Below are 72,089 nucleotides of genomic sequence, written 5' to 3' on the forward strand. Positions count from 1 at the left end.
AATCAAATAGATATGACATTTAGATTAGTTAGAAATATGTCTCATCCATAGGTTTGACATCAATGACAAAAAAACAATTGTTCCAATTGTAAGTTTCCAAAAAATTTGAGATAGTAGTGGTATCTAAATGGTAATGGCTCAATACATTATTCAACTTGATAGCACAAGATCAATTCTTATAAATAATATCTCCTATTTCATTCTTCTACATCTTTCACACTTCTTACTAACATTTATACTATTAATGAAATCAATCAATCCATCAATTTGTCCAAATTTTCAAATCGTGTTATCAACTTATCAAAAGATCAATAATCCTATGTCTTATACAAGATGTGTCTTTCTAGAAACCAAAAGTGGTTATATACACCAACTTGTACACTTCTAGAAGTCATTCTATCTGAGGGATCTCATGGATTAAGAATCTCAAATTACAACTTAGAGCTTGCTAGTCATGACATGCTAAGGATGAAAAATAAGTCTTGCATCTCTCAAATTAGCGTAGGTATAAAACCCCTTACAAGGTGCACCACGAAACAAGAGATTCAAAGACAAGAGAAGTGGTGCTAATATGCAAGAACCTTTGAAATACTATGTGAATGAAGCTAAGATAAATGGAATACAAAATCAAAACTTGCTAACAAGAATGAGAGTGTTACAATCCTCCTATTAAGCTAGATGATCTAATCTAAAACATGAAAGGAAAGATACCCTAATGTAAGTATGCTATTAAAATATAGATAAAAATGATGCAATAATTCCACAATCTCTTCTAAGCTCCAAAGTTACCTAAGATTCATGTAGCATAACGTTAGTACAAACCATGAGTGTTATGAGATGAGGAGAGATATCTCTCTTTAAAATAAATATAAAAAATGGAGATCATGAGGCAAGAGGGGTCTAATGAAGGATGGAGAATGAATGTTGAGTGATCCATGTGAATAAGTGTTGCCACTAATCATAATCAAGAGTTGACTTTTGTCCACCATGTGAAAAAAAAAGGTTTTTAATTTTATTTTTAAAGTAGGAATAATGCTTTATGTGTGCACAACTTAAGATAAGTGGGGGGTGGGGTCTTTTATTTAATATAAGGGAGAAAAGATCCTTTTGATTAGATAATGACTTAGGATACAGTGTTCAAACTATAACATAAAATTGAATAATTCTTTTTTGAAGATTTGATCAAGAATGAGTGATTATTAATTAATAAAAATTGATAGAAAGGGAGCTAGAAATCTAGATGACCATTTTTGGGTAATAATATTTTCCCCTATTTGACTAATGTTTGATTGATCTTTGAACACATTAAGTCAAAGAATGAAGAAGCCTAACTATGTCCTCAAATTGTTCAAGCAATTTTTCCACCTCTATAGGTATTGGCTCTGTCTTTGATTTTTGCTCCTCCTTGGGTTTCACCACACTAGAAAAACTCATCCCATTATCCTCTTTCATGATACCTCTCAAAAAATCATTTCCACTGATTAGCAACACATTAGGGGTTACTATCTTTGCATCATCTTCCTCAACTTTTGACTGAATATGATATATAACTCCATCCTTCTTTAAAAAATAGGAGTTCCTCTCTCCATTATGGATGACCTTCCTTTCATATTACCATGGCCTAATTAGTAACAAGTCAAAAGAATCCATAGGTAGGATATCACACAATATCTCATTCTCGTAGCCTCCTATAGAAAATTCCACCCATTCTTTTTCATTCACCAAAACATTTTGACCCTTATTCAACCAAGCGACCCTATAAGGATGAGTGTGAGAGGTCTCTACTAAGTTCAATTTTTTTACTACCTCCTCAGAGATGATATTGTTAGTAGAACCTAAGTCTATAGTAACCCTGCACACTTTACCAAGTATCTTGCATTTTACTCTGAATAGAGCCCTCCTTTGTCTAGTTTCTTCTATGACTAGTTCTTTAATTAGGATCCTTCTAAACATTAGGCTCTACCCACTCTATGAGTCTAATTTCACCTTAGGAGGCTTTACACTACCTACATCCTCTTGTACATAATTGATCATTTTCTTTAATTGGGAAGTCGATCCTTTTTTAGGGCATTTATAGGAAAGATGTCCTAACTTTCCACAATTATAGTGATGTAGGAGCATCTTGCATCAAGAAAAAGGGGGTGTGATCAAATTTTTTTTTTTTTTTTTTAAAAAAAATTGTGGAGGAGAGAGAAAGTGAAAAAAAAGAAAGAAAAATAATTTAAAAATAGAAAATAGAAAAGAAGGAGAAAAAGAGGAATTTCTATTTTCAAGGTGCATAGGTGGAATAAATAGAAAAATAGTTGTCATTCCATTTATCGAAGTGTGTAGGTCACATCTTAGAAGTTTGCAAAAAGTTCCTTAAATCATGCATTTAATATTTTTTAAGATCCATAAAAGAAATGTAATTTTATAATTGGCCCACATGGTGGTGCTGACTTGTATTTGGGTGGGAATTTAATATTTTTTTTAAGGTAGTTATATCTACCTTTTATCCCACATTGGTTGTGTCTATAATATCTTGGGTGGTAAGTGCCTATTTAAGAAAGGCTTATTATCATTTGTAATCAAGTTCTTTGAGTGTAAGCTCTTCAATGATAAGCTCCTCAAGCTCTTTATTTGTAATCTCTTCTTGTAGAAGCTCTTGGTGTGCAAGCTAGTTGGAAGCTCTTAGTGTGGAAGCTCTCTTATATTGTAAGAATTTGGAGATATCTCATTTGGAGAATATTGTAATAAATTTCAACTATTAATGGTTGCTTTATGAAGTATTTTGTCATCTCTTTGTCTCCATAATGCTATTTTTTTGGTTTTGAGTTGGTACAGGTGGTGTGGCCCTTTGTCAGGGGTATTAGAGCAGGAGTTCCTAAGCATGTAAACAAATCACCAAATGTGAGGTGATTTGCATTGGGACCTTAGGTTGGGTGAAGTTTATCAAGAAATTCATGATTGTGTAGACAATTTTTTGACTATGAGGTAGTTTACATGAGGATCATGATTTCAGCTAAGTGTGTAGACAAATTGTCAATTGTGAGGTAGTTTGCATGAGGTACTTGTATTGCACAATGTTTGTCTTATGAAGACTAGATCATGGACAAAAGAAAGAAGAAGACACATTTTTTTATTGAATGGATTCTAAGGATTCCTAGACTTAAGAAAATTAGAGCAAGAAATCAAAAGGTATTGCAAGTTACATTCTTTGATTTGCAGAAGCAAGTGAATAAATTAGAAGTAAAGTTGCAAAAAGAAGAGCACATCACCAGAAAAGAGATGTTGACAATTCTTTGGATGTGGAAAAGAAAGAAGATTTTTTGGAGTATCATATATGTGATACAAAAGAAGATAAAAAGGATAAAGATGAAAATATTTGTGAACCTGAAGTTGAAGAAGATAAAAGAGAAGAGGAAGAGCATCAAGATGACAAGATTTGTGAGCCCAAAGTAGATCAAGATGATTTGAAGACTAGAGCAATGGAGGGAGAGTACAATGCCTTAGTTGGAGATCAAGCAAGTGAATCAGTTACATGCATTGTTAATGACATAAAAGAGGTAGCTGAAGATGAATATGTCAAACAGATAAATTATTACAAATCATGGGATGTTGTCTTTGAGATGAATTTGAAAGATGATAATGGTCTATATGAGAATCTTTTTAGTGATGTGTGGTATGCAAAGGAAGATTGGTATGGTATTATTGAGTTTATTACAGGTGTATTTAATTCAACAAGATTGGAGAAGCATGAGAGTTATACTTGGATAGAACTCATTGTAGAGGAGCATGTTCAGCAGTAGATGTTGGAAAAGAAGAAAGAAGGAAATATATCAATGACAAGTAATTTTTCCAGTGAGGTGTTGGAAAAGAAGAAAGAAAGAAATATATTGGTAGTCATGGATACTTGTTCCAGCTATGTGTTGGAAGAAGAGAAAAAAAATGTGAGCAATGGCTACTTCATTTGGTGAATTCATATCCACAAAAATTTTCCTACCATGGGTGTCTAATGCAGAAGCATCTTGCATCTTGCATCATGAAAAAGGGGGTGTGAATTATTTTATTTTATTTGTTTAAAATGGAGGAGAGAGAAAGTGACAAAAATAGAAAGAAAAATAATAAAAAATAGAAAATATAAAAAAGGAGAAAAAGAGGAATTTATATTTTCAAGGTGCATAGGTGGCATAAATAGAAAAATAGTTGTCATTCCATTTATCGAAGTGTGTAGGTGGCATCTTAGAATTTTGTGCAAAGTTCCTTAAATCATGCATTTAATATTTGTTGTGATCCACAAAAGAAATGTAATTTTGTAATTGGGCCACATGGTGGTGTTGAGTTGTATTTGGGTTGGAATTTAATATTTGTTTTAAGGTATTTGTATTTACCTTTTATCCAACATTGGTTGTGTTTGTAATATCTTGGGTGGTAAGTGCCTATTTAAGCAAGGCTTATGATCATTTGTAATTAAGTTCTTTGAGTGTAAGCTCTTCAAGCTCTTTTGTTGTAAGCTCTTCTTATAGAATCTCTTGGTGTGCAAGCTAGGTGGAAGCTCTTAGTGTGGAAGCTCTCTTATATTGTAAGAATTTTGAGTTCTCTCATTTACAGAATATTGTAATGAATTTCAAGTATTAATGGATGCTTTATGAAGCATTTTGTCATCTCTTTGTCTCCATAATGCTATGTTTTTGGTTGTGAGTTGGTAAAGGTGGCATGGATCTTTGTCGGTTGTATCAGAGTAGTGTTCCTAAGTGTGTGGACAGATTGCCAAATGTGAGGTAGTTTGCACTAGGAGCTTGGGTTGGGTGAAGTTTGTCAAGGGATTCTTGATTGTGTAGACAGATCACCAACTATTAAGTAGTTTGCACGAGGTGTTTGTGTTGCACATTATTTGTCTTATATAGACTTGATTATGGAGAAGAGAAAGAAGAAGATGACTTTTTTTAATGGATGGATTCTAAGGAATCATAGACTTGAGAAAATTAGAGTAAGAAATCAAGAGACATTGTGAGTTGCATTCTTTGATTTGTGGAAGCAAGTAAATGAATTAGAAGCTGAATTGTAGAGGAGAAGGCCATGTCACCAGAAAAGAAATGTTGATAATTCTCTAGATGTGGAAAATAAAGATAATCTAGTGGAAGAGCAAGAGGATGAAGAGGAAAATATTTGTGAACCTGAAGTAGAAGAAGATGAAGAGGAAGAGCATGAAGATGATTTCAAGACTATAGTAGTGGAGGAAGAGTACAATGCCTTGGTTGGAGATCAAACAAGTGAAGTATTTACTTGCCTTGTTGATGACATGGAAGAGGCAAGTGATGATGAATATGTCAAAGAGATAAATTCTTAAAAATTATGGAATGCTGAATTCGAGATGGATGATAAAGATGATGATGGTTTGCATGAGTATCTTGTTAGTGATGTGTGGCATGGAAAGGAAGATTGGTATGGTGTCATTTTGTTTATTATAGGTTTATTTAATTCAAAAATATTGGAGGAGGATGAGATTTATACTTGGACAAAGTTCATTGCAGAGGAGAATTTTCAGCAGTAGACACTTATTCCAGCTAGGTGTTGGAAAAGCAAAAAGAAGGAAATATATCAATAGTTGCTACTCCATTTTGTGAAACCATATACACAAAAAATTTCCTATCATGGGTGTCTAATGTAGGAGCATCTTGCATCATGAAAAAGGGGGTGTGATCAAATTTTACAAATAAAAGATAAAAAATAAAAAATAAAATTATGGAGGAGAGGGAAAGTGACAACAATATAAAGAAAAATGATAAAATATAGAAAATAGAAAAAAGGAGAAAAAGAGGAATTTCTATTTTCAAGGTGCATAGGTGGCATAAATAGAAAAAAAGTTTTCATTCCATTTATCAAAGTGTGTAGGTGGCATCTTAGAAGTTTGTGGAAAGTTCCTTAAATCATGCATTTAATATTTGTTGTGATCCACAAAAGAAACTTAATTTTCTAATTGGGCCACATGGTGGTGCTAAGTTGTATTTGGGTGGGAATTTAATATTTATTTTAAGGTAGTTGTATTTTACCTTTTATCCCACATTGGTTGTGTTTGTATTATCTTGGGTGGTAAATGCCTATTTAAGAAAGGCTTATGATCATTTGTAATCAAGTTCTTCGAGTGTAAACTCTTCAAGGATAAGCTCTTCAAGCTCTTTCATTGTAAGCTCTTCTTGTAGAAGCTCTTGGTGTGTAAGCTAGTTGGAAGCTCATAGTGTGGAAGCTCTCTTATATTGTAACAGTTTGGAGTTCTCTCATTTGGAGAATATTGTAATCAATTTCAAGTATTAATGGATGCTTTATGAAGCATTTTGTCATCTCTTTTTCTCTATAATGCTATGTTTTTCATTGTGAGTTGGTAAGGGTGGTGTGGCCCTTCGTCATGTAGCATTTCATATTTGTGAAGTGGTAACATCTTCCTCCTCTTCCTCTATTTCCCCTAAATCCTCTACCTCTACTTGATCCTCCTCTTGAACTAGATTCATCACTCTGCTTTACAAAGTAAAAGTCACCTTCTTACCTATTATCATTTCCCTATCACCATAGTCACCTCTATGTTCTCTATAGTCTCTTTCTCTTCCTCTACCTCTAGATTGAGTATCATGCTTCTTCCTACCCTTTTCTTCCACCTTAATGGAAAGTTGAAAGAATTTTTGTACAGTATTAAGACTCAAAAGTCTAGGATTCTCTTGTATATTCCATCTAAGCCCATTTAGGTACCTTGCCACTTTAAGAATCTCATCATCTTACACCTTAGACCTTAGGAACAACTTATAGAACTTCTCTGTGTAGGCAGCCATATCAAGTTCTTTCTATCTAAAGATTTTCCTTTTCCTATGAAATTGGTCCTCATAGTCCTCTAGTAAATAATCATTCCTAACTTTGGCCTTCATAGCTTTCCAAGAAGAAATAGGATTCTTTCCCTCTTTCTCTCTCTTTTCTTGTAGGAATGTCTACCAAGTTAGGACTAATCCCCGAATCTTAGACTTGGCTACCTTCACCTTTTGTTCTTTTGAGACACCTTCACATTCAAAGTGATTCTCCATTCCTTCTATCCATTCCATCATGAGTTCTACCTCAATTTTTCCACTAAAAAATGGAAATCCCTCCAATACCTTCCCTCCTAATGTATTATTTTCTTTAAGAAAAGTTTCTTCTTGCAATGGTGGACTTGGTTCAGGTACTTCATCCTCATCATCACCACCTTACAATATTTCACAAGCCTTATCAGTATTTTCTACCACCTCATCAAGTTTTCTCTTCATAGATTCTAGATCCTCTTTAAGAAGCATGTTCTCCTCCTTTCTTTCTGTCAAATCCTTTTCTAACTCTACATTGGTCACCATGGTTGTTTCACCCATTGACTCTAACCTATATAATTTCCTAGCCCCAAATATTGTAAGGGCTCTGATACCAATTCTATAGGGAGATTCCTTCTAACTTTTCCTAACCTCTTCTAGAACCTGTAACAATTTGTATTATCCTTACTAGCATTAAATCCAAAACCCTTATGTAGGAGAAACTCTCCTTTCTCACCCCACTCCACAAGGATCTACCTACCAATGCATGTCTTCACACTCTCCTCACTAAGCTAATAGGACTTCATATACTGAGTCATCCAGTTCTACTTCATAAGAAAGACCAACTCAATATTTGAGGGAAGGGCTCACAAAATATCACATCAACAAGGTTTAGGGTCTCCTTGCTAAAAAACTCCATGGTTTCCTTACCAATTTTTCTAATTTGTCTAGTAGCCTTTTGAGCCCCCAATTAGGCCTCCTATTAGGTTTTTCAACCATATCTATAAAATCTCCTTAACAAGGCCCCAAACTAATATCTATTATAGATACCCTTTTTTAGAATACTAGAAGATTTTCAAGGTCTCAAGTGCGTGATCAATTTGTACACCCTGATCCTAGAAACAAGCCTATTTATAAGGGTTTAGTTCTTAGTGTGATAAGGCCTCAAATGGATTCACCCTACTTCCAAATCTTACACAGATGAACTTACTACACCCCTCTTCACTTAACAACCCTTGGATTGATCATGTCAATCCATGAAGCCTTGCTTTCTTGGTATGTAATTTTCAAGCCTCTAGTTGGGTAACATTGAACTTGCCTAGTACTTGATGCCCAAATTAGAAGAATTGCTCATCTTGATCCCAAAATGCATATTTATAATATTTATAGAGTTCCCTAGCATATTCCAAAAGTTCATACAATTCCAATTGTGGAATTTTGTGTTAGGACCATTTTTTGTAGCTACTACTCTATATAGACTAGTGAACCAATCACAGAGAGAAAACTTTATTTAGTTAACCACTTGTTCTCCACTTGATCTTCATAAATTATCTATCCAAAAATGCACATGGTAAAACATCTCATTTATCTAATTAAATATAAAGTTTTAATCTTTTTATTGCTTAAACATAGTTGTAGATCTTAGGGTTTGATCATATTCATTAAATTTGTTCATTGTGTTGTCTTTCTCTTCTTTCCTTGAAACTTCTAAAAACTTCTAATTGAATCTTTGTCATAGATTTTTCACCAACCTCAATTCATGCATTAAATATTTCATCCCATCAATTCTTATCTCTAGCATTTTTTAATATTTTGTAAACTCAACTATGTTAGCCACAAATCTTTATTCTTTCTCAAATTGTTAATGTGTTGACACTTGATCATCTTAATATTCTTTAACTCTATCATCACTATGTAGCTTGGTCGCTATTGATCTATCTCACTCAAATTACATTGGATTTCTTGGTCATCACTATAAATGATCACTACTAAATAGTTTTCCTTCATCTTGCTTGAACATTACCATAACTTGACTAATACCTTATGTTCCTTAATCTTCTACTTGGAAATGCTTAACTTATTCATTGACCTAGTAACCTATTTCTTGATAGTAATATATTTCTTTGATCAAACTGGTGATCTTCTTAACTCCTTGACTTCAATAAATTATCTCATCTATACTTTAACTCATCTTTCTTCTCCACTTAATATAATGATAAAAAAAAAGTTTATCTTGTCAAATACTAACTCATTAAGTTCCCTTTGTAGTTTCGTCATACTTACTCCTCTTTACTCAACCACTTCACTAATTCATCTTGTTATATATCATTTCAAATCCTCTTCATAAATCAAATGATATGACACTTGACACTATTAGAAAATGTATTACTAGTAAGATTTGACATCAATGGAAATATAATGATTGTTTTAATTGTAGTTCCAAAAATTTGTATGTGATGTTTTTTCAAATAAGATTACCCTATGATTCATGTTTCATCAATATATTATTATATTAATTTTCTCTACTTTTTATATATCCAAATTAGTTTATTTATTTTTAATTTTTCATTATAAGATATGATAATGACTAAAACTAAATTAATAAATACTAGCTATTATCTGACATCTTTACAACCTAGATTTAGTTGTTGTGTTGTGCAAAGAATGGGGTTTTGAGAGATTGGTGTTCATGGATGTTAACAAGGGAATTAGAACGGATCAAAACTATGTTGTACAAGAAATAAGTGTGCAAACTATAGGTGTTCACAAGTTTGATAAATTATATTGTGAAATAAAGTATACAATGGTAAAAATTCACTAATACAATTAATATAAAATAATTTCCAATAGAGAGATGTTCATAAAGCCCTCGATTAAAAGAACCATTAACTTGGCTCAAACAAATCCATATGTATATAATGGTAGGTTGAAATCTTTAGCCCTAACCATTGAAGATTTTGAGATAGAGAAAAATAATTTTTGAATCTCACAAAACTAACCACTTTTTCAAGGGTTTTTTCAAAGACATTAACTTCAAGATTGCAACATTTTGGAAGCAGCTAAAAATGTAGTTGTGGAAATACTCAACCTATATTCTTACATTATCTACATGAAACAAAGGAACATGTCAATACAACCACCATAAATCTAACTACCATATTAATAATATTTTTTAAGGTTTTCTTAAGATAGCTAGCACAAATATGATGGTCAATCAAAAACACCTATTGATCAACAATATAAGAAATACAATAAGAATGGATCACTAGCTCAAATATTTTGATAACATCTTTGACCAATCTATTTTTATGCACATTCTAGAGTTATTTCTTTTCAGTCTATGAAATGGCATAGATTTTATGAATTTTGTTAAAAAAATAAGTTACATCGTTTATGATTTCACATTTTACATGTATGTCTACTACATAATATCCAATTATAATATATGACAAAATTCTTGCCACCAACATGGTTCAATGTATGTCATGTTGGAAGTCTTATTTGGGAAACAATATACTAAAAGTGGGGGGTGTAAATAAGGATTTGTAAAACTTCTATCCCTTAAAACAACTTTAGTGTATTCACCACATTTTCCATCTCATATCTGATTCATGCATAACATAGCTTGTAAATTAAATGTTGTAACATGTAGTTTAACTATCAATTACATGCATGAAATGTGACTACATAACACAAAGATTTGGTTACCCAGAAACCCTCCAAGATGAAGGTAAAACTAAGGTGGGGATAACGCCCATGAATCTCACTACTACAATACTAAAGGTAACCCGTTAGGGGTACAATTTTGATCACTTATTTAATGATTTTTCCTATGAGGGTTCTATCCTATTGAAGGCCATTAAGACTCTTAGGTCTTACCTTGTGAGAGGATTTTACACTTACAATAAAGTAGGACTAGATTAAGAGATTTTTAAAAGGTTTGCTAACACTATGTTAAGAGATTATCCCTGACTCAGTTATGATTCAATACCTGATCCTTCAGTCTACACTCTACTATTTATTGTGGATCTCCTCTCTTCAATTCTGATATGATCTTCAATCTAATATATTTTCTTTTTCCTTCACTTCTTTATAAGGTCACTATCTTTGTTCTTTACAACTTCTGTCTTACATGTAATATCAAAACTTAACTACTTTTCCTTCTTCATAATCTTCATGCTTTCACACTTTGATCTACTCTGGGATCACATGCATATCTTTCTCATTCATTCTTTGTATGTATATTAAAATAGGGTTTTGATCTATCTATTTAAATTTTTCCAAAGAGTTATCTAGACTCTTCTCTTTTCCTTTGAATGGTTATTCACTACTTATAGGGATATTTAATCCATGTCATAAATGCATACAACCTCTAGAAATATTAAATTTCAAGTCTATTTTGGCTTGAAATGATACTATCTCTGATGCTCAATCTAAAATGTACTCGACATCAATGTGCTATGTCTACTTGGCATTAACTAGACTCAGTTTTTACTGAAAGTACTCGGTTACCAAAGATTTTCTCTACTCCTATAGAGTTGTTCATACACATGTTTATTTATAAGTCTATTTGGCCTACATATAGTACCTTGGTTGTAGTGATGACCAACTAACTTTGTCAAATATATGACTAAGTGTTTGCCACTAATAGACAACAAGATTTAGAGATACCAACAATCTCCTCCTTTAACATTAGTGGGAAAAACACTTTCTTGTGATTACATCGTTACAATAAAAGAATAAGAATAAAAGTACTCCCCCTAATCCTATGATTCAATTCTTATAGAACTTCAAAAAAATTTCTGACTAAAGAATTAATGAACAATATATTAATAGACATAGTGCATGACTCTAAATAGTTTTGACTATGTTTGTGTCATATCATGTCTATCTTCTTAACTCTGACTCTTGTTTACTCCCTAATCTCATCATTGCCCCATTCATTATTTAAACTTTAGTATTGCATTCCCCCTTTTTTTTTTCACTCATGGTCATTGTTGGAGTTGAATGGGTGGAATCAAACTATATTTTTCAATAAATTGTTTGTGAATTTGGTTTATCATGGAAAGAGCATGATCCCATTTGGTTCTAGTTGACTCTAAAACATGATTTTTTAATTTGAATATTGCTACTAGGTTAGTTAAACTATCAACAATCGAAAGATTATGATCTACCTAAACTAGATATTTTTCTTATTTTATTTCTCATTACACAACCTCCAGATGAGGTATCCACATTGACTAGATTGAGATCAATTTGGCCTACATGCTTTTGTCAACTATTTTTAATTCAACCAATTTTCCATGTGCAAAAAATATCTTATTATAATGCATTGTACAAAATTTAGCTGATTATGAAGTAGAGCTACTCAATTGCTTCATTTCAGCCTAAATCTGTTTTATGTTTGCCTAAAAATCATTTATGAATCTTGGCACATCACATAAAATATTATACAAATATCATATCTTATGTACAAGTTCTTTTTTGTTATGTTCATGTTCCTATAATTCAACCTTTCACTCAAAAAATAGTTGTAAATATTTTCTCTACAACTTTGCTTTCAAATTTATTTGCTAACCAAGCCATTAATTTCTCATTTTCTTCAATATCTCCAGCATTTATTTGTTCAAAAATTTTTACAAGATGGGAAATAATTGAGGATTTCCTATTAATATTCTTTATATCAAAAGAATCAATAAATATTCCTTTGTGTCATGCAACACTTATTTTTTTTGTTGTTCTCCTCTCATTTCTTCATGTTTCTTCTTCTTTGCCAAGATTTCCTATAGCATGATAGTTTTCTCGAAAGTGAGATTTTCCAAATCCCAATTTGGCATCTTGATTATTTCATCTCGACTAATAGTAATATATAGAGAGCTTTCCTTTTCTTTTCCTTTTCTAGGGGATGAAGTGTTTTTTCTCAGCACTTCCTTTGTAGGAGTAGGTGATGGAGTTTCACCACTCGATCTTGTATAAACTTTAGTGCTTGAGACAAAAACTATAACACTCAGCACTATATTGTCTTCTCTTTGTCATGTTTCTTTGTTTCTCTCAATTTGAACTCCTAAAACATTTGGTCATTCTTGACCTATGGTAGAATTTTCTATAATGGTTTCTTTGGTTGATTTCTCTTCCTCTTGGTCTCCTCCTACAATGTCTAAGGGATTTTTTTCTCACCAACTAGTGTGTCAGGTGTGGTGGCATGAATAGATGGAATGTTTCCTTGTGGGCTTGGCACACCTAAAATCTCTTCATCATTGTGATCATCTTCAATGGACATAGTCAGTATTTCTTTGCCATGTTCCACTCCTTTAGTTGTTAGACCAAAAATGCTTTTCCATAGTAACTCATTGTGTTGTACTATAGCTTCAACTTATTCTAAAGAATCATAAACATTCTAAACTTAGGAACAAATTAGTTCCTATACTTGTCCAAAAATGTTGACTACTAATCTTTTGATAAGTCAAGCATAATGTTGGTCAATGTACCTTCTCTAATTTATTTCTCTACTTCTGATGCCTATTGTCACTTCCTTTCTCGTCTATTATACAAATCAATTGGAATCTTCTTTTCCAATTTAGTAGGAACCAATTTATTGTTAGCCATCATATCTATCATGGAATCCTCTACTTTAAATTTATCATACTTTACAAATACAAATCTTGATAAGCCTATAGAGCTCTTAATATCGACACATACCTCATCATTATGTGTTTTTATTTTAGGTACTATGACTTGGTGATGTCCTAGTTCATTTGATTTAGTACTCTATGTATCTTTCTCTTCACCTTCTTTCTTCTTTACTAACCATCTTCTCTTTGTCTAGCTCACAGGGGCTTGAGTTTTCTTTAGAACCACTCGTTCTAGTAATCTTGACTACCCCTTTCTTTTTTGATGGCTCAACACTAGCTGCTACCTCCCTAGTTCTTGTGTTGGTTGGTGTAGGAGGAGAGAGGGGTGCCATTTTTGGCTTCTTTGTAACCTCCTTTGCCTTAGCCTTCATGATTTTCATAGTTTTATCATTCTTCACTAGTGGAGTGACCACTACTAGGGCTTTACCTTGATCTTCATCTTCTTCTTCATCTTCCTCATATCCACTATCTTTGTCTTCATCTTCACCAAGACCTTGAGTAAGCTTCAAAGGTTCCTTGCCTTTTCTATGAGTGCCTTGTTTTTCCTTGATCAATCTTTCTCCTTAAAATTACTTTTGTAAATCTCTCAAATTTTTTTGTTCTCTCAAAATATGAATGCATGATGTGAAAAATACCTTCAAATTTTTAGTATATATTTCCTTTTTCTCATATTAGGGTTTCCATTAATGTTGTATTCTCTATTAGGTGGAATCTAGTTGTCTTAGTTGATATTGTGTCTTTGAACTTTCTCCTCACTATACAACTTAGTCTATTCCATCTAACTCATCTTGTGCATCAGTTTGACATTGAATTGCTTGGTCCATATTTCAATTCTCAGTCAATGTAGACAATTATAACCAACATTTGACACTCATTGTGTAATGATTCTTTCACACTATTATTTTTCATATATATGTTCTTATGCATCTTTACCTATGCAAATACAAACTTTAGCACATTTTATGTTAAGAATTGATGTAAGATAAATCAATGAATATATTGTTTCTTACATACCTTTCTTGATCAGTTTGAGGTGGTGTGATAATCTTCTCCATTGGACAGGGTCAACTTCATTTGTTCCTCTACCTCCAACTTCCTCTCTTTTCTTCCATGTTGCATTCATCTCCTTCTTTGTTTGTTTAGCATCCACTTTAGCTTTACCCTTGTTGTGTTCATTATTTGTTACTAGTGTTTGGGTTCTACAATTCTTATTTACATGTTATATCATGTGACAATTAGAAAGAAATATCTTAGGTGCATTCATGTTTGTTGAATAGGGTTTTACTAGTGATTTGGATCCATATGATCTATTTCCAAACTTTTGACAATTGTAACAATAATCTTCAAATCTTGATCTACACTCATGTATTTGATGACCTTGCTTCTTGCAGTAAAAATAATAACTAGTACACTTAGGTTTAGGGTTTTGCATACCAATTTTTCAAATGTAGATGTTTGCAGTATGACCAAGTTTTCCACAATGATAGCATTTAGGCCTTCCTTTTAACTTTGTATTCCTCAACTCTCTACTCTTGGATTATTCTCCTTCTTCGATAGTTGAATGTTGCTTTATATGTTCTTTTACATATGTGTAGCCAGATGACCTAGTTGAATGATGCTTTATAATAGACAACACTAGCAAAAAAATTGGATTTATAACTAACAATTATATTTATTTGAAAGTTTCTAAACCATCTTCATATATTCATCTCCTTCAAATATGATGATCATTTCTTTCCAATGGATATCATCTCTTTAAGGCATCCTATCAAATAGTAGACATGTCTTATATCTTCTTCAAAATTTTGCATACATGTCAACAAAATAATATACATCAATAATAGTTGACAAAAATATACCTTTATTCTACTTTGATAGATGTCCATATCATTTTTCCAAACTCCCATTTATAGTATAGGTAGGGAGGATCCGAGAGAATGTTGACAAATTTGGTTTTGCACCGGCCAAATGCATTTCCTTGAAAGTTTCTAAATATTTTTCAAATTATTTTTTTGAATATCTTACAATTTTTACAATGTGGCCACTTTTTTTCAAGAATATTGTCATGTGTTTTCTTTTCCTTGATGAAAATCCAAACCCTATTTTCAAATATTTCATTTTGACAAAAGTATGGAGGATGATTGAAAAGGTTGTAGGATTTAGGTTTATACCTTGAATATATTGGAAAGTTCCTAAAGAGTTTTCACAAAGTATTCAATTAGTATATGAATAGAAGAAATGGTGATTTGAATAGGGGTATGATGTAAGAGGGGGAATATAGGACCTATCCTTAACCTAAATTCCCAAAAGGAAATATCCAAATTGATTGATCACAAAGAAATGATCAGTATAAAAATGAATCCAACAATGGAGAATATGAAGAAAGGGTGAAATCCTATAATCTACTATAGAACGTATGTACTTGAAACCTTGAATGAAAGGAAAATACTAACCTCAAAGTAAGGAAAATCTAGAAAAATGTTAATTTCTAATGTATGTGTATAGTTTCAGGGAATTCTGCAACCTATTATGGACTGGAAATGTCAAGATAGAGTAAACCTAGAAAAAAAAATCTTTTGAAGGTAGGTTGAACTTGACCTAGATAGCAAGGCACAATATTACCTGGGGCACAATTTTACCCTAAAAATTCAACCTTGACATGCACTACTCTGAAAAAATTGTTCTTCACAGATCTTGCAATATTGATGAAAAGGTTATCCAAATCTACACTTTAATTTTCTATCTTGTACCTGGTCAAACCCTAGTTTGGAATCAACCTTGAAATGTAATTTAAATTATAATATATATAAACAAAGTAAATGAAACTATTCACCTTGCTTATGTTGAAATCCTTGTGGAGGATTTGAATCTTTGAATCCAAAACTACAAATGCTCCAAATGAATACAGAAATCAATGTAGGATGTCTCAAATCAATGGCATTAGATCTTCAACATCAATCTCGAATGGATCTTTACATAAGATGAGGCTTGAATGAAAGTGGATAGAGAAATCTTCAACAAGAGTGCTCCATAGAGATTGAGTCCTTTAATGGCCTACAATGGATTGCCTTGATGAATTGGATCTTGAATACTTGAATGCTTGAATGATTGAAAACTTGATAATAGATCATTTGATATAATATATAGTATATCTTAACTTCATCATCTTTGTGTCTCCTGAAATGGAACTAGATTAAATGCAATTTAAGTATTTACCATTCCAAAATCTAAAATAGCTGACCTAGAAGCAAGAAAATGAAACTTTTTGAAGCCTAATATCCCAAAACCTTAGGAACATGAAAAATTAGGGATGAGGCCAACCTTTCCCTAGGTCAAGGTCAATTTAATCCTTGATGTAGATTAGGTTCAAGGTTGACCTTGACTCTTTAGGTCATCCTTGACCCAAAAAGTCAAAGTCTTCAATTTCACAGAGAAATTTGTCAAAAAGAGTCTAGAAATAGGGAGAGAAAAGTAGAATAGGGGAAAATAATAATATCCATGCAAAGACCTATTCAAGGTTCTTGACGTGACCCTAGACCACTTACTTAGAGGGCTAAACACTCTTAACATGGAAGTTCTTCTATTTTAGGATGATACATTAAGCCCCCACTTTCGCAAGAGTATGGATTTGATGCAAACTCTTGGTAAAGTAGATCATAATGAAAAGATAATATTATTAAAATTAAAGGAACATAGAAATCCTTAATCCCCTAGAGACTTAAGTATTTTTCAACTCCAAGATCACAATAAGAGAGACATCTCTAGAAAAAGAGAAAGAGAGAAAGAGTGTGATTATCTCACTAAATGAAGCTTATGTCTCATTGTGAACCACACAAGAAAATTGCACAACTAGAAAGACTGTGGCTACTCACTAGTCAACCCATCAAGGATTCACCCTCAAGAATATTCTATTCAATAAGAATAAAATAAAAAAGAAAAAGAAATACAATCTTAAGGACACTTCGACCTTAAGGGATCAAAATTTTTGAAATTGGAGGGATCAAGAGATCTAAAAATATAAATCCATGCTTTAAGGATTAGTCACTAATCTAGAAAAGGGGAAAAAAGGTATCTCTAAAAAATTATATATATTTATTGAAGTGTGTGTGTGTGTGTGTTTGTGTGTGTGTGTGCAATAGGTGAGAAGATTATATGCCCCCACATTAAAGTCATCTCTAACAATTTAACAATAGCAATGGCTTTAACAAAAACATAAACAACTCCATTGATTATGTTTCCACTACGAGATGCCCCCAGATGAACACAAATAAAGGGAAATAGTACATAAACATATAGAGATCATAAAAGGGATCTACCTACTATGGGGTCAGTATGATCATAAGATAATATATATATATATGATATTATTGGAAATGAATTGAGATTAATCCCCAAAGAAAGTAGAACTACAATCACAGAGGAAAAATCACATAAGAAATATGAAGAAGAATCTTTTCGGACCATGACCTACATATCAAAAAGAATTAGTGCTACCAAGTCATTGATCCAAGTGGATTACAGAACGAAACATGTATGAACATTAGCACAAATACAACATAACATGAAAAAAACATATGGAAGAATAGAGATAAATATAGAGGAATAATACAATGGGTTTGATTCATTTATCACCTTGCACTAATAGAGAAACAAAGATTTTATAAAAGAATCTAACAATATTTACCAAACACAGCATGGGAGAAGCATAGGACAATAGGAAAACACAAGACAAAGCTACCTTAAAGGACAAGCCAATCAAGCATGCCACCTACTCTTCCCATCTCGTTGTATATCATTTAGGGAAGGTGGGTAATTTGTAAGAGGGACTATATCCAACATAGTAGGAATGATATCTAGTTTCAAACAAGGATCCTCTTGAGAATCATCATGTTTGATACTAGGTGTAAGTATCAATTGTGAGGAAAGAATATTAGGTAAATCAATGTTAATGTCAATAGTTTCATATTCATCATTAACATCATCAATATCATTAATAATATTTTATTCATTTAGATTAATCAAAATAGGATCTAAGATATGAATGGAATCCTTAGAATCATACATCTTAACATGATTATTCGTAAAAACTTCTTCTAACACATAATGCATAGTTTTATTTGAAGAAGGTAAAGATTTTTGAAGAATAGAATTATGAGTTTTAGCTTGAGCATGATGCTTCTTATGACATTCATTAGCAGATTGATTATATTTTTTCTTGTTTGAAACGTGTTGAGAACTAGGAGGAGCAACTATTGGATCCTTCATAGGTTCTATAGGAGGAATTTTTAGAAATAGGAATTACTAAGGGGGGGGTGTGAATCATTAATTTATAAACTTTAGTCACCAACTAAATATTATTTATAACTTTGAACCATACATAAGAAAGTAATAAAGTAATGCTGAATAGTAACAATAACCATGCACAAAGATAGCTCATAACACCATATTTTGTTAACCAGGGAAACCCTAGGCAAGGGAAAACCTCCTCATTAGAGGATGGTCCTTGTTAGGAGTCAATGAGAAAATTTAGTATAGAGATTCCCTATTAGGAGACTTTGAATCCTTGTTAGGAGATTCCAATCCTGTTAGGAGTTTAGTACAGTAGATGCAAGATGAGCCCACTGCCAAAACATGCATTTCCAATTATAAGAAGATATCACTACCCAAAAAAGTAATCATACCTTTAGAATATAGGTTCTATAACTTCTTTCTTGATTGATCTTTGACCTTCATCTTGATCTCAGATCACAAAAATAGCTTCTCAAAAATTTGCATATATCGCTTTACAAAAAGTTTGCATATCACAATAGCACATAATACTACACTTCTCTTCAAAATATGTCATTTGCATGTATACCATGTCTTTTCACAAATTTATACTAGGTTGGCTAAGACCATAATATACTTTTCCAACTTAGAGTAAACATCTAGGATGTCGGCCCGAATTGGTCAAGTAATTATTTTGTAAACAAAATAATTCATTTTCTTTAATTTTGTTGTCATGTTTCATTGGTAAAACATGAATATCTCTTTTTATACAGTTTGTACTAATCATTGAGGTTATGCATGTCATCATCAACATGTATAATATCTCCAACTTTTCTAGTCATAATATGATGTTAGTAATAAGGTACATACAAAACAATACACTATTGTAAACCAAATTCATAGTTAGACAATTTCTTTAGTACCAAAAGCTAAGTATCTTTATTTCTAAGGTTTCCTATAAGCATTTACATCATGTTTTTCCATAAATGATAACAATTACATATCTTCATTAGCCAGTTGTCAACAATCTCCCCTTTTGGCATTGATGGCAAAAAAATAGGGAAAATTGGCTAAGTAACAAAAACTTTTCAAAAACAATATAGTAACAATACATTAAACATCTAGTACAACTTATCCATTTTACATATGCTCCCCCTTTCAATATGATTTCATACATTAAAATTTTATCTTCTCCCCTTTACCTAATTTTCAATTTTCTTATGCATCTTCTCCCCCTTTAACATTAATGACAAAGGTCAAAATGTAAAAAATTGTCAAAAAAATGTTCTCAAAAACTTTGTTCTTCTACCTTAAACTAATAGTATCTTCATATAGTTTTCAAAACTTGCTTAAAACTATTTATACCTTTTGTCCATGTACCCTTGGTTGATTCAGTAGAGGTGAGAATTACACATAGGGCATATGATGCAATCTCAAGTACATTAACATTGGTGTATAAAAAGTTTCAATAGGTGTCCTTGGCTTTCACACACTCCTCCAACTTTCTCTCAAAAAAAGATATTTTTAGAGCAATAGACTCTCTAAAATTTGATAATCTCTTCAAAATTTGTTCCTTCCAAAGGTCTAATTTGCTGATATTACTATGAATATTGGCCACTTGTCCCTCAAAGCCATCAATTTTACTAGAAGGTTGTTGTATATGGTTAGATAGTGCTCTAACTCACTTAGCTTAACTTCAATCTTACTATCAAAATCCTTGGTCAACTTATGAGATAGGGTGCAGATGATGTACAATACCTTAGCGAATTGTTCTTGTTGTTCTGACAAATGGTGCTAAATAAATTAGCGTCATGTGAAATCTATGCCTTTGACTATTCCACATTTAGAAAATTTGTAAATTATTCATCAAAATATTTTAGTACTGCTTGTGCCCTTTGTTTAGGATCTGCCTCTATATGCTTGACTTCTAGAGTATTGTGTAATTTTTCAGTAACCTCCATTAAGGTTCTTTGTAGGTTCTTCAGTTTCCTATTCTTCTCAATAATTTTTTTTAGAGATGAGATCAAGTCTATTTGATCATCATCATCACTTGTCAGGTTCGTAAGAGAAAGTGGAGTAGATAAACTAGATCATTAACATTCATCTTCCCTTTGCTACTTCCCAGCTACCTCTTTTAATCTTCTTTCTTCTTTCCCTTTCTCTTCTTGTAATTTTCTTTCTCTTTCTCTCTTTTCTTCCTTCTCTATTATCTTCTTATTATCTTCCTCTAATTTCCTCTTCTTTTCTTTCTCAACTCTTCTTTTCATTTCATCTTCAAGCAATTTATGCTTGGCTTCTTCTATTTTTATCTTTTCTTCCTCTAATAGCCTCTTCTCCTCATCAATTTGTTTTAATTGGTCTTGAATATCCTTGGTATGAGATTTAGGTTGTTTAGAACTCTCAAAATGGTTAGTATTATCAATGTTAATAGTAACATTGGTTTGGTCAATTTGCATTGTGTCACAACTTACTGACACTTTCAAGGTTCTAATTGTTGGTGAAGGCGTTGTCTTAGATTATGTCATCATCTAACTTATAGCTTCCACTAATTCACTTCTTATTTTGTCCTTCTTACCCACCATAAAAAGAAATGGTCTCACCTTGTTTCTTAAGTAAGGTGCCAGTTGCTTAAAAAAAATTTGACTTCTTCTTCATCATCAATCTTGCATATTGTCCTTATCATAGACTTCTGAAGTTCCATGTCTTCTTCTTGAGCTGGTGCCTTCTTCTCAATAGGTCTGTCATAGACTTTCTAATTTACCATGTCTTCAATATCCTTAAGTTTTAGATTGTTAGCTATTATATATCTCATAGTAGAGATATCAATATGATCTTTCTCAATAATATTATTCAAAACATAAAAAAGTTTCATCTGAAAAAGGTTTCCTTCATTAGTAATGGTTGAATTAATCTTCTCTATCTTCAGCTTCTAGGATTGCCAATATTTTCCTACTGACTATTTAGAAGTAGTGACTTTCTTTGCCTATTTAGCTTCTTCTTCTTCTTCACTAGATTCCACAATTTTCAACAATGTCTTTTGTCTCTTTCCTGGTCCAATGGCTTGTTGCTTGAAACTTTTTGTCTTGGTGGTCGCAACTTTCACTAATCTTTTAAATTTCATCTTTGGCTCACTTGGTTGTACATCTGACACTACTACATAAGGAATGCTTTGTTCTAAGGATGTCTCTACAATAGACACTGATAAAGGTTGCACATATGTTATTCCTTATTTCATAGTTTGTCTAGCTGCCTGTGACTCACTTTCTATCATACTGGCCTCTGCTAAAGCTTTATTCATTATTGTTTCTATCTTCTTGTGAGATTCCTTCTCTAAGGATGCCTGATAAGCTCATTGGGTAATTTCTTCATAAGTCCCAAATCTATATTCTTGGTCCTTCTCAAAGTTCAACAATAGATTTATAGATCCAATTGCTATATCATCACTCAATTCATAACCTAAGGGATCAAGAAATGTTTCCTGAGGTTCTACTACTTGAATATAAGTAAAATCTATATCAACCATAACACATATGACATTTTCAAATCTTTCTACAATTTTAGGTGCAATTCTAAATCTTTATCTCACCTCATTTTGAAATGTTTTCATTATTAAATTCCCACTATCCAAGATTTTATCTATTGGATGTCTTCTACATACATTTGTGATTTCTCCATTGTACATATCTCATTTCTCATAACTTATGTGATTGACAAATATGGAAATCTCTTAAGTACATGAAAGAATATAAGATTAATCAATGACTAAAATCTAAACACACATTTCTTGGTCCTCTTGATTTTCTCCAATTTTTCAAGAAGTTGCATTCTTATAATTTCACTCAGGTTAACTTGTTCCATCTCAACACATATAGTATAGGCTACATAGATGATTCCAAATGAAAATTCATCAATCTTAGAACTTGCACATATAGAGTAGGCAATGATTTTTTTTAGGAATCTTATACCATATTGTTTAATGGTGTTGATCACCATTGCCTTCCCATTATAAGCTACTCTTTTGTAGCTCTCAACCTTCTTCTTAACAAATTTCTCACCTATAGGTACACTACCTTGTTTGCTAAGACCAGTTACCTCATAAATGAGGTCGGCTGAAATATCGACTACATTATCTTCCATCCATAGTTTTCCATAATGTACTCTACTTAGTATGATCTGAGTCCTTTCATCAGTGTCCAATTCTTGGTAGAAATGATATTTGAAAAGGTCCAATTCTCTCAAATGTTCAAATTCAGGCTTTATAGTCATATCATGATTAAATACTATTTCCATATCTTTATTCATATACTCCCTTCCAATAGATTCAAACTTGTTGTTAAGATAACTTCCTACATCTTCCAAATACACTACATTGTTTGGAGTAATGTATAATGTTGAATTAGGGTTTCCTTCTATGAGTTTCATGGAAACAACATTCAATTTTGGTCTATCCTCATTCTCAACATTATGAACTATTGACATATCCATGATTCTATCAAATATAAACTTTATAGAATAAATTTTTTAAATAAATGATAAAATATCTCTATCCAAAAATAGGGTTTGCTTCAAAAATTGCCTTGTCAAGTTGCTTCTAAGTGATCTATGCTTTTGGTGTAATCACAATGAAGTGGTAATCAAGTCTGTACTTCATTGTATTCATTCAACACAAACTTTCATTAATTGCATACTTTGTGATGGCACACAAAAATGCATTCCCATTTTGACTGTCCATTCCAAATTTTGAGTCATTTTGAGCCCTACAAATGTATTAGTACATTCACTATCACATCTGGAAAAAGAGTAAACTGATTTCTTACAGTAGTATGATAATTCATCATCACTTATATCTAGCTCAACTAAATTTTAAAGCTCAGAGTTCTCCTCAAATGGTGGGTTAATAACTCCATGTAGTGATCCTTGTTGAATATCTTGGCAAAACATAAGTTGACCATCATTAGGATCTTCATCATACAAAATGTTAGTGTACATTTTAAAACTATTTCTTACACTACTGTCAAGAAAACTTTCATCATGTGAAGATACATCATTAACTCCATCAACTAAGCATGCAAAATATGAATCAAAGTTGCTTTCATTGTCTCCATTAAGATGATTCAAATGTCTTGCAAACCTATCATCATTTATCTTACCAATAGGTGTTGATGCATTGATCTTAGGCTCACTCATGTACTATTGATTATTACTGAATGTAACCTTAAGACATTTATCCACACAACTGGTCAATCTATCCTTATAGATAATCTCTTTGTCTTCATATTGTGTAAACAATTCATCTTCATCCCTTTCAAGCTTAAGCTGATTTGCATAATTTGGAACTAGAAATTCATTTTCAGATTTAGGAACATTACTCATACCTTTACTAGCAAGAGAGTACTCACTTCCATCATTGCTTTCTTCTTCCCAGCTTGCATCTGATTCACATGAACACAAACATGTGCTATCACTTTCCTCTTCTTGACTTGAACAACAACTCTTTCCATTATCTTCACATGAGACATCTTCATAATAAGTCGCATCAGCAACTTTATTATCATCACTTGAAACATGACTTTCAACTTCTTCATCCTCATATTGAGATGACTATCTTTCAACTTCAGATTTAATAATATTCTCAACATGATGTAATCTATGAATAAGATAATTCATTTCTTGCATATCCAACGGATCAAGTGAATCCATCTTACCATCTATTGCTGAAATATTAGAAATATGTGCACTCTGTTCTTCTAACTATGACTAAGATAAGTTTGATTCATATTCTCCATCTTGTATTATCTCTCCATGACATATCAGATCAGCAACATCAAGTTCGTGATTAGAGAGATAACTTATAGCCTTCTCACTTACATAAGATTGAGATTTAGGTGCAGCATCCTCAAAATTTGAAGTATTAGTTACATCATCATACATATAAGTATCATGAGAAGAACTTATTGCTGTAACTAAACTTTGATTCATAAAATCACCACAATGCAGATCCTTATCAAAGTCTGAAATATATCTTATTGTTGTAACATCATGAACATGTGTGTCATCATTTGTAACCAAACTAACCTTACTTATACACATATTCTGATCTAAATTTTCTGCTTGATTAAGACCTATAGCAGGGGTGCTGATATTCTTATTTGAAGTTGAAGCATCTACACCACATTCATCCTTTATTTCAAACACATTATATCGGCAATCATTCATAGCAAAATGACCTCTAATCAATCCATGCTTCATATTATTTTCAATATCCCTAGCGATCATAAAAGCCTGATATAATGTCTGTGGCTCCTTATACCTTAGTAGATAATTCATTTTCTTGTCAAATGCATCAAAATACACTGCTAAACACATTTGATCATCGAGTCTATAACTCTCAAAAATTTCATTCAAAACACTTGCAAATCTCATGTTAAATTGAGGAACAAGTTCATTACACTCAATATGGACCTTCAAGAACTTATCATAAGAATCAGATATGCTTACCTGTTCTCCAAATTGCTCCATAAAGGTGGAATGCAACTCACCCCAAGATGCAATGAAATATGCTGGTAGAAAAGAAAACTAGTCTCTAGCATCACCTTCTAGGGTTTGAACAAATAGTTTCATGTGAATGTCTTCATGAGCAATCTCATAATCACCCATCAAAATAGTAAACAACTCAATATGATGACTAGCTAAAACAAGATGGTTCCCATTAAACTTAGGAAAAATTTTGCTAACATCATTAGGAATGACATTCGAGAAACCATGAATACCATCAAAATAGAATGGTATATACCTCTTGGTAGAAACAGGTCTAGAAACTTCACTAACTGGCTACATCTTAGGTGAAATGAATCTTGACATCCTTTAAAAATTTGAACCTCATTCACACTAATTCTAATTTGTAATTTGCTACAGATCTAGACAATCTTCTACCAAATAAACCTCTTCAAATACACTTCACAACTTAAACACAACAAGCTGAAACTTAATCAATGAAGTGTATGAAACCTTCAAACTATTCTCCTCTTCTTAGTACTGAAACTTCACTTGATGGAGAACACATATGTAAAACTTACTTTCTTTCATGACAAGAAAAACATCATGAAAATGAAATAGCTCAAGTGTTGTTGAATGAAACCACTGATCTACTGATTGGCCTAGTGTTGATCTCAATTCCTCACACCACTGATCATATCCTTTGTAGAGTCGCCATCCCCTTGAGGAGAAAAATGAAATCCCAATAGTGATTCACATTTATCATTAAAAATTCTTATGACAACATATCAAACAACAATTTGAAACTTATTGGTCAAAAACTTATATAGATCTCTCTTCTTTCTTAAAACTTAACACAACTTTTACATAACTGAAAACTCTTGAAAAACATTATATAACCGATCTACACTAGTACAAAGATCCTTTAAAAAGTTGCCACTCATGATTGTGAGAAAGATTTAACATAAATCATACATGACAAATCTAAACTGGATTTTCAACTTGTAGAACTTTACAAAACTTTAAACTCCTTGAAGAGAGAAACCCCTTTAAAACAATTTTGACTCTAAATTTTCAGTAGTACTATGAAAACCACAACTGGTTGAATTGACTGGAAATAAAACTTACTAACACAATCTATATTCAACCTTGAAATTACTGCTACAAATGGATAAAAACTTACTAGGGTGCACGAAACTTCAGCAAGGAAATAAGAAACACCTCTTGCTATATATTTTTTGTATCCAATCTGTTTCATGCCAGAGATTTTAGCTTCTTCTATATGCATTCCATAGCAAAGTCGCCATTTTGTTGGCTGACTTAGATGGGCAAAACCCAACTGAAAATAGGATTGAAATATTCAATTCACACCAAAGATTCTTGTCCTTTTAACAAGGTTTATTTTTCATCTTATTTCCCCAGTAGAGTCGCCATTTTGTTGGCTCTTGATTTAACAATTTTACAAACAACTAAGAAACCAGAAAAATGCATCTAAGGCTAGAAAATTCCTATGATGAATGCACCTGACTATAGTCTTGGGCCAACTATAAGGCTTGATCCTTCTTAACTTCAAGCTCTACAAGACCTAGGCAGGTTAACCTTGAGGTTCTGAGATATGGTACCAGTGCATTTAAAACATAAATATGAACCTATTTACTATAGATGAAAACCCTTATATCTCCTAATAACTCATGAAACAACACAGATCTACAACAACTAAATGAAAATCTATGAATCTCATAAGTTGAGTGAGGGCATTACATTTAGGTTGTTCAACATAAAATGGGTAAAACACGTTTGATTAATAATAATGAATTCAACAAACCCTCAAATATGCAATAGTAAGACTTTAATGATCATATAGCTGACCAGTGCCTAATCCATTGGGAAAATCCATGAATCAAATGCATACATATGGATATCTGATACTTATGTATATATCCAAATATACAATCTATCTATTTACCTTGTAAATAAACATTTGTGCTCAATCCAAACCTCATTATTACATGATATGCTTCTCAATAAACCTACAGCCCTGTTGATTCACTGAAGCATTTACATAACCCCTTGAGTTACAAGCAACAATAAGACAACATACAGCCTTAAGGGACTGCAACTACGATCTAGGCTCTTTGTTCAAAGATCGTAAAACATTGAAGCTCACTAAGATAGGAGACAAGATTCAAGATGAAACTCAAACTACTGTTCTTTATATTAATTTCTTTGAAACAATACAACCATGTGCATGAAATGAAAACATGAAAACACCTAACAATCTGAACTATCTATATTATCCTTCCTAATTTTGTTCATACAAGAGAATTCTGCTAAAAAATATGGTGTCTCAGTATTGGGAATGCATCAAGACTGGAACCAAAACTCTGGTATCACAATAGTGTGCAAATTTTCTCCAAAAATTGGAACCTATACAATGAGAAAGAAAGGGAATGATATAGGAAGAAGTGAATTCTCAGATTTGCTTTGCATCTTACATGTGTCCACTCAAAATTCATTCCCAAGAAGATGAAAAAACCTCTTTCTACCCTCTCTCCTCAATAGGTGAATCAAATCTTATCATTTTGTTTTTCCTTTCCAAGAGCAATACCTTACCAAAAGAAAAAATTCTCATAATTGATTCTGGACATGTCAATTTTGATCAAATTGAAGCCAAAACATCATAGAATAAAAACATACTACATATAAGGCCTTCTGAACATGTTTTAAATGTTTTGTCACTAAATTCTACAACTCAATAATCAAAACACCCCTTAAAACACATAAACCATTTCTAAATTAAAAAACCCCTTATAGCATGTACTAGAGAACACCTGTGTAAAAATTGACCTCATATTCAGAAAGTTCATCTCTTCTTGGTTCCGATGGTGTATTGGAGTACCCATTTTTGATAAAAATTACTCTAGTTATGGCTTTTTGAATATCGGACATCTACTTCATAGTTTTGGAAAATAAAAGAATAAATTTGAAAAATTAAAATAAACCTATAGTTCAAACTATAGGAAATTTATAATTTGAAATCAAATTTATTTAATTTTAGAATGAATGTGTAGAAATATCCTTTTTTATTTTAAAATATCCCTTTCCTCTTTAAACCATTAAATGATGCAACATGTCACTATTTTACTGGCTCGGGCCTGCACAATGATGCCACATGTCATTTTTGGATTGGCCATTGGATGACTAGGCAGGACTCACATCTACTTCTATCAGACTCTTCAAATTTGTTGACAGGTCGCTAGCCAGAAACTCCATTTTCTGGGAGGTCACCATGTCGCTACCAACAAGACCCTCCCATTTTCTAGTGGTGACATGGCGACCACTGAAAACTTGAGATTTTTTGGCACCTGTTTACATTTTTCAAAAACTTGGATTTGTGTGTTACATCAAAATTTATTATCTATTGCCAACTAGCCGATCAGACCCATCAAGTAGGCTTGCCTTCCAAAGGTGTATTTCCTTAAGACACTTTATTGTTGGAGTGGAATGGTATTTAAAGACAAAGAAAACTCTCCACTTTGTGAATGTGGGATATTGGTTTACTCATTCCCCTTTTCATCTATGCGTGAGGCATTTTTCTTTAAAAACTTCCTATTGCTTTTCAAACTTGGTCTACCTCTTTTATGCATAGATCTCCTTTTTGTTAATATTGGCTGGCTTGTGGATTGTCTACACTATAACCTCCATTGGAATATTTTGGTATGCATTCAAATAATTAATTTTTGTTTTTAATCAAGTAAGCAAACAATTGAGTGGTTATTTCAGCATGCTTGATCATTTACAGGAGCTAGGCTATCAATACAAGGTAATTATGGACATTAAACTTTTGAAGAAATAGATGGGGAAATTAAGATAACCTAGCATTATATTTTCTTTGATTGTTGAATGTACCAAATGATGCCTCTGCCTCTTAACCACATGACTGAATGGGCACTTCTCCTATTTGCAATGTGGTTTTTGTTTGCTGCTCCTCTTTGGCATCAAGGTTCCTCTGGATGGCTTCCTCAACATAACATTTACCATTTATGTCCTAAGCACCATCATGTGTATCTAACTTGTCTGATGCATTTTTCATTTCCACACTAGTTTCTTTGACATCCTTGTTTGAATCATTCTTGAATCTATTACTTTTTGTTTCTCCCATATCTTGACAAGATGGTGAGCTTTTGTCATTTGGAAATGGTTTGGATATTTCTATTGTAATACCTTCCACATTCACACTGTTCACATTCTCATTATTCTCATTATTTGAATGTCTCCAGTCAAAATGACTTAATATATAAATCAAAATTTTATCAAGTTGTGTACTTTGTATTGAAAGTTGCCCTTCTAAAAATAGTGATACTAATGTGTGGCTTTGACTATTATGCTACTGCTGGTTATGATGGCTCAAATCTTCAATCAAGTATGGAGGTGTTTGATCCTTTTGCAAGTTCAACGATCCTATAGATACTTCTAGCCAATTTCTTTTGATCAATTCTACAAATTGTGCATTTGTGTTTGGAGGCTGGCCAGCTGGCCTTAAAAACTGATTCAATCAACTAATCGGGCTATGAAAATTGGTGTGGGTGTTCAATCATACACGCTCTACCATACTGAAAATTTTCAGCCCATGAGGAATTTCTAGTCAAAAGATTTTAATTGCTGAACATCCATACTTGAATTATCCTCAGGCAAACAATGTTAAAAAATATAAACTGGGCTCGAGTTCGGCATTATAAACTAGGTTATTGATCACTTGGAGTTCTAAAAACTAGGATATAGGTTCTTTTCCATGAGGAGAATATAATTCTATGGTTTGGAATCATGAAGAATCACACGGTGCATTTGGAAAATTTTTGAAAATAGGTACTTGAAAATTTTAACTGGGAAATGTGTCAAAAAGTAATTTTTGGCAAACAGATGGACATATGAAAGTATGCAAATGGATTTGTCATGATTTGAGAACTAGCATACTTCGAGGATTTTTAGGACACAACACAATGGTTCAATCTATTTAGGCTCACCAATCACAAGATCAAATTTATAATGTTCCAAACAGGGGTACAGATCAATCAGATACCTTAGCCATAACAAAACAATGTAAACTGGGCTTTTAATCATATTAGCAAACTGATCAAATGGATTCATAATGATCTCAAAATTAGAACATGTGAAGTGTTTGACTCTTGAAACACAATGAAAAAATAATTTATTCATTTGGGTCAATTGGGTCAAAGATATGATTGGTCGAATAGGGCTTCCCAGAATTGTGAACAACTACACAAATGCATAGAATAGTAAATGACCAACTTTGAGGAGTTCAAAACCTAGTCAAACAGACTTGAAAGAACTCTAAAATTGGAATGTAGGTTCTCTTGTATGGACACTAAGCACTCTCAAAGTGGTGTTTCATGAAACATTCTTGAGTAAAAGATATTCAAATGCAAACTGGGCCTTTGGTCGCTATTTAAAACTTGGGCAGAATTGCAAGTTTTGACACTAACTCAAAAAGGGACTTCGCAGAATGATTTGGGATGGCAAAATAACATTGTGGATCACATGCATATATCAAATGAAAGGTGTTAAGTCACTCAAACACCATCTAGGCCTCAAACTGACAACCAACTACATATGCATACGCACTCTAAGGCATTGATTCTTTAAAATTTTCAATATGTGACTAAAATTGACCATGCAATTTTTAGTCCCAACACAAATGAATATGAATATTTAGACCACATGCAATAAAATCTTACTTCCAAGTGTCAATCTTACCGTATTTTCCACTGCCCATCATAATTTTGCATATTTGATATGCAAAATTGAAATAAAATCTGACTGCCATTAAAATGTATGTGCCCTTGTACAAAGGTGTGGATGATCCTTGGAAAAATGAAGATGGTCTATGGAGTAGAAAATCAATGCAAAATTAAAAGCTCCATCTATAGGGCAATCCATGGTTGCACAGTAGGAATCTCTACACCTAGCAAAACCATAACATACATTGAACATGCATCTACCACAGCCAAAGATGGAGCAGCCCAGATTTTGAAATAGCCCACACACAAAAGAATGAGGAGTCCACAAGCATAAAAAAGAGTCCACATCCAAAGTGAGGAGGAGACGAGCTCCACGCCAGGTAGAGAGGAAATTCACTAGTAGCCCATGACAGGGGATCCACGACATGGAGGAACTCCTATATCAAAGCAAAGGTATATAAGGAGGTTGGCACAATATTTATTTGTAGCTGAGGACATAGGGCCTCCAAGGGAAGAATGGATGGAGAAGCCATTGGGAGAAACTCCATGTTAAAACAAAATTGCAAGCAAATGTGCTAGAGGAGCAGTTCACTTTGAAAGTCACCTTCAATGTTTTATCCCACATTGGGCACAAAACAGGTCAACAAGGTATTTAAAATCCATGTAGCTCAGTCAATGAAGTGTGTTCAAGACATGTTAGTTCAAGATAGTCACTACTCACATGGAGGGGCTATTCGGCTAGATAAAGACCAAAGTCAATGAAGTTTGGATTGTTTCAAACACCAAAGAAGAGGCAACACATGGCAATCCATTGTGAGATCAAGATATGGAGAAGTGGAGAGCTTAAACCCTATGATGTGTCATAACATTGGGATGCCTCAGATGGAGGCCTATGGTCCTATGCCATTCAAAAGGTTGGGGACGAAAAATTAGAGAGTTGTGATGCTACGATAGGAGGTTTTATGTTTAGGACATCGAGAGGTGATTTTCAATGAGATACAATGTTGCAACGGGAAGTTTGAAGATAATTAATATATTAATTAATGTGTTCATTGTATCATCGGGGAAGCCAAAGATTAATGTGGAGATGTTACGATAAGAAAACTAATGTGTTAATCATTGGCATAGGGATGTGAAATTTGAGTACTTCAAATGATTTAAATGTGGGGACTACTTGGGCATTTCAACCAATGGATGATTGACAAGTGGCACTAGTTGATTGGGGGAAAGTGAAAAATGAATAAGAAATAAAGTCCAAAAATTTTGAATGCATGAGAATTTCAAAAGGTTAAGATTTGAATAAATTCTAATTAAATCAATATTATATATCTTTAACTATATTATCATCTTAAATTTTTCAATTTCATTTCTCTACTCATGGCTCGGGAGCTAAAATTTTGAATTGATCGTAGGGATACAATTTTTGTCCAAAATGTATAATGTAGCATACTGTCAGAATCGTGAAGAAATAAATTTTCCATTTCTACCATCAATTTTTGTGCAAGTATTCACCAAAGGTAGCTACAGGAGGTTTTGTGATTTTGAGGCATTCTTAGTGAAAATGTAGATTTGATGTTTTTAGAAGGAAACAAAATCGAATATAGCCAAATTTTAATCTGATTTGATTTCATCAAAAAATTTAATGATGATTTTATTATTTTAAATGAAGTTGGTTGCGAATGAAGTTTTGCTGACATCACAGAATTGATGTGTATTTGATATTTTCTTCACAGGATATTTTACTGATTACTTTAAAGGGGGATATATCAGATATTTCTACATCATTTATGGTTTTAATTGTAGGTAGATGAAGGAAGATTAGTTTCAACATCAAATTGAAGACAATTTCAGTGGGACAGATGTCAATTTTATATTCCAGATCCTGAAATGTCTTGTCTTCTATATATCTTTCTTCTTTTCTCCTTGTATGGGTTCCAATTTTTTGAGATTTTCTCATTATTGTGAGACCGGATAGGTTCCAGAGTAGGATAATTTCTTGACTGTTGTAATACCATTCTTAGTATTCCTTTATTATGAACAACAATAGTGTATTTCTTTTAAAGCATTTTTATACTACATAGTCATTCCTTGGTGTTATTTTCTGAATTTTGACATACAGATAATGTATTGGTTTCAATGAAATTAATACAAGAGCTTCATTTTCCTTAGTCTCATTCTGATTTTAATTTCCTTCTTCTATTATCTGCAATGTTTTATGTTTAAGAACAAAGAGCTTCAACTCAATTGCAATCCCTTAAGGTTATGTGTCTGGATAAGTTTGCTATTGGAACAAAGAGCCAAGTAAATGTTTATCTACCTTGATAAGGTTATAGTTTTCACTAGGAGGATTTCACAATAAGTACGAGAGTTTTTATGAAGATTGATGTCTATTTACAAGTCAGATAGATAGATTAGATATTTGGATATAGGAGTATATTTTAGGTGTCCATGTGTATGTTTAGGTTTAGTTGATGCCCAATGGATAAGGGACTGGTCAGCTTGGAGGTTAGATGTTTTTGTTGCTACATACCTGGGTTATGCTGAAGATCCAAATCTTTAATCGAATATATTTTCCCTTTATGTTTAAGAAATTAAAATAGTTTTCACTCACTTGGTTTATTAGGTTCATGTGCTTTGTTATTATCTATTTCACACTCATGAATGCTTGCATAAACATAGAAGATTAAGGGATTTTATGTGTTATTGAGATTTAGTTATGTGCCTTTACACTGGTACCATATAAAGAATCTGAGGTCCACCCACCTAGGTCTTGCAGAGCCTAAAGAAGAAGGAATTATCCTTATAGTTGGCCCAAGATTAGAGGTCAACTGCATCCATTATAGGAATTTTCTATCATTCGATGTATTGGTCTGGTTTCTTGGTTATTTTCAAATCTGTTAAATCAGGAGCCAACATTTTGCAAACATGAAAAGATATCAATTACATTTTGAATTCAAATATCTACTCAAGATCTTCTATCTGATCTTTAGATGCCCCCAAATGTTTACCAAAGCTTCGTTCCATCATGGAAATGCTCCACAAAACTTCACTTTAAATAATTATTTGTAAAAACATATTTTCCATCTTCTGCTACAAAATTAACTTTCTCTACAACAATAGTAACTCTTAATTCCTTTGTAACTAGTTCTGATAAGCTCCTAATTTCAAGCAAGCTTAATATCATCTAAATTATCTCGATACTCCTTTTTTGAACTTTGCTATGTCTAGTTTGATCTCAAGATGAAATTTCACATTCAGGTGTTGTGAACAAGCTTAATTCAACTTATTTGAATTGAACTTGATTACTAACTTCAATCTTCTTGTCACACCATCTTCTTACTTTTCTTATGAGATGTCTAATCCCTTTTTGAATGCCTCATTGAGTTCTTCTCAAAGTTCACTGACTACATTTCTTTGTTCCTCATTATCTTTCTTAGTTCCAAAGTTTCTTTGATGGTTCCTTCTGTCATTTCTAACATTTCTTCTATCATTCCTCCTATTTCCAAAGTTTCTTCCATTGTTCCTTCTATCTTCAAAGTTTTTTTTCCATTCTATAATACTTTTTTGTATGTCTGAAATTGTTGCAAAACTGACATACTAGAGTTCTACTTCTAGGACTCTATTGATCATCTGGTGCATGAAAATTCTAAGCTATGTATCCAAATTTTTTACACTTATAACACACGATCTATCTTCTATCTTCATAAGGTATTCCTTCTCTCAATTTCCTTTCATTAGATCTTATTCTATCAGTAGGGTTAGTATTTCTAGACATTCTACTATTCCTTCTATCATTTTCATAGTTAGGTTTTGTACAATCAATTTCTTTATGAACCATACCACAAAAATTGTAACGATAAAATTCCTTAACATGATGTTAGTGAACAAATTTCCTTCCAAGAAAATACATACAAATTGACTCTGAATTCCCAAATAAGAATACTAAATCAGCACTAACAATTGGATAGGTTATCATTGGATTGATAACTTTCCTCTTAATTCTATCGATTATAGCTCCTTGTGTAGGATATACAATGAATCAACTACACTACAAATATGAATGCTTTTAACCGAAAAGTACAAAAGGTTTACAAACATCTATCCATAAACATGAAGTAGATGCAAAAAGCCTAAGTGACTACAAGGAAATAAATAGTAAATAATGCAAAGTCCACTCACCCAGATACTGTATTACATAATGGATAGGAGAAAAAGAAGAATGGTCTTTTCCAAACACACAAACAATTAAAACACAAAATCTAGAATATAATACAGACAGAAATTATATGTATCAAACTACATTCAAAGATGACCAATATGACACAAAGATCAACATTGGTCAAAGGTTTAAAACACAAACTCAAAGTTTTGTTGTATTATATTAGTCCTCCTTTAGACACGACAAAATAAAACTAATTTTTCTATTTGATACCTACAAAAATTACTATCTAGAAAAATAAATATCTCCCCTCTCTCACTGTATTCATAGTCCCTAATTTTATTATCACTCAAAGTCTCCCCTAGTAAAATTTACAAACTTGGAACCCTTAGTATCTCTCCAACTTTGCAATAAATATCCTTAGTTTCTATTCCCATTATGATAACCGCTTCTGGAAACTCAATCCCATCCTTTACTTCATAAAGTCTTTATTAGTTATTAAAACTGACTTTTGAAACTAAGCACATTACATTCAAATTTTTGAAAGTTTTCCTTTTAAAGGCCCATTTGGAAATTCTACATGTCTTTATAACATTTGTGTTAATCAAAACATTATAAGTGGCACTTGTCTTTCAAATATCATATTTATTTTCATTTCTTGAATGCTACAGGTCAAAACTAATGACTATTGTGTTATTATCCTTACCTTCTATCCAAACATGAAGATCTATGTTTGATGCTTGAGTGAAAGGCTCAACTCAAAGGTGTTAATAGGGCACATCAAGCATTTAATCAAACAATTCACATGCTTCTTCTTTTGGCATAAGTGTAGAATGGAAAAAGACACTACACCTCTGTGATCAATTTGTAGCTAACTCTATGATTGATGTGACTCTATCCATAATTAATTTTGGAATGACATTCATTTATTTTTCCTCTTGTTATATTGCTTTAATGTCTTAAAGCTTTTATGATTATGCTCTTTATAATTATTAGGAGAAAGGATAGTTTATTAATCCAAGAATTCCATGCATATTATCCTCATTACATATCATGGTTCTCTATGAATTTAGGTAAAACTCATGTTCTCTTCAACCACCATACCATATCTACATGTCTAGAGGATTTCACTATTATCAGTGTGCATTGTATGACAAAGGATAAGTGTTGTGTTGTTGTCTGAGCATTGAGGAAGCTCGACCACGACAAGCATGGACAAGTATATAAAAGTATGGTTCCATTTTCCATTACCATTGAAACATCTATAGTACACGCAAAGAGTGACCTTCACACTATTTAAGTACGCATGCAATTTTGAGTATTTTGGCAATGTGCCACTGTGTAATCCTTTGAACTCACCAAGTTGAATTTGAAGTAGCTTGCAAAGGCAAGATTCCATGGAACTTCTTAGATAATGATAATATACTCCATAACCAATTGAAATGATCATGATTTTCCCTAGCTATGAATTCATTATAGAAGATTGTGTGTTAAACACATGGAAGAGGGATTTGATCAGTTGGTTTTTCAGCTGATGTCTATTTGAGTGTCAATATCAAGCACATAACACATGATTTGAGTTGCAATGGCTATTCAAAACATAGATATCAACATTCACGACATGTCTCACTTTCCATCAATCTATTAAATAATTCATATGCATTTTATGTATGCTTCATTTATTCTATGGATCGGGTATTTAGTCAAATGATTCGAATGCACTGCCAATGTGAACATGAGATAGTTCAAGATTTGACTACTAATCTAATCCTTGCAATTCCTATCTCACAAAATATTTAGTGACAATTCACCATTATATGTGAATGATTTATGCCTTCTCTTTTCAAACTTCAATTCCATAGCAACACATATGGAAGCAAAGGGTGACCACCATCAACACATGTCAAACCAATCATGTAAACAATCATATATGAGTGTGGCTCAATTTAATTTTTGTGTTTACTTACATTAAGGCCTGATTTCCTATGTTTTATCATATCTATCCCCATTTCCCTACTCGGGCACATGCAGTTCCTTTATTATCACATGAGATATTTTATGAAGAGGTAATTCGATATACTTGTGAGAGCTCAAAGGATTGCTAATTAGATCCTTAGTTTTTTAGTGATGAATAGTTATGTAGGCATGTATTGAGCATATGATCAAGTACTACAATTAGGGATTCAACCTTCCAAATGACATTTTCATGAGGCTTGGTTTTCTTGTGAGTTTTTGCATTCAAAATCTTTAAACCTTTCTTGGTGGACAAGGTATAAATATCTATTCGTAGATCAAAGCGCTCAATATTTTAACAAAGATAACCCTTCTTGTATAAGCATATGATGAATTTTTTGAGTTCACAACTTATTGAATCATCAACCAATACCCTAAATTGTTAATCATAAGCTTGAAATCCATACTTTTGAATATTAACTTTTTACCAACTTGCCCATCATTCTGTACTTGAACCTTGAGCCAAAATTGAATTATGGTATTAAATCAAACATGAATTTTGAACTTCTCTAAATTAAATGAAATTCCATCTCAAATCATGAATCTAAATGGGGAATGAAGTCACCAGAAATTTCACAATATGAACTTCTGCATTGAACCTTGCAAGATGAACCATCTCAAGAAAAAGAACACTAAACCTATTTAAATAAATATGAAACCACTTCAAACTACTTTGAACCTTACTTTAAATTAGTTCAAAACTCCATACTAAAAGTTTTAAAATTGTGTCCATATTGGGTACCAACAGGGGCTCTAATTGTGGGACTGATTTTGATACAGAATTAGAGAACTTTAGAAATCTTTGGCAAAAGGAAATTGCCTTATCCATTGGGTGAATAGAGTCACCAAGAAGAGAAAACCAAGAGTGATTTATAGAGAGGGTGGAGGGGAACAAGGAAAAGCCAACCAAAACTCCTAAAACTACCAACAAGCACAAAGCTTGCACATTATTCAAACTAACACTATGCACACCAAAAGCATATTTACAATATTTACAAAGGTAGGAAGAGAACCTACCATAAGAAATAGAGGAAAGAAAATAATTACTCGAATCCATTTACCTATTGGGATAGATAGGAGCCTTTTCGCATCAACAAACCATGTCTCAATAGAGCAACTCCACACCATTATCAGCTAGCGACTTCTTTAATGCCAAACCTCAAGCTAAAAGTATACATAAATATGTTCACCAAGAACCTCTTCCCAAACAACCATAACTCATCATAGCACTCTTTCCCTCTCAAGGATTGATCTTTAATATCCATAGGGTCAAATTCCATTTCAAACTTTAAAAATATAATGCAAAAACCTCACCAAGAGATGGTGCACAATATTTGGAAATATTTTCACCGAGATTTAATTCATGCACATCTCCTTTAATGTCATGGTCAACTTGCAGGCATAGATATGCTTCATCCATCATGGGATCAACCCTTGAATATGTGTTTTCTTCATCTCTTTCAAGAAATAGGTTGTCATCAAGCATGCAATGTGTTCTATCTATCCCAAAGCACCAACACATCTTCCAGCATCACTTCCACAATTTAAATCAACAAAGACACACATAGAGGAATGAAAAAAAGAGTTGCCATCAAGTGCTTCACGTTCAACTTGATCTGGATGGATACTTGAGTTGTTATGAGAGGGTTGATCTAGTTTGAGGGATGATAGAAATTGGTGTATGATTTCTTCTTCTTCAAGTAGAAGAGTATCCTTTAGCATACCAACCGAGTCATCATTATAGAGTTCATCCTTAAACATATCAGACCTCTCAATCGGCTGATTACAAAGGTTTAAACATGAGGGCTCATCTTTATTTTTTGTAAAGAAAGATGAACATTGTCACTTTCCTCTATTTCATTAAAAGTGAAAGATTGATACTCTGGTAGCATGTTGTTATCAAAATTTTCACAAATAGGAACTTTTGAAATGAGATGACTGTCATCACTTACAAATTTGAAACTTTGAAAACATGGAGAGAAAAAAGATTCAAGGACACCTTTATCTATGTTTTCCTGAGTGTCAACATGATTAGCAAGAATAAAAGGCTTATGAGAAGTGAAGTAAGATGATATTGCTGAAGATTCATCTTGTTCAACTGAAAACTCTTCTTTGTCTTCATTGTCACTGTTGCTATGTTTTCTATTTTTAGCTTGAATGTCCTTATCCACCCATGTCTAATCTTCTTGAGGCTACAACATTTCTTGAAGTAAGAAGGTCTCTTGCTCTGATTTTGTTTCCAGATTCATCCCTTTGGCCAAACATTCAGTCGCAATAGAATTTCTTTCAAGACAAATTTCAGCACCATTTTTAAAATCAGCATTAATAATAAGATCTGTTGCTACATTATTTTCAAAGTGAAATGATTCTAGAATGGGGCCTTTTTCAGCATTTGAATACAAAGAGTTCCTATTCTTAGAATTTTTCATGACATTTAAAGATTCATCTTCTGGTAAGGCATGGTTAGAAAGAATTTCAATGGAATCTTTAAGAAAAAGATGATCATCATGATCCTCAACTATAAAACTTTCTACATGAGGTGAAGAAGCAACTTGAGGCAAGATTTTATTACTGCTTACCCTTTCTCTGCTATTGGCTTTTTGGAATCCTTTCTCACTCAAGACTAAATAATTGCATGAGATGAAATGTGAAGATATAACTGGGGCTTCATCACCATCCACCTCCAAAGTTTCTTCAACTAAGACACTTTCTCCTCCAGCTCTTGGAAGTCTTTCAACTTGTGAAATCTCCAATAGAGGTTTTTCCATAGTAGCCAAGAAGAGGCATCATTTTCAAGACTTATATTATTCTAGATAGCTCGAGAAATGCTTTCTTTAAAGTTGTCTACAAATTTGTGTAACACTTTATCATTAATTTGATAAAGTTTTGGGAGAGAATGGTTTGGCTTTGACCTTCTCATGGCTTTTATAATTGGCACAATCTTTGCAATACGGTCACAAATCTCCTACATAGGGAGATAACCAAAAAATTGCGAAAATAATTAGTAGACACTAAATCTTTCATTTTTTATTTCCCCAATAGAGTTGCCAAAAATATGTTAGTGAAGAGATTGTCTTCCAAGAAAATACATACAAATTAACTCTGAATGCCCAAATAAGAAGACTAAATTAGCATTGATAGTTGGATAGGTTATCATTGGATTGATAACCTTCCTCTAAATTCTATTAGGCTCAGCTCCCTATTTAGGATATACAATGAATCAACTACACTACAAATATGGATGCTCTTCACTAGAAAGAACAAAAGGTTTACAAACATCTATCCGTAAACATGAAGTAGATGTAGAAAAATTAGGTGACTACAAGGAAATAAATAGTAAATGATGCAAAATCCATTCACCCGCATATTGTATTACATAATGGATAGGAGAAAAAAAAGAGTGGTCTTTTCCAAACACACAGACAATTAAAGCATAAAGTCCAAAATATAATTGTGATAGAAATTATATGTATCAAATAGCATTCAAAGATAACCAACACGACACAAATATCAACATTGATCAGTGATTTAAACACCAACTCAAAGTTCTGCTATTTTACATTACTCCTCCTCTGGACACGACAAAATAAAACTAATTTTTTTGTTTGATACCTATAGAAACCACTATCTAGACAAATAAATATCTCCCTTCTCTCATTGTATTCATAGTCCCTAATTTTACTGTCACTCAAAGTCCCCCCAAGCAAAATTCAAAAAATTGGAACCCTTAGTATCTCTCCAACTTTGCAATAAATATCTTCAATTATGTTCCCATCGTGATAACCACTTCTAGAAACTCAATCCCATCCTTTTCTTCATAAATTCTTTATCAGTTATTAAAACTGACTTTTGAAATTGAGCACATTTCATTAAATTTTTTTAAAAGTTTTCTTTTTAAAAGCCCATTTGGAATTCTATGTTTCTTTATAATGTTTGTATTAATCATAATATTATAAGTAGCACTTGTCTTTCAAATATCATATTCATTTTCATTTCTTGACTGCTATGGACCGAAATTGATGACTATTGTGTTATTATCCTCACATTATGTCCAAACATGAAGATCTATGTTAGATGCTTTAGTGAAAGGCTTAGCTCAAAAGTGCTCATAGGGCATATCAAGAATTCAGTCAAACAATTCACATCCTTCTTCTTCTATCATAAGTGTAGATTGGAAAAAGACACTACACCTCTATGATCAATTTTTAGTGAACTCTATGATTGATGTGCCTCTATCCATAACCAATTTTGGAATGACATTTATTTATTTTTCCTCTTCTTCTATTACTTTAATGTCTTAAAGCTTTTATGATTATGCTTTTTATAATTGTAAGGAGAAAGGATGGTTTATCAAGTGAAGAAGTCCATGCATATTTCTCTCATTACATACCATGCTTCTCTATGAATTCAGGCAAAACTCATGTTTTCTTCAAACATGAAAACGTATCTATGTGTCTAGAAGATTTCACTATTATTAGTGGCATTGTATGACAAAGGAAAAGTGTTGTGTTTGTGTTTGAGCATTTAGGAAACTCGACCACCATGAGCATTGACAAGTCTATAAAAGTATGATTCCATTTTCCATTACTATCGAAACATCGACTATACACACAAAGGGTTGTTAGTGTTAGATTGGTTTTGACAATTGAGTGTCAACACACTTAACTAATTCTCAAGATGGTGTTGATTATAATACAAAACTTGAGCTATAGTGTGTGCCGAGCTAGATATTCAATAGGTTTTGATTGAACTTTAGGTGTCAAGAAAAATAGAATTACTATAGGAGTCGAGTGAAACAGAATTCCTATGTGTGTCGAGCATCAGCAACTAGTAAGTATCGAGTAACATAGAATCAACATATGGGTTTGTATCTTCACAAACTCAGATGTAACAATTTTTGAAGCTGACTTAGGATGAATCTCAAAGGATCTTGAAGATAAGATCGAATATTTTGCATTACCTATGTAATCAGCATGCAGCTAATAAGCAAAATGGAGAAGGCATGTAACCAATAGGAAAAGTGCAAGAATTGAGTAGGAAATGAAGAGTAAATATTAATCATATATTCATACCAAACTCTAACTCTTCAAAGCCTTTAAATAGAGGATGAAACCCTATTATATTTGGGCATGTGAGAAGTGTATGGGTGAATTATAGTGAAGTGTAGAGGAGTGTAAAGACCTAGAGAAGAGAAAAGCAGCATTGCAGAATCTAGTTGATCAAGAATAGAGTATCCAAGTTTTGTAGAGTGACATATTAGATCAAGTAAGGATCAGAGCAGTAAGAGCTAAACAAGGATCTGGAATCAACAATTAAGGATTGCAAGTCATCAGCTCAAGACATTCTACCATACTTTCTAACAATTATATTGTAAGAATGGAAATCCTATTTTGATAGATTGGCTTAGCAACCATATTGTAGGTCCTTAATAGGATTGTAAATCCTTTAAAAAGGTAATATTCCAAGTGAATGTTTGTAAATTCTTTAACCATGTCACTTTTAACAGGGTGTAAAGTCCTTAACAGGATAGGCCTTTCATAGGGCAGACCATTGGAAGTGATCAAACTTTGTAGCCTTGAATAGTTACATATTATTGCAATAATACTTTGTGGGTGTCATCCCCACCCTAGTTTTACCTTCTCATTTTAGAGGTTTTTTGGGTTACCAAATTGATGTGTTATTTATTTTCATGCATGTCTCTACTTTCATGTTTATGTTTATTAGATGCATGTGAATGATATCAATTAAAAGGTTTTGAAATGGTTAAATTTAGCTACTTCTGATTGACCCCACCCCCCCTTATGGTTGGAGGATGGTCTAGTGAAAATTACAAAAAGGGTTGTGCATAGAGTGATAGGACACCCAACCCTAGATTGGCTAAAGACCCTTAGGAGAGATTCTAAGGAGGCCATTGAGAAGAATACTAGTGCTAAGTGGAACAAGAGAGGGATGAAAATTGATACCATTCAAGACCCTCTTGTTGACTTTGTTGTTAGATTCATCATACACAAATTCTACCAATCCAGCAAACTTAACAGTGTGCCCTGCATTGCAATGGATGTGGGTTACAAATTGGTGAAAAGGGATCAGCTATAAGAAGAACCAAGGGAGCCCAATGCAAATTTGGTGCTATTTTGATTTGTATATTCTTTTATGTACATAATGAGTTTCCTTCTTTTGTTAAAATAGTGTGGAAAGTTAATAGGTCAATAATAGCTCAAGTTAATGAATACATAGAGCAGATGGGAACTAATTTTGAGACCCTAATGACTAGCTATTCTAAAGACTTCAAGAAGACTATGAAGCAAAGGCTAAGAATTCCAATTTCTTTGGTAGAGAAACATGTAAATGATGTATTCTTTCTTGTAGATATTGACTATACATACATTCAAGCTACCATACCAAGAGTGAGATGGTTAAGACCTCTTGGCTATGAAATAAATATAGATGAGGCATCAACAAAAATAACTGCATTACTAGTAGAAGAAGTAGAAAAAAGTGCACCACATTTTGGACCCTATGATGTGGTCAGGTCAAAGGTGGATATGGAGTTAAAAAACACCTCCACACTAAAAAAGAAAGATAAACTTGTTAAGAAGTTAAAGGCCCAATTTGGTGAGGGTACAACAGAAGAAGAAGAAGAAGGTGAAGAAGTTGAGGATGATGAAGAGGAACAAGGTTAGGAACCACTTGCTTTAACCCAAGGTATGGGGGAGGAGGCTGAGCCAAATAAAAGAAAGGCTCAAAAATAGCCAATTGCATAGCCAAAGGGGAAGAAGAAAGCAACAAATCCAAGCTTAGCCAAGCCAACTACAAGGGTAGATACTAGGGCAACAACCCAAGTGGAAAAAGAACAAGAAAAACAAAAGGTAATAGAGTAAGGAGGGCCTATAGAACCAAAGAAGAGAAAAAAATATGTTGCACCTCCTAAATTAGATGAAGAAAGGATAGAGTCTAATGAAGATCAATTCATATTGGTAAGACATTCTACCAAGTGTAAATTGGAAAACATTTGTAATAACATTAGAGACAATGCAGATTTAACTAGTTTGAAGACCATTGATTTTAATAAGTTATCAAAGGAAAAATAGAACATAGTCGAAGAGTCCATCTACACTATGATGGCTAAGTTCAAGACCACCCCACTTGAACTAGATAATTCAATGCCTAAGGAGCTAAGCTCCATTGTAGAGAATAAATAGCATTATTGTCTTAAAATGGAAAAGGAAATAAAGGAGTATACATTGGCTTGTGTAATGCTAGACCTAACTAAAGGTAAAATAAATAAGGCTAGTAAGAAAAATGGGAGAAAATTTGCACCCAAATATAGAGCCTTTAGAATTTTGCAAAACCAAATTGAAGATGTTGTGCAAAAGTCCACACAAATGTGGAAACTGATTTATGGACTGACTACAATAAAAGAAGGGCAGGAAGACCCCTTTGAAGGAAAAAATGATGAAGAAGAAGAAGAAAATGAGAAAGATGAGGAAGGAGAGAAAGAGAAAGAAGAAGAAATAGTGGAGAAGACACAAGGTGAAGAGGCAACAACTGAAGAGCAACAGCCAGAACATAGTGTCCACGACACCCAAATGCCACCACCAAGTCCTCCACATATAAAACTTGTAGAAACAATAATTGTAAAGGATGTTCCTAACACCTTAGGTCATAACATAAATCCATTTACTATAGAGGATCTCAAAAAGATCCTTCACCAAGCCACATTGCAATCACAACTATGCACAAATATAATTTTGGTGAGTGTGGATGAATTGCAAAAGGTTGTAGCATAAATCACTAAGGAGAAGGTGAACATTCAAGAACCACCTTCACAACCTCCCACAACTTATATGGAAGATCAACCTAAAGAGCAAGCAACACTAGATACAACTGCTAAATTTGATCATATAGTTATAGCAACAACAACTACCAAGGAGATAGCAAAGGAACAAATAGGACAAGATGTTCCTACAGCACAAATCCAAGGTGCACATCCTCAAATCATCATTATTGATCAAGGTAGTAGAGAAGAAGAGAAGGGAGAGGAGAAAGCCCCTAAGGAGTAGGAGGCAATACAAACATTGGTGAACTTACCTACATCAAGGACTCCTACCAAAAAGTTGAGCACTAATGTAGTACCACTACAGATTTTAGCACTAGGCTCAAGCTCCACCAAGGTTGCAAGGGTACTTCACTATGGAGACCCTACACTTGATGAGGAAATAGTCATACCGAGTTATAACTCCAGAAAAATGAACTTAGCATAGATAAATCAAGTGCAAGAGGCACTTGAGAGAAGGAAGAAACAAGAGATACTCAGAAATAAGTATAGATAGAAGCAAGCACTTGTGGAAATCAAAGACATATTCCTTGATGCATTTAGCTTTCCAATACTAGATGAAACCTAGCTCATCATGGAACAATTGTCCAACATTGTGGACCAAGTACAGAATGAAGACCTTGATACTAATGTTAAATTATTAGAATGGTATGAAAGTCAATGAAAAAATATCTAGTGAAATAGCACTTTCACAAGTTGAATTGGCTAAAAAGGTTGACAAAGTGAAGACAGTACTTGAGAATATCTTCTCATTGTACTCTAAATTGTGTGACTCATCATACTTCACATAAGAAACTAGCGAAAAGAATATGATATTGGAATGAAATCTCAAGATTTCTAGCACACAGCTACCCAAAGATCTAGCTCAAAGTGAGAAGCATTTTCCAACTATGCTTCACAGACAGAAATAGTTAGTTGTATTGATAGAAAAAGAGGCCAATGTCAAGGCCAAATTGATACAAATTCAATCTGCAATTACCCCACATTTAGAAGTACTCCACAAAGAAATGACCTATGCAAAAAATTTCTAAAGAAAGACCCTAATCTTTCTACTTTAGAAGGCCTTGTACATCTTGCAGCAAAGACAACCATCTAGCACAAATCACTAGAAATTTCTTTAGATAATTGGGGTGCTTCTCTGAAGATGATTATAGAGTTAAATAAAAAAAAATTGGCTAAATATTCTATTCATTCTTAGGACCCTTTGACATAAGTGTCAAAAAGGAGGCGATAATATATTCTATGATTTGCATATAATAAGAATGGGGAGATATAACATTCTTTGATGAAAGTAATAAAGAATATCTAAAGGGGGAGATATTCAAATTTTGAAGAAGAAAGAGTTAAAGTCAAAAGGATTCAAAAATTGCAAGAAGATGTGAAAGGGGGAGTAGAAACAAAGGCAAAGTAGAAACAAGGTACACAGAACTAGATGCAAAGTAGAGACAATGCAAAGAGTATCAAACACATCAGCATGAGACAAATTCAGCACAAGAGTTTTGGTTATAGAATTGGCACATCAGCTCAGGGGGAGTTACAAATTTTTAAGGTATATAGAATTTTGAACAAGTTTTTGAAGTCTTGTACATATGCCAAACAAAATGTGTAGTATACTCATAGAGATTAGATTCATAATGTTTAGTTAAGTGTTTTTGCCACTCATGTCAAAGGGGGAGATTGTTAGTCTCAGATTGGTTTTGGCAATTAGGTGTCAACACACTTAACCAATTCTCAAGATGATGTCGAGTATAATATAGAAGCCGAGCTACAGTGTGTATTGAGCTAGAGATTCAATAGGTGCCAAGTGAACTTCAGGTGCCACATGAACTTCAAGTGCCAAGCGAAGTTCAAGTGTCATGTGATAAGTGATGTCGAGTAGAGTATAGATGTTGAGTGAAATAGAATTACTATAGAAATCGAGTGAAACTAAACTCCTATGTGTGTTGAGTATCAACAACTAGCAAGTGATGAGCAACACAAAATCAACATATGGGTTTTTATCTTCATAAAATTAGATGTAAACCATTTTTCAAACTAACTCAGGATGAATCTCGAAGGATATTGAAGATAAGATCAAATCTTTTGCATTACCTATGTAATCAGCATGCAACCAATAAGAAAAATAGAGAAGGCATGAAACCAATAGAAAAAGTGCAAGAATTTAGTGGGAAATGAAGAGTAAATATTGATTGTAGATTCCTACCAAACCATAAGTCTTTGAAGCCTTTAAAAGGAGGACAAAACCCCATTGTATGTGTGCATGTAAGAAGTGTATGGGTGAATTATAGCAATGTGCAAAGGGGTGTTAAGACTTAGAGAAGAGCAAAGCGACATTGAAAAATCTAGTTGATCAAGAATAGAGTATCAGAGTTTTGAAGAGTGACATATCAGATCAAGCAAGGATCAGAGCAGCCAAAGTTGAACAAGGATCTAGAATCAGAAATTAATGATTACAAGTCATCAGGTCAAGACATTCTACCATACTTTCTAACCATTATATTGTAAGAATGGAAGTCCTATGTTGATAGGTTGGCTTAGCAACTATATTGGTTTAGTAGCCATATTGTAGATCCTTAATAGGATTGTAAATCCTTTGACAAGGTAAAAGTCCAAGTGAATGTTTGTAAATCCTTTAACTAGGTCACTTTTAATAGGGTATAAAGTCTTTAACAGGACATGCCTTTAACAAGGCACACCATTGGAAGTGGTAAAACTTTGTAACCTTGAACAATTACATATTGCTGCAATGATACTTTGTGGGTGTCATCCCCACCTCAATTTTACCTTCTCATTTTGGAGGGTTTTTGGGTTATCAAATTCGTGTGTTATCTATTTTCATGCATGTATTTACTTTCATGTTTATATTTATTAGATGCATGTGAATGATATTAGTTAAAAGGTTCTGAAATAGTTAAAGTTAGTTACTTCTGATTCACACCCCCCCCCCCAACTCTCAAAAGTAAATCTTCCCACTTGTTAATTCCAACAAGGGTGACCTTCACACTATTTATGTATGTTGTAATGCCCCACCCAGAGATCCTTGGAAACAAGGATGAAATAAAATCAAGATAAAAATAATTTAAAACAAGCGAAAGAGCCACTGGATCTCCAAATGCCACAACTACCAAAACCACAAGTGAGAAAGCATAGGAGATTGACCAAGCTAAAAGGTCAAAGAAGACTCCTAAAAACTGGCTAAGTTTGAATTCTAAAACCCTAAAATTTCATAGAATCTTTATCTTAGCATGTAGAGGTCTAAAACCCATCTCAAATGAATCATCGCATATATTACAATATACCATAAGTATAAGGAATTAAACATACATCAACTGAATTAAATATACGTCAACTTATCTTTAAATGATATATTTTAAAACCCAAAGGACTACAATAGAAAGACACAAAACTAGATTACAATAGAAACAACCTAGATCCAAAATGTGACACCATAGGATTGAAGAACATCAAAGATGATATCCGAATCAACTCTCAAAAAAATTGGACTAGATCAAAAAGTGCTCGCTGCCCACCCACATAGGTTATTACAAAAACTAGGCGATACTTCAATATAGCATAGAAAAGTATTCTATGACATTTCTAAAGAAGGAGGGCGACATTTTTAGGGACTGGGCAATACTTCTCCTAAAGGCGTATGACACTTTGAGGGTGTCATATAAAATTTCTTATAAAGAGATGCGATACTTTTTAGTATCGCATGATATTTCTCCAAGAGGTGTGCAATAGAATCAGGGGACACACGACACAATTTCAATGGGCGTGCGATATAATTTTGTGTCGCACCATGCTAATAAATGGTCACCCAGGAAACTAAAGAAAAACACTTAAGGGAAAACAAATGACTAAAATAGAGTTCAGAACCTCCACACTGAGGAGTATTGGATCCACATATTGAGGCAAGAACCCTCAAATCAAGTAAGGAAATACAAAAAGAACAACATCTAACCATCTAATAGATAAGAGTAAAAGTACATAAGGAACATCGCAGTGAACTAAAGCAACATCACAATAACTGAAATTACATCGCAATGAACCAAAACAACCAAATTAAGTACGCAGTTTCTCCTGACCAACAATGGCATCATAAGGCCATCATGGGCCCTAGCCATCCCCCACACATAACATCCCAAGCCATCGATCAAATCATTGATACTATAGTGATAGGGACATCACTACTAAACATGCTAATAACCAAAAGCATAAGGAATTCTAACATGCTAGTATTACAATAGAAGATAAACCTACAAGTAGATAACATCATCTATCACATTATAATCATCATAATAAGGAATGTGTCAAAACTAAGATCATCTAAACATGATAAACAACATCCCAATGAAAGTATAAATCAAAAGAAGCATACTCTGTAAACTAAAGTGCCAAGTGAACACATCTAGTAGTGGTCGCACTAGGATATAAGACCGTCTCTATACACTGGTTCCTAGTAGTGGTGAAGGTAGCTACACCTCCCAACCACGTGGAACTTTTAGTTCCACATCTATTGTGCTGATGGAGATAATGATCCACCCACAAACATGCAAAACAAAATACATGGCTAACACACACGCCAAGTAATATGATGACTAAACCCAATACAAAGACAATGCATAAACTACAGGTCATAGTTAGACATCTCAATGGGCTACTATGTAGGGACTAACATCATGGAGAGTCGCTTGGCATCAAAAAGTCCAAGCTCAGATCTATGCAAACTCAACTCCCTCAACGGAAGGCTTATACACTATGTAAACTCAACTTCCTCAATGGAAGGTTCATACACTAAAGTACTATTTTGTTATCTTTAATGTTATTACCACTCAATGTTTTATTTAGTTATCACTTATATAAAGATTCCTCTTCTAACCTCTAGCACCATGAATGTCTAGCTGTGAGATAGAAGCCCCCTCCATATGCTACCCTACCCTACCCATACTCATCCAACAATGAGTGCCCATAGGCATGCAAACTCCCAACCCAACCCCAATGATCACAACTTTTGGAAGTATCACGGAAGATCAAGCCCTGCAAGTCACCTGATAGATGTACATGTGTGTGGCACACCACCATCACAAAGATCATACACAAGGATAGGATGAGAACACAAATATAAGTTAATCAACCAAAAACATAATCGGGATGATGAATGCTACAGGCATCCTAATGCAACATAAAGTGCAAAAGTGGTCTGATGGATATCCAAATAGATCATCCAAGTCCACGAACCACATTGTGCCAAGAAAACTTGAGAAAGCAGGGCAGCATGCAAAATGAGGCAAAAACCCCAAATTTTGGAAAAAATCTAGAATTAAAACCCATTTGACCTTTAGGTGAAAAAACCTTGAAAATCTAAAAATAAATGAAATCAGACATTGTATCCAAAAATGGCCAGCATAACAACTCAAAAACTCAAACCCCCATTTCAAAAATAGTTAAAATGTTCATACCCGACCAACCAAGTAGAACTAGCAAACAGAAACAAAGGGGAACACTAGTTCTTAGCCTCCTAACAAATTACTACAAGAATTAGAAGCTAAAATGGAGAGGAAACAATAAAATGAGAAAGCCCTACCTGACAGCAAAAGGGGTAAAAATAGTAACTAACACAATAAAATAAATCACCTGCCAAATCTAATGAAAATGACAGCAAAGCATAAACTCCCCGAGCTAAACCCAACGAGATCAACATCACGAAGATCCCACACCCATAGCTCCCAGAATGAACGAAACAAGAATCCTTCAAAATAGGATTTCCAAAATGGCTCTCAAATTTTAAATTCTAAAAAGTGAGAGGTGAATAATGAATTCACTTTTCCAATACTTATTCATTTTTGAGTGAATAATTGATTATGGAAAATAGCTAGCTGGAGTAGTTAAACTCTGAATCAAACCAAATAAAAATAGATTATTACCTGTAACAGAATTTTTCCTAAGGCAAAGCCACTAGAAATTAAATCCAAAAAGATTTAAAACTTGAAAACCTAAAATCACAGAAAATAACTTAACACTTTCGCAACAAATGCAAACTTCTAAATGCACAGACATATTCACTAGTCAAATCACATAATGCAGATGAGTTTTTATTTACTAATCACCAAAAGGTTTAGATTTAAACAACTAAATAAGGGTACGTCAACCATATAGGGATGACATTGGCAAAATATGAATAGTTGAATCACTAACTCCATGTGCCACTGCTAGGGATATAATTCCTACACATTAAAACACATGATCAAGTGCAATTTCATATTATATCATAGCCGAAGCAACATGTATTAAAATACATATTTAATCCATTTACATCACTCACATTTGTAGAAAGCGTAAAGATACAAGAATGAAGTGAATAAACATAGCATAAAATTCATTTCATAACATAACCAACAAATAAGTCCAATAAACCATAAAACTAGATATCATCATAGATCTACTATCATCTCAAAATAGCTCCAACATACAAAATGATAAACTAAGTAGTATAGCAGCATAGCATCTATGGAACCGAGTCAAAGTATAACATCCAACCCTCGAGTCATCATAAGGTACAAAATAAGAGTATCAAGTATCTCTCAAATCAAAATAGACAAGAAACTAACTACAAACATGAGAGGCACTACATCCTCCTCCACTAGCATAGGCTTACTCTAGAAGCCAGCAAAAAGATAAGGGTACAATCCCCTCATTCGTAAAGCATCCTCCCAAGTCGTAGAGGTCTCATTGCTTGGGTCTCATTGGACCCTTACCTGCTCTATGTCCTGACCTCGCAAGGTTAGCCTCTAGTGTTTTAAGATATGAATGGGCTCCAAAGTAAGTTTCTCATCTGCTACATGCAAAGCATCCCAATCAAGAACATGGGTCACATACAAAATATACTATCACAAAATAGATACATGAAAAACATCATGGATGTGCGATAGGCTAGGTGGTAACACTAGTCGATAAGTAATAGGACCAATCCTCTTGAGGATCTTAGAAGGTCCAACAAATGTGGCACCAACTTAGGGCCTTTCCCATAATGGATAGGGCTCTTCCTTAGACGCACTCTCAAAAACATGCTATCACCTATAGAAAAGTGATGATCCAACCTATAGGCATCTGCATACTTCTTCTGCCTATCCTGAGTAGTAACCAAATGCTCCCTAATGTGAACAACCTACTACTCCATATCCTAAAGCATCTCTAGATCCAAAAGAACTCGATCCTCTAAATGATACCAACTCAAAGGACCATACAAGGCTTGAAAAGGTGACATACCAAGAGAACTATGATACCATTTTTGTATGCAAACTCAACAAGGTACAAATAGTCCTCCCACTTCACCTACCTATTCACAACATACATGCGAAGCATATCCTCCAGAACCTAATTTACTCTCTTAGTCTAACCATCGGTCTTTGGGTGATAAGCTGAACTAAAATTGAGTTGCGTGCCCAAAGCATGTTGGTGAGATGTCCACAATGCAGAAGTAAACACTAGATCTCTATCTAAAATGATCCGACAAGGAATCCCATGCAAATGAACAATATCTATCAAGAAGACATGCACTATTGATGAAGTTGTGTAGGATGCTCCCATGGGTGAAAAATGTGTTGCCTTGGACAACTTGTCCACTATCACCATGATACAATCATCTCTCTATGATGACATAGGTAACCCTGTGATAAAATCAATAGATATTGTATCCCACTTCCACTCTGGAATGGTATGTGGTTGCAAAAGACCCGCCAGATGTTGATGCTCTGCCTTCACTCGCTGGCACTCAAGACATATAGCAACAAAATCAGCAACATCATGTGTCATCCCTACCCAAAAGTATAGTTGTTTGAGATCAGCATGCATCTTCTTAACACCAAAATACGATGCACAATGTGCTTCTGAAAAAACCATGGTATGAAGATCACCTAACAATGGTACATAGATATGCCCCATGTGACATAGTAGTCCATCAAACTTTAGAACATAACCAAAAAATCTCCCCTCAAGGGTACATCCAGACTCAATCTCTACCCTCACCTCCTGATACCAAGTGTCATTAGGCAAAGCCTCCAAGATATGGCTTCGCAAGTCCACTCCCAATGACATTACTAATACCTCATGTCACCTTCTACTCAAAGCATCCATCATGACATTCTCCTTCCCTTTAATGTAATGAAAATCAAATTCATACTCGCACAAGAACTCCATCCAACAACCCTATCATGCATTCAAGTTTGGCTGAGTAAAGATATACTGCAAGCTCCTATGATCACTATGCAACTCAAACCTATGTCCCAAAAGAAAATGCCTCCAATGGACAAGGGCATGCACTATGGCCATGAGTTCCAAATCATGAGTGGGGTAGTTAAGCTCATGGTCCTTGAGTTTTCTAGACTCAAAAGCAATCACTCAACCATCCTGCATTAACACCGCACCTACTCCTTCCAATGAAGCATCTATGCAAACCATGAAATCACCTACAAGATTAGGCATTGCAAGGACTGGTGCACTAGTCAAGCACTCCTTAAGATCATTCAATGTTGCCTCACACTAGTTTGACCAAACAAACTTCTTCCCTTTCCTCTGAAGAGAAGTGATGGGATGGGCTACTCGTGAGAAATCCTTCACGAAGAGATAGTAGTAACCTACTAATCCCATGAAATTATGAAATTTTGAGGCATTAGTTGGTGCCATCCAATCCATGATAGCATGAATCTTCTCTGGATCCACTGCAATTCCATCACTAGTGATAATATGTCCCAAATCTTTCACCTCAGACTAGAAGAACCCACATTTACTCAAGTTTCCATACAACTAATGGTCTGTCAAGCACTACAATATGTGACATAAATGGACTTCATGCTCCTCCATAGTCTTCGAATAGATCAATATGTCATCCAAGAAATTAATGACACATTGATCAAGATAAGTGTAGAATACACCATTCATCAAACTCATAAACACTAATGGTGCATTGGTTAACCCAAAGGGTACAACCATGAACTCATAATACCCATACCGTGTACGAAAAGTTATTCAATGAATATCAGGCTCCTGGATACAAAGTTGATGGTATCTCAACTTTAGATCAATCTTTGAGAAAACTCGTGCTCCCTTCATCTAATCGAACAAGTCATCTATTCTTGGCAAAGGATAATGATTCTTCACCATCACCTTATTCAACTGTCGATAGTCACTACACAAATGCAAAGAACCATCCTTCTTCATGAAGATGACTTGTGCACCCCATGGGGATACACTAGGATGAATATGGCCCTTAGCCAACAATTCCTCCAACTACAATCTAAGCTCACTCAACTCTTGAGTAGTCATGCGGTAAGGAGCTCATGAAATTGGCTCCACTCCTGGTACAAGATTAATCTGAAAATCAATGTCACATTGTGGTGGCATACCTGAAATCTCATTAGGAAATATATCAGCATACTCACAGAGGAGTGGGTGAACATCAAGTGTCACTATAGAGCCCTTGGCTTCCTAGAGATCATTGAGAGACACAAGGAAAAACTAGCAACCCTTCCACACACTCTGCTTTAGCTAATTAGTTGAGATCATACAAAGCAAGGTAGTTCATTGGACTCCCAAAACTTCCACCTATCCACCTATGTCATTAACACATTGAACCACCTTACGATGGCAATTGATATTTGCCTGATGGGTGGCTAACCAACCCATGCCCAACACAATGTCATACAATTCCAAAGGTAGAATGTGTAGATCCACTGTGGTGGTGAAGGTTCCCAAATTCAAAAAACTCCTAACCAATGAGTCAACAACCACCTTAGAACCCATGGCTAACTCCACTTACCACCTATCAACCTGACACATTGCCACTATCCCACATTGTTGATCAAGAGATGGTGATACAAAAGAATCTAAAGCACCAGAGTAAAATAGAATTGAAGTAGAAATACCATGCAACATACTTGTAGCCTCAACTACCATACCTTGATGCTCAGCTTAACAATTGTCAACTGCCACCAAGACTTTGTGATTTCAACCAGCATCTCCTATAGTAGGTTCAGATCTTGTTGTGCCCTTACTAGGTCTTGTGGATGGTTTGATGGAACAATCATAAGATTTATGGCCAGGTTGGCCACAAGAATAATAGTTCCCAGAAAATTTGGGTCCTATCCCATGACCACCTTGAGTAGCACTAGGATATGGTGCACTCTCTCTGCTAGAATTCTGCTAACTATTCTAAGGAGGACGATCTTGTTGAGATTTTGGTCCTCAATTCTTGTTATCACCTTTCTTTCTAGAAGACTATTAACCCTTTCCCCAAAATCCTCGCAGATAGCCATGGCATTTTCCACATTGAGGAGGTTCTAATTGAGCTTGACCCTTTCCTGATGATTGGGTAAACTATGCATCCTACCCTAGATTCTTAGCACTTTGGTTCTGAGAACTAGATTCGCTACTGAAGCCTCTAGCCAGGTTTTCCTCTGCAATTCATGCCTTCTCTACAACAAAAACAAGAGTCCTAGGTTCATGCATGCAAACTTCTCTAATGAGGGAGTCCTTAAGGCCTCAGATCAAATGATGAGCTAAGAGCAAGTCATCATTATTGTAGCATGAATACTACCTAAGTTCAAAGAATCAAATTTTGTACTAATCCACAGTCATGTTCACTTGCCAGATTTCATGGAATGTTGAGATAATGGGTGTTGCACACATTGCATAATATTGTTATATTTTATTATTTTATTTTATTATGTAATGTTATACCTAGATGGACGTGCAACATGTAAAGATTTTGATGGAATATTCTTGATGAGTTGTATTGTAACATTGTGATAATATTTCATGTAATTATTTAATATTGGGGAAAAGAATTAAATGGCCAATATTAAATGTGGGGTCAGTGGGTTAGGTAGCACATGGTATATGTAATACCACCTAGTGGTTTTCTGGGGCTTGCTACTATATAAGCAGCCACAAGGCTAGTTGTTGTAGAGAAAGAGTGAGAAAGGCAAGAGTCGAGTGGGACAAGGCTTGACAGGTTAGCCAAGGGAGCATTTGTGAAGGTTGGAAGCATGGCATGGGATGTGTGGATTCATGCTTGTTCACATAGTTTTCTTGGTTGTGGCTATGGCCATGAAGGCTTCCATGATTGTATGGCAATGGTATTTTTTGCTAAATAATACATGGTGATAGATGCTTTTGGAGGCTGGGTTTTTCCCTCAATGAGGGTTTCCTAGGGTATATCTTGTGTCACAATTTTTTGGGTATGTTGTCTATTCTCTTGCATGTGGATTTTAATTCCATGTTTATTTCAAATTTATGATGGGTTATATGGAAATGATTATATTCTTTCTTGCCAAGTTTTCTTACAAGTGGTATCAGAGCTATGGTTTTATTATTGTAACCCTAGATTGAATCCATGGGAATGCATGAGAGGATAAAAGAAAGGGAAAGATATATGAATGATTTATTGTAGATCTGAGGGTTCTTGGGTTTGCTATTATGATGGGATGTTAAAATATTTGCGCTGTGAAATTGTTGGACAAAAGGGTTTTTCGGATGTTTCATTTAAATGAGGGTTTTAGAGGTAGCATGCAGAAATGACCTCCTAGGTAAAAACAAACCTCACCATTGGATCTGGGTCGACATTTCCATAAATTTTGATATATAATATGCCCTAGTTTGGCCATGTTAAGAGGAAATGAAAAAGATTTTTAGTTTCAGCCCATGATGGCCATCAAATTTAATCCCGTCAGAATTTTCGTCACAGAAAAAAAATGAAAAATGAAAAATTGTAGTGAAAATGGTAAAAAGACTGTCTTAGTAAAATGGCCATAACTTTCTCTTAGAATATTAGATTTTAGAGTTCTTACGGGTGTTGGAAAGCTAATTCAGAGCACTACAACATGGTATAGGTTTGGTTCTATGATTTTGAGATGTTTTTAGTTTTTAAAAGCCCTAAAGGTAGATGTTGTTTATTTTGAGCACAAATTAGGGCATAACTTGGGCATATGGAGTCAGATTTTGGACTTCGAGTAGTCAACAGAAAGCTCTTGGAGAGCTCTACACATTGGTTCAAATTTGGTGCAGGCTTGGCATGATTTATTTGGTGATATATTGATCTGAATAGTTTATAGGTATATTTTCACTATGGTAACATTGTGAGTTTATGGCATTGAAGATTTAAGATTTGATGTCATTTTATACTCAGTTCATATTTCAGATTGGTCTCATGATGATATGGTTATCAGTGTTTGGCTTGAATATGTATGACGATTTGTTGGATCTACAAGTTGTGTAGTGTTGTAAGTAGTCTATACTTATAGGTTGCATTTATGGCTTGGTTATGGGTTGGCTTTGCCCATTGATCTTTCATTATTGATGCATATTAAAATTGGTGGCTTGGATTTGGGTTGTTTATGCCCTAAGTCACATGATTTGTTGATTTTTCTTCATGTAGAAGGGATGAGATGTTGTTATCAAGTATATTCATGGTGAAGGATTGTGGTTGACTATTTTATGCTGACAGGTTGGACACTTTGAGAGACAGATGCTCGGTTCATGGATGTGATCATGGTGCCATGGAGATTGGCATGACATGATTGGCTATATAGGTACATCCTTGATGTTCATTAGCTTGGATTTTTTGATTTAGTTATGGTGGTATATCTTCTTGGTTGAGGATCATGGTTATTTGGTTTCTTTTGAGGAGCTCATGATGTGCACTTTGAGTTCTTTGATGGTTTGATGCTTTGGTTGATTATCATGGTTAGAGGATGGGTTTTTTCATCATTATGTCATGGATAGCTTAGATGCATGGTTTAGTGGGAGCTTGTGATAGTGATGGGGTGATAGTGCAGGATTAGTTCCTAGTTTGGTTTGGATCTTCATGTAGGAGATGGATTTTATGATGCCATAGGTGGCTTGGTACCACAGTTGAGTGGGAGCTTTTTTTTGGCATTGATATATTTATTGAGTTTTTGCAGATGTTGAAGGTTTGTCTTAGATCATGTTGCTCCAGAAGCATCTCTGACATTTGCATGGTGCACTTTTTATCTTCATGGTGTGTGGAGATGGTTCTTCTTGGTATTTGGAGATGGTTTTCTTCATGGTGTGTGGAGATGGTTGCATCTTGAGGACTCATAGGGTTCTTGGCAAAGGTGTGGTTTATGCTTTTATTTGGCATGTTATCCTTGGTATGAGGATGGTTTCATTATTATGTCATGGTATACTCTTGATACGCATTTAGAGTTGTGACATGTTATAGTATGTTCATGTGGAGCATGTTATCTCTTTGGTTGAGAAAGTTAGATCATGTTGTCATGTTTATGTTCCTGAGGCCATGGTTGGAACTTTGACATTGATCTTGGTATAGTTTCTTGGTATTGGGCACACTGATCATAAGCTAGATACTTCATGATATTACTATGTTGCATTTGGAGTTGGCATGGATTGATTGGTTACAGGTGCTCATGGATACTTAGAGATGGTGGTGATGTTGCTTTCTCTTGGACTAGAGAAGTATTTGTTGGGACGACTGATGGTTTCAATAGGAAGTCCGAGGGATAGTCACCTGATATGGACTTGAGAGGAGATTGTTCTTAGATGAGTCTTGGTTGGAGACTTGGGTATCTTGATGAGCATTCACATTCCCCACTCTTGGTCTACTCGGAAGTTTACTACTTAAAAGGTATAGCCCATTATTTGTCTCAGTTGCATTATATTTATGCTTGTCTTTCATGGATATGGATCTTGAGCTACGGTACATGAGTTAGTTCTAGAGGGTTCATTTGAGAGATGGTTTAGCATTGGTTATCTCCATTTGCATATGTTGTTATGCTGGTTGAATTTGGGAGATGGTTTTATATTGGACATATTCCTTGGTTTAGGAATGAGTTTATTGAGTTTGATCTTCTTGTGAGAGGCTTACATCCATGATTAGTTATATGGTATGGTTTGAGTGTTGTTGAGGTTTCTTGTTGGGGTTTTATGGAGGAGATCATACTTGCACAGTTTACTTCTAGAGGTGTGTGTAGAAGAACATGATAGAGGTTATGATTTGCATGTTTTCTTTGGTCTTGGTTATCTTCCTGGATGTTCAGTTTCAATTACATTCGATGTAAGATTGGTTGGAGATTGTGATCACTAGTTTGTGCTCATGTATGTCATGTGAGAGATGACATGGTTATTTCTTTATCTCTTTCCTCTGTTGGTTGTGGAGAACTTGGCAGAGCATTGGAGACTTGTTATAAATGTTGTTCTTATAGGATATTAGTTTATGTATTGCAGATTTCCTTGATACTACATGGATTCACTTCTTTGAGATGTTGTGAGTGGATTGGTTATAGATTTGGCATTATCTTTTGCAGTGGGAGCTTCTTGGTATATATGTGGTAGGTATTGCTCTTGAGGCTTGTGATTGTAGGTTATAGATTGGATATGTCAGTGATATGAGATTCACTTGTTATACCTTTGAGGTATGGATAGTTGGATGGGTTTGGCACTTGTTGTGGGTGCTATTTCAGCTATGGATATTTTGACAACTACGAATACATGTGATTATCTTTAGATCAGATTTTTTGTGCTTGAAATTTTAGTTGGTACATGATTTTATGATCTTCTAATGTGACAAGTTGGGTGGCTTTCTCTTTGGATGGCTTCTATGTATGTCTAGTGGTAGTGGCATAATAGGAGGTGAGATCGTTCATGTTTGAGATGCTAGATACTTTGATTTTGCTGCGAGTACCAGGATGCAGCACTCGGTGTATTTTGATCCATGATGGTGGATGTGCTAGGAGGGATTGTTCCCTTGTTCATTTATGTGGCTACAGATTGACCCTATGCAATGTATACAACAAATGGGAAATTGTTGAGATAAAGGGTGTTGCACACATTGCATAATATTGTTATATTTTATTATTTTATTTTATTATGTAATGTTGTACCTAGATGGACGTGCAACATGTAAAGATTCTGATGGAATATTCTTGATGAGTTGTATTGTAACATTGTGATAATATTTTATGTAATTATTTAATATTGGGGAAAAGAATTAAATGCCCAATATTAAATGTGGGGTCAGTGGGTTAGGTAGCACATGGTATATGTAATACCACTTAGTGGTTTTGTGGGACTTGCTACTATATAAGCAGCCACAAGGGTAGTTTTTGTAGAGAAAGAGTGAGAAAGGTAAGAGTTGAGCGAGACAAGGCTTGACAGGTTAGCCAAGGGAGCATTTGTGAAGGTTGGAAGCATGGCATGGGATGTGTGGATTCATGCTTGTTCACATAGTTTTCTCGGTTGTGGCTATGGCCATGAAGGCTTCAATGGTTGTATGGCAATGGTATTTTTTGCTGAATAATACATGGTGATGGATGCTTTTGGAGGCTTGGTTTTTCTCTCAATGAGGGTTTCCTAGGGTATATCTTGTGTCACAATTTTGTGGGTATGTTTTCTATTCTCTTGCATGTGGATTTTAATTCCATGTTTATTTCAGATTTATGATGGGTTATGTGGAAATGATTATATTCTTTCTTGCCAAGTTTTCTTACATGGAACTCATCAGCACAAGACTCTTTGAACTGAGGAGATAAGAATCTCTCTCAGAACCTCTCCTCAAAGATCTCCTAGGTGAGATTGGCAACACTAACCTAAAGCTTCTAGCTCTCAATATTCCACCAAATGGATGCTTGGTCCCTCAACTACATAATTTCACAACAGGCTCTCATGTTGGCTGAGTATGGATACATGGTGAAGTAGTGCTCCATCTCCAACAACCAAGTCTTAGCTTTGAGGGCACTTCCCTTGCCATCATACGGTGGCAGTCTGGAACTCTAAAGGGATTTCATGATATCCAACCTGATGGAATCCTTACTATTACGATCTCTACCACCTCGATGGTGCCTTCTTCCCTATGGTGGAGTAAGAGAATGCTCACACTCATGTTTCTCCTCTCTATGCTCAGAGTGATGGGAATCCCCTTGATGAGATCCCTCTTCCTGATTATGATCCTTTTGCACTCCTCAACATGAGGTCCCAACTAAGAAAGAATCTCCTAGAGTACTAGCAATAATACCCCCACACCATCCTGATTAGTATTATTACCTTGTTCTCCCTCTCCATCTTGGCATTCCTCTTCATGGTGTTCTTCCTCTTGAACAACCTGATGGTTACCACCTCGACTAGACCTACATGCAGGAGACATCACTATGGAAGCAACAAGATAATGTTAGAACAATCAAATTATAAGCCTAAGAGTCAAAACCATGAACGAACAAAATATCAAAATCATAAATCATAACATAGAAATACACAACATCAACAAAATCATAGTGGAAGCATAACACAGAGATCCCAATGTTGCAAGATGGGCTCTGATACCAAATGTAATGCCCCACCTGGAGATCCTCGGAAACAAGAATGAAATACAAGCAAGATAAAAAAATAAATTAAAACAAGCGAAAGAGCACAAAGCAACAATCATACACAGATCATAAAGATCACAATGAAAGACTGACACACAATTCAACACCAATAGATCTCCAAATGCCACTACTACCAAAACCACAAAAGAGAAAGCATAAGAGATCGACCAAGCTAAAAGGTCAAAGCAAACTCCTAAAAATTGGCTAAGTCTGAATTTTGAAGCCTTGAAATTTCCTAGAATCTTTATCTTAGTCCGTAGAAATCTGAAACCCATCTCAAATGAATCGTCGCATATATTAAAATATATCATCAACTTATGTATAAGGAATTAAATAAACATCAAGGAATTAAATATAAACCAACTTATGTATAAGGAATTAAATATAAACCAACTTATGTATAAGGAATTAAATATACATCAATTTATACTTAAACGATATATTTTAAACCCCAAAGGACTACAACAAAAAGATGCAAAATTGGATTACAATAGAAACAACTTGGATCCAAAATGTGGCACCATAGGGTTGAAGAACACCAAAGAGGGTATCTAAATCAACTCTCAAAAAATTTAGACCAATTCTCAAGATGATGTCGAGTATAATATAGAAGTCGAGCTACAGTGTGTGTCAAACCAGAGATTCAATAGGTGTCGAGTGAACTTCAGGTGCCGAGCAAAGTTTAAGTGCGGAGTGAAGTTTAAGTGTTGAGTGATAAGTGATGCTAACCAAAGTATAGATGTTGAGTGAAACAAAATTACTATAGGAGTTGAGTGAAACTAAACTCCTATGTGTGTCAAGTATCAACAACTAGTAAGTGCCGAGTAACACAAAATCAGCATATGGGTTCTTATCTTCACAAACTCAGATATAAACCATTTTTGAAGCTGACTCTAGATGAATCTCTAAGGATCTTGAAGATAAGATCGAATTTTTTGTATTACCTATGTAATCAGCATGCAGCCAATAAGAAAAATGGAGAAGGCATGAAACCAATAGGGAAAGTGCAAGAATTGAGTGGAAAATGAAGAGAAAATATTGATCGTATATTCATACTGAACTCTAAACTGTCTTCGAAGCCTTTAAAAGGAAGAGGAAACCTCATTGTATGTGAGCATGTAAGAAGTGTATGGGTGAATTATAGCAAAGTGCAGAGGGGTGTCAAGACTTAGAGAAGAGAAAAGCAACATTGCAAAATCCAGTTAATCAAGAATAGAGTATCAGAGTTTCAAAGAGTGACATATCAGATCAAGTAAGGATCAAAGTAGTCAGAGCTAAACAAGGATCTAGAATCAGCAATTAAGGATTGCAAGTCATCAAGTCAAGGCATTCTACCATTCTTTCTAACCATTATATTGTAAGAATGGAAATCCTATGTTGATAGGTTGGCTAAGTAGCTATATTGGTTTAGCAACCATATTGTAGATCCTTAATAAGATTGTAAATCCTTTAATAGGGTAATAGTCCAAGTGAATGTTTGTAAATCCTTTCACTAGGTCACTTTTAACAGGGTGTAAAGTCTTTAACAAGGCAGACCATTGGAAGTGGTCAAACTTTGTAACCTTGAACAATTACATATTGTTGCAATGATACTTTGTGGGTGTCATCCCCACCTCAGTTTTACCTTCTCATTTTGGAGGGTTTTTGTGTTACCAAATTCATGTGTTATCTGTTTTCATGCATGTCTTTACTTTCATGTTTATATTTATTAGATGCATGTGAATGATATCAGCTAAAATGTTTTGAAATGGTTAAAGTTAGTTACTTCTGATTCACACCTAAATCTTCCCACTTGTTAATTCCAACAAGGGTGACCTTCACACTATTTATGTATGCTATAATGCCTCGTGTAGAGATCCTTGGAAACAAGGATGAAATACAAGCAAGATTTTTAAAAAAATTAAAACAAGAAAAAGAGCACAAAGCAAGAATCATTCACAGATCATAAAGATATCAATGAAAGACTAACACACAATCAATCACCAAGAGATCTCCAAATGTCACTACTACCAAAACCACAAACAAGAAAGCATAAGAGATCGACCAAGCTAAAAGGTCAAAGCAGACTCCTGAAAATCTGCTAAGTCTGAATTCTGAAGCCCTAAAATTTTCTAGAATCTTTATCTTAGCCCGTACAGGTCTGAAACCCATCTCAAATGAATCATCGTGTATATTAAAATATATCTTAAGTATAAGGAATTCTTATACTTAAATGATATATTTTAAATCGCAAAGGACTACAACAAAAAGATGCAAAATTGGATTACAATAGAAACAACCTGGATCCAAAACACAACACCATAGGGTTGAAGAGCACTGAAGATGGTATCCAAATCAACTCTAAAAAAATTTGGACCAACCAAAAAGTGCCTATTGCCTGCCCACATAAGTTTTTACAAAAACTAAGCAATACTTTAATACAGCATAGAAAAGTATCGCGCGACATTTCTAAAGGAGGGCAACATTTTTAGGGACTAGGCGATACTTCTCACGAAAGCATGCAACACTTTAAGGGTTTTGTAAGACATTTCTTACAAAGAGGTGCGATACTTTCTAGTATCACATGATATTTCTCCAAGAGGTGTGTAATAGAATGAGGGGACATACGATATAGTTTTAATGGGCGTGTGATACAATTTTGTGTTGCACCATGTTGATAAATGGTCATAGGCAGGAAACTAAAGAAAAACACTTAAGGACAAACAAATAACTAAAATAGAGTTCAGAACCTCCACACTAGGGAGTACTGGATCCACATATTGAGGTAAGAAGCCTCGAATCGAGTAAGGAAATACGGAAAAAACAACATCTAACTATCTAACAGATAAGAGTAAAAGTACAGAAGGAACATCACAGTGAACTAAAGAAACATCACAATAATTGAAATAACATCGCAATGAACCAAAACAATCAAACTAAGTATGCAGTTCCTCCCGATCATCAATGGCATCATAAGGCCATCATGGGCCCTAGCCATCCCTTGTACGTAACATCCCAAGCCACTAATCAAATCATCGATACTGTTGTGATAGGAACGTCACTACTAAAGATGCTAATAACTAAAAGCATAAGGAAATCTAACATGCTAGTAGTACAACAGAAGATAAACCTGCAAGTAGATAACATCACCTATCACATGCTAATCATCATAATAAAGAATACATCAAAACTAAGATCATCTAAACATGATAAACAACATCCCAATGAAAGCATAAATTACCAGAATCATACTCCATAAATCAAAGTACCAAGTGAACACATGCAACAGAAGTTGCACTAAGATATAAGACTATCTCTATAGACTGGTCCCTAGCAGTGGTAAAGGCAGCTATCCCTCCCAAGCATGTGGCACCCATAGGTCCACATCCACTATGCTGATGGAGATAATGATCCAACCAAAAACATGCAAAACAACATCCATGGCTAACAAACACACCAAAAAATATGATGAATAAACCTAACACAAAGATAATGCATAAACTACAAGTCCTAGTCAGACATCTCAATGGGCTACTATGTAGGGACTAACATCATGGAGGGTCACTTGGCATCAAAAATCCCAAGCTCAAATCTGTGTAGACTCAACTCCCTCAACGAAAGGCTCATACACTGTATAGACTCAACTTCCTCAACGGAAGGCTCATACACTAAAGTACTATTTTGTTATCCTTAATATTATTACCACCTAATGTTTTATTTATTTATCACTTATATAAAGCTTCCTCTGCCAACCTCCGATGCCATGAATGCCAGCTATGAGATAGAAGCCCCTTCCATATACTACCATATCCTACCCATACTCATCCAATGATGAGTGCCTATAGGCATGCAAACTCCCAACCCAACCCCAATGATCATAACTTTCAGAAGTATCATGGAAGATCGAGCCCCGTAAGTCACCTGACAAATGTACATGTGTGTGGTGCACCACCATCATGAAGATCATACACAAGGTGTGAGGCCTCACCCGATCCGTCATAGTACCAATGAGATAATTGCATTACAGTAATTTTAGTCCTATGTTTTGATACACTTTTGAGACTGTAGGGTTATGTCATTTTAATATTTGCATTTTTATGATTCACAATTACTTCTGCATATTATGACCTAATTGATGCATTTAATGATTCTATTCATGTTTTAAGCTATTGGCATTGCTCTAATAGAAATTGAATGGTAGAAATGCTTGTAATGTAAGAAGGCAATGTTACAGTGGAAATTAGAGTTAAAAGATAAATTTGGTTATGCATTGAGACCTAACCTGCATACTTAGGGATTCAATAGTTGTGGAGTTAGCATCTTGTTGCAATGATAAAAATAGACTATGAAGTTACTCAGAATATTAAATTTACCATGTTATGTTTGATGTTATAGTATTTTGAGCATTTTACATGGAAATTATTAGAAAAAGTAATTTAATTAAAAGAAATGAAGTATGGAACTCAAATGTCGAATGTGATGTGTAAGAAAGGGAAAGTTAATTTGAGATGATGAAATATATGCAAGCCTAATGTTGAATGAGATAATGATTTATTTTACATATGCTTATATGATTTTCTTGGACTATTGACACTTGAGTTTAGTGTGCAGGAATTTGACCATGGGTTTAAAGGGGAATTAAGGCTCAAACTACTACAAACATGACATAGCCAAGGTTGAATCAGTGGAAAAGATTCAAACCTCATTGTAATGTGTTTTATTTCATATATGTGAATTGTATGTGTGCATAGTAGCCTAGTTCATGTATTATTGTAAAATAAGTCATTTTTAATGTAATGTGATGTTTTGTGCGTATCACTTGACACTTGTGTTGTCCTTGTGAAGATGCCATGTCATTCAAGGTTTTTCAAGAAGTAACCTAACCTAAACCTAACCTTGATGAAGAACCCAAGTTAACCTCACATAGAAAAAAATGCCATGAGGAGTCTCAATCAAAGGAAATTCGAATTTGGACTTGGACAGGGCTTTTAGGGGTCATTAGGTGGTCCCAGAGTGTCTTTTATGAGAGAATAAGCTACCCATGTGATAGTATAGCAAGTTAGGGGCTTAATTTTGATCATGTGAGTACCTAGACAGCCTAGATGGCACTTTTACCCATGCATTCTTCCATCAATTCGAATTTGGAGTTGTCATATCTGTCTTCTCTCATATTTTCCAATAAGTCAAAAATAGAAAAAAAATTGGGGAGACAAGTTTGTAAGAGGAGGTGGCTTAGTTTTTTTGCTAAAAATAGTTAGTGGGAAGGCTTTATTAGAGGGTCTTGGCCAAACTAGTGGGGTGTCTACCCACTCTCTAATTTTAGAGACTGTTAGGTTTTGGAGGGTGATGAAGGGAGCTCTACTACAACTATCCTTACCCTAGCTTGGACCAAGGTAGGTATCTCAAACTTGCTTCTTTTCCATTTATTTCTTTTAGCATTGTTAAGCAAATCTGCAAGTGTGGAGTTTATCAATGGAGTATGCATTGCATTATCAATCTTGTGTAATGAGCTTGTCATTGTGTTGGGAAGAAGTGAATGTGTTTTGTGCTTTTGGAGATCCTTTCTTGGTTGTGTTTTGTTGTTCTTCATTAGTTTTTTTTTTTTCTTGTTGAATGTGAGTGTTGATTTTGATTATGGGTGTGAAGGCTTCACTCACCCTTGGGAGGGCAGAGAAGCCTTGGGTGAAGGGCATAAGTTGGGCTTGACATTGCAGGTGAGAAAGAAAATTTTGTTTTTACCTCATGATGAGGTTGTTATTATCATGGAGCATGGGCTCCATCATGGCCATGAATCTTGTTGTTTGGGAGGTACAAGGAGGTTTGGTTGATGAGGAGGAGATGGTTGTTTTGGATGCCTTGAGAGGCAATGCAGTGACAATATGGTGTTTATGTTGTGGTGGCCTTGAGAGGAAAAATGCATTGGCAATATGATACTTATGATGTTAAAATTTCTCCTCCTTGAAGAGCCCACCTTCACCCAATGTTCTATGATTCCAATGGTGAATCATTGTGCAAGCCATGGAAGGGTGTTGATTGTGTTTTGTGTTGTCTCTTCATGCAAAATTTTGTGATGTATGTGTGTAACCTGGTTCAAGCCTTGTTCCCCTAGCGTGGGGGTGGTCTCTTTGAGACCTATGGTTGGGTGGAAAGCATCCATGGTCCTTGTTGTCTATTTGTGATGTATTTGCAAATTTTGTGCTCAAGGGAGCAATGGAAACAAGCTTGGAATAACCATCTTATGGACGTTGCTTGAAGACAAACTTGTCATTTTGCTGTAATGGAGAACTCTCCATTTTGTTCATGTGGTTGCAATGAATGATTGCATAAGGGACATGTCATTTTTTTGGAAGGAGATATTTTTTTTTGGCATCAAATATTGTATTTGTAAAAGTATAGTTCTTGTTCCTTTTGTTTTGTGTTCAAATCTCCATTTGTACCATTGTGATGTATGGGTCATGGGTAGAGAAAATAATTTTGGAGGTTCTCTTAACTAAATGCATTATAAGACTCTATCTTTATGTGCTTTATTGGAATAGAAGGAGTCAACTATCTTCTTTGTCATATATGAGATATTTTCATGATAAGAAATAGTCATAATTATATCTTAGAATAATAAATTGAAGATGCATTCGATTGTGATTATCCATATAAAAAGCTAGAATTCTCACTAAGGTTTCATTATAATGAATACATTGGTAAATTTTGTAAGGGATCTTGTTCAAATGCAAGCTATAAAGTTGATGTAATAGATTAAGACAATAGTATGAAAAATTCCTTTGGATCCTAGATTTATTTACTCATTGTTTCAAGTGAAGTCTTAGTGTGTATAACATTGGAAATGTTCCATGAAATTATTATTCAATAGTAGATAATTCCATCAAGATCAAGTGAATACCTTCTTTAAAATATGCCAGTTGATGTATGAAATGTGATGACTAAAGTGTGCTCATATCATGGTTGATAATGTAGATGATTTCAACAGAGTGATTTAGTTCAATATAGAAAAGTTTCATTGTATAAAGGAAAGATTGAAATAATAGGTTTCATAGTATATCTTGTTCATTTTTTTTAAAGGACTTAAAATCTATTGATAATAAGTGAGAAAACATGTGGAAAGACCTCAAGATCATCTTTCAGTAGGTTGCATTGAAATGATTATTTGAATGCATTAATTAAAGTGTTAGTCCTCCATTAAATTTAATGCTAAAGTGAGCATTCATGTATATAATATTCTCATTTGAGCAAAATCACATAGGTGAAAAAAAAAATGTAAGCAAGCATACTTGAACTCAAACAAATGGCTGGGAGAGTGTAATTCACTCTCTGGAAAATGTATGGAGAAGGAACAAAAAATCACTCTCCAATTACAGACCAATATAATAATCACAAAGATCTATTCCTAGCCTAGGAGACTAAACTATAGGAAGTACGTATAATATAATCCAAATAAAATAATAAAATAAAATAGGGCTAAGCCATAGATTGATTTTGAATGACCCTCTACTGATAAAAATAATAATAGTAAAGGTCTATAAGAGACCTATGACCTAAGGAGTCACATCTAAGGAAAACAAATAAAATATAATATAATAACAATAATTACAATATCACCTTGAGATGACTACCCATTCGCCTAGGACTTTGCATGTGCTTTAAAAATAAAAATAAAAATAAAATAATAAAAAAAGAGAATACCTTCCCCACTCTAACATGTATGGGACAACTCACTTTATTAAAAGATAAGCCACTAATCCCAAAACTTGGGGTCAATCAATCTAGGCATACCTTTCCTTGTGAGCGTATAATTAAATAGTAATCTTTTTCATAGCAGCCCTCACCCACATCTATCTTCCTTGGATAAAGAGATGAGAAGCATGTATCAAGGATGGGACATGGGCTGCCACATTCTGACCCAAGTCAACAAGTACGATTCTAGCATGTTTTTGGGGAAGAAAGTCAAGTTTGTAATGTTTTCTTTTAAAACAAACATTTCTTGGGAATATGGTCGCTTGCTTAGGATTATGCCCACTTGGCTTGGCATCCAAATCTAGGTATAGGCACTTAGACCCATGCAACTTCCTTGGAGAAAGAGGAATTTAGGTTAAGTATGATTAGTGGACGTATGGTAAGGAAAGAGGGGATATTAAGAGGAAGTATAGGGTAGTTGGGTTTTAGGTGTAGTGCATAGTTAGCATTGGTGAATTGTTAGTGGGGTAGGATGGTATCATTATATGGTTGTATAAATTGTCATAGTTTATTTTGAACATAATTAGATTATTGGATTTGTATAATATAGGTTTAGATTATTTTGTTTTTTTTAGAGTATGGATTTGGTGACAACTAAAAAATTAAAAAAAATTTAAAATGGGCATAGGACTTGAAAGGTTGGAGTGATTTTCTTATATATATATATATATATATATATATATATATATATATATATATATATATATATATATATATATATATATATATATATATATATATATATATATATATATATATATATATATATATATATATATATATATATATATATATATTCATAAAAGGGTTGAATAATTGGTTTTATCTCCTTTTGATTCTATTATTGATTCATGAATTTATTGATTTATAAATTTGCAAGTTATGATTATAGTGGAAAATGGTTATTGATTAACTAATATATCAAATTGCAATTTATGAAGAAAGATTGCAGTTAATTCTTCTCTTTGATGTATTATAGATGTGTATTTTATAAGTGACATGTAGATTTATTATTATGAAGAAAAAAAAGTAGTTGTATTTTTACCTTGCTAGTTTAGGGCATGACACAAGGATAGGATGAGAACACAAATAGAAGTCAATCAATCAAAATGCTACATGCATCCCAATGCAACATAAAGTGCAACAATGGTCTGACAGATATCCAAATAGATCATCCAATTCCACGAACCACATTGTGCCAATAAAACTTGAGAAAATAGGGTGGTACACAAAACAAGGCAAAAACCCCAAATTTTGGAAAAAAAATTGAAATTAAAACACATTTGGCCTTTGGGTGAAAAAACCTTGAAAATCCAAAAATAAATAAAATCGGACACCATATGTAAAAATAGCCAGCATAACAACTCAACAACTCAAACCTCCATTTCAAAAATAGGGAAAACGTTCATACCTAACCAATCGGGTAGAACCAACAAACAAAAATAGAGGGGAACACTAGTTCTCAGCCTCCTAACAAATTGCTGCAATAATCAGAAGCTGAAATGGAGCAAAAACAATAAAACAAGAAAGCCCTACCTAACAACAAAAGGGGCAGAAATAGTAACTCACACAATAAAATATGTTAAATATGAAGGCAAATCATAAATTCCCTGAGCCAAATCTAACGAGACCAACCTCGCGAAGATCCCATGCTCACAACTCCTAGAATGAGCAAAACAAGAATCCTTCAGAATAGGATTTCCAAAATGGCTCTCAAATTTCAAATTCTAAAAAGTGAGAGGTGAATAATGAATTCACTTTTCCAATACTTATTCATTCTTGAGTGAATAACTGATTATGGAAAATAGCCACCTAGAGTAGTTAAACTTCAAATCGAACCAAATAAAAATAGGTTATTATCCATAATGAAATTTCACCTAAGGCAAAGCTGCCATAAATTAAATCCAAAAAGATCTAAAACCCAAAAACCCAAAATCACATAAAATAACTTAACACTTTTGCGACAAATGTGAACTTCTAAATGCATAAACACACTCACTAGTCAAATCACATAATGCAGATGAGTTTGGATTTACTAATCACTGAAAGGTTTAGATTTAAACAACTAAATAAGGGTATGTCTACCATACAGGGACAACATTGGCAAAATATGAACAGTCGAATCATTAACTCCATGTGCCACTACCATGGATATAATTCCTACACATTAAAACACACAATCAAGTGCAATTGCATATTATATCATAGCCGAAGTAACATGTTTTAAAATAGCTATTTAATCCATTTACATCACTCACGTTTGCAAAAAGTGTAAATGTACAAGAATGAAGTAAATAACCATAGCATAAAATTCATCTCATAACATAACCAACAAATAAGTCCAATAAACCATAAAGCCAGATATCAGCATAGATCTACTATCATCTCAAAATAGCATCAACATGCAAAATGATAAACTGAATAGTATAGCAGCATAGCATCTATGGAACCGAGTCAAAGTATAACATCTGACCCTCAGATCATCATAAGGTACAAAATAAGAGTATCAAGTATCTCTTGAATCAAAATAGACAAGGTACAGACTACAAACATGAGAGGCACTACATACACATCCAATTTTGAGCATTTTGGAAATGTGTCACTATGTAATCCTTTGAAGTCATCAAATTTTCTTTAAAGTAGCTTACAAACACTAGATTCCATAGAACTTCTTAGACAATGATAATATACCCCATAACCAATTGAAATGATGATGTTTTTTCCTAGCTATGAATTCATTGCAGAAGATTGTGAGTCAAACCCATGTAAGAGGGATTCGATCAGTTGGGCTCTTGGGTGATCTTTGTTTAAGTGTCAATATCAAGCTCATTACACATGATTTGAGGTGCAATGGATATTCAAAGCATAGATATCAACATTCATGACATGTCTCGCTTTCCATCCATCTGTTAAATAATTCATATGGATCAGGTATTTGGCCAAACAATTTGCATGCATTGCCAATGTGAACATGAGATAGATCAAGCTCTAACTACCGATC

The sequence above is a fragment of the Cupressus sempervirens genome, chromosome 8 (genome assembly GCF_028749045.1).
Source record: "Cupressus sempervirens isolate cs-2001-9-10 chromosome 8, ASM2874904v1, whole genome shotgun sequence".
NCBI classification, from domain to species: Eukaryota; Viridiplantae; Streptophyta; class Pinopsida; order Cupressales; family Cupressaceae; genus Cupressus; species Cupressus sempervirens.